The sequence below is a fragment of the Crinia signifera genome, chromosome 19 (assembly GCF_055691185.1).
Source record: "Crinia signifera chromosome 19, ASM5569118v1, whole genome shotgun sequence".
NCBI lineage: Eukaryota > Metazoa > Chordata > Amphibia > Anura > Myobatrachidae > Crinia > Crinia signifera.
The window spans coordinates 24,925,756-24,997,544 of record NC_139226.1 but is presented as its reverse complement, the minus strand read 5'-3'; the positions used below and the strand labels follow the sequence as shown (position 1 = coordinate 24,997,544).

Below are 71,789 nucleotides of genomic sequence, written 5' to 3'. Positions count from 1 at the left end.
CCGCCCCTCGCGGGCTCGCTGCGCTCGCCACGCTTCGGGTTCACGTTGATGGCGGGGTGGCGTCAACCGTGCTCGCCACGCTACGGGGTGGCGTGGATAGTGGGGGGCATCCTATCTTTCACATGTATTTAGGCGCTTTCACCATTAAAAAGATAGGATAAGATAAAAAAAATTGGATCCCATCTCATTGTATGCCATACGATTTTTTTATCTTATCCTATCTTTTTAATGTATTCTCTGACTTAGCCCATTAAAAAGATAGGATAAGATAATAAATTGGATCTCATCTGATTGGATGCCATTAAGGGCATACGATGCGATGCGATCCGATTTCTATCTTTTTAATGTATTCTCTGACTTAGCCCATTAAAAAGATAGGATAAGATAATAAATTGGATCTCATCTGATTGGATGCCATTAAGGGCATACGATGCGATCCGATTTCACTACGGTGCCGTACGTAGAAAATCTGGGCGACCTGCTAGGAAACAAGTACCGCATCAGTTTATTTTTCTTTCAACTGATATCACCACCAGGTCGGAAACCTTCTTGCAGTGAGACGCATTAATTCAATCGGTTTGTTTCACAGGGACGGGTCTTGCCTTTGATCTACGAGACAATTAATTGTAAGAATTTTCTCACCATTGCATAGTCTCCAGGCTGGACCTTATAACAACATCCCTTCATAAGCTTGTTTGCTTTTCTGGTAAAGTATTTAGATGATGTGAGAAGAGTGACAAGTCTGCTGCTGGATGTTGAATAGGGATTGATGGTCTCCCAAAAAAATGTATATATCAATTAAAATAATGATCTTATAAGGGGACAGGTTCAGTGGCTGCTGAGGAGTAGTGTGAATGTCATACAAAACCGAAGACAAAACTTCAAGTCAACTCATGGTATTTTCCACACCCACCCTAAATTATGTGTTCTCAATATGCATTTGTTAACATGTTCAATTTTGACTAAAACCTTTTAGTGAATGGTGAGTGCAACCAACCTTCAATAACCATACATTGATTTATTCCTTAGAATACCTTTCCTGTCAAATACCTCTATAATTTTTTTTTTTTAATACCATATACCTTATGGGATAACATATCTGAACACAAATTTCTCAATAAATTTCTTTGCTGTAAAGGATGCTGTACATGGGACAGCTGGGATGTTCCTTATAATCAAGATAACATATCAGATACCATTTAAATATAATGACAATTTTAAATGCATGTAAATTCCCCAAAAAAATAATTTTAACCTTAGGAATGGACCAGTGGTAGGAGAAATGTTTGATGGTTCTATAGGAATAATTTTCCTGAGTTCATTCTCTTGCAGATGAGTTTGGGACTCCTTTTCTGCATAAGATGAAATCAAAATACATGCCCTCTCTCTCCTTACATGGGTCATCCCATAGGCAGCTTCCGCATATGCCAGGAGGAGGGGTTTTGAGAGCTACTGGTCTGCCCCGACCATCTTTACATAGGCCATTAGCCTTTTAACTGCATCCATTCATCATCCATTGGCACATTCCTTTTAAATACACAACTCTTGATGTTTTATAAGATTCTGCTGGTCAATTGTAAAAACATTAAATTGTATAGTGGTGTGATTCACAACAGTGGCCATCTTATTTTTGTTACCAAGTGCAACAAGATCACTTTATAACATGTGAGCTTGACACTTAACAACTACTGCCTTTGCAGGGAGTTGCACAGCCTCAATGAGCTCCTTTACTTGCTGTGATATTAGCGTATTATATCATAGCAAAATCACGATGGAAAATGAGGATCTCTAAATCCAATACTACCGCATATCCCGTATATGGCCATCCTGAGTCTCCTTGTTGGTGACGACTACAATCTTTGTAGATGGTAGTGGCGTGTCAGAGATATCAGGTCTAATTGGAGAAATTTTGCTTTAAATATTCCTCACAATCATGTTCTAAATCCTGCCTCTCATCCATCCTCTGGGACTCCCGGGTCCCACCAGGTAGCAGAGTAGCAGGATTTAGCGTACCACACCTGACAATAGTCAGGTCATGTGGCGCTGGGAGAAAAGTTCCCAACGAGAGAACCATGCACTGGAAATGTGTCTTCAGTAGAAAAGATGTAGCATTAGAGGCACATAGTGTGCGGTGTTCTGTAATTTCTACACAAAGGCTGCAGCAGCCGCCACAGTCCTTAAACATGTTGGTAAAGCAGATGCCACTCGGTCAAATGTGCAACTGTAGTACCTGATGGGTCTATGTGAACCCCCATGTATATGTGTTCAAACTCCCAAGGCCGCTGCTTGTTGTTCATTACAGTAAAGACAGGTATATGATAAATCTAATATATCCAGTGCTGTGGTTTCTGTCAGTGCGTGTATCAGAGCCTCAAATGAAGCAATTATGTCAGTATATTGTACTTTGTCAGCTCTGTGTCAGTTAGATTTAGTAGTAGTAATAGAAAAGGTGTCAGTAAGAGAATCCTGTAAAGAATTTAAACACATCATTAGATCATAAACATATTGAATCAGCATTGTGGTAGCAATCATGCAACTCATTGTGGGACATAGTGGGGCTGTCCATAAAACTTTGGCTTAATTAAGTCCACGTATATTGGACTGTGTTGTAAATAAATGTAGTAAGTCCTGACTATCTGCTTTAAGAACTATGCAGATCATAAATCAATGATTAGATGACTGTAATAATCACATTGGGCAGATAACCTGCAATAACAGAGTGTTGCAAATACTATGGGTATTAAATAGTATGCGTTGTTGTAAAATCTGGAAAAAAAAACTATTTCTTGTGGTCCATAGATGTTTAGAAACTTGTGACATGATTAGTAATGAAAAACTCATCAAAATACTCTAACCCCGTGAGGGTCCTCATATCGGTTAGTGCCTTCTGACAGCAGTCTCTCATGGATTCCTGTTAATAATACACAATTTCTTCCAAACCACTCTGAGGAAAAAAATAATCATTAAATCATTACAAATATTTGAGATAATATCATGATTAGTTGTGCAGCAATTGTGACCTCCATTCCTTATTCGTGGGCTCATATGCATGACCAATGGATCTAGTAAAGTGGCAACATGCAATCAGATAAATCAGTAAGCATAAAAATGCAACTCAATATGCATCTTATAATAATCACTGTAAAATCTGTATTTTTCAATAAGGGCTTTGATAAGGATTCTGCAGAGGTACCTACAGACTCAATATTTTTTCTAAATAATTTCTAGTGGCTCAGTAATAATAATAATAATAATAATAATAATAATAATAATAATAATAATATTTTTTTTTAAAACACTTGCTTTTTCTGTGCAAAATGAAATGCATCAATTTGTAAATTAATCTTTTCTCTGGAATAGTCACACCTCTATTGGCTGGGATTTTTATTTAAATAAAGCAAGCAAAAGCAATAGCATTATTAAGCTCAGACATCATATTAGCATTTGTCATTTGGAAAAAAAAATGGCAGTTTTTAAACAGATGTTGACAAAACAACATTATCACTTGAGGGAAGCAATGGGGAGGGGGCTGGAGGTTATCCTTGGATATGGCTGATCACTGTCCCATACAAACATTGCAATAACTTTAATCTATTCATTGTGCTTTTTCAAAAGGGTAAACAATATCTTCAATTCTAAAATCTTTCATGTCCTTGTTATGGAAAACAGTTCTGTGACACTCCTTGGATATTTCACATTATTTAGGAATAAAACTTTACTCTCTTATCAATCTCATTAACCATTTCCTGCCTTTAATCTCCTACAGAGTTATTTCTGATGTTACTCTCACCTCATCACTGAAAAAAACTTATTCCCTTCTGCTTTTTCAAAAATAAGCAAAAAATTTCAAAATTATTCTTTTTTTTCCCCATTTTTTCTTTTTCTCCCTAAGGCTCTAAAAGACATATCACCTCTCCTCACTTCTCACTGAACAGAATTAACCCCTCAGTGGGACAGTACAATCTTTCCAAACATATGTGGGTTAGTGGGATATACTATCTCAATTCTTGAAGCTTTCACCACCTGTCACCAGACCATTGCGCGTTCACTCATCAAATAATCATTATCTCACAGGTGCATCATCATCGCCAATTCCAACTAACTATGACCAGCATAGTATTTTCTATACCTTCTCACTTGCTCACACTAGTCACATACTCAGAGTACTTTCTGTGATCCCATACAAATGCTTAAAACAGTGTTACCTCTTTCAAAGACAAAAATGTAAATAAAATAAATGAAAAATGTCCGCAAAAAACCTAACCATGCGTTATGTGTCATTCACTGTTACCACACCTACGCCTTCCACATCCTGTCATTCCTTGTTACCAGTCTTGTGGGTCTCTACTGTCATTCTTTGTTACCAGTAGTCACGTGTCCCACCCCCACCCTTTTTTCTCTTTCCATATATACTACCTTGCACGTAGGTGGCAGATACCCCCTGTGAATCTCGCTACCGGTCAGCACCTCACAGGAAAAAATCAACTCATCAAACCAGAAAAAAAATTATATGCAATATGTCATTCTTTGTTACCATATCTGCACATTGTCTAAGTGATCATTACACGATTAGATCACTATCTCCCCTGGTTATCTAGCTAACTGTGGCCACAGTATTAACCCCTTAAGATACTCTATCAATTTAGTACCCTCCCCCTTTCAAAACAAACAAAATTAAATTAACACAAATCAAAAACAAAACAAAAATTGGCTTAAAGAAAACCCCACAGCCTTGAGTCAGTTATCACTGATTACCTTCCATTCATAAGAATAAAAATAAACCTAGGATTTATCTGCGCATTACTCAAGGTATATCTGATTCAATATATGTATCCAGATTAAGCAAATAGGCAACAGAAATTGCCAACAGAAAACATGGTCTAATATATCAATATGAACCTTTGAGAATAGATGTTATATTGGACTTATATCTCATCGATATATATATCACTTTTCTTATTCAAAATGTATTACTCATTAACTGAAAAAAACATTGAATTCACATGATCATTTCCCGTTTCTTCACCTAACATGGACAACTCCTTATCTCGCATTACATCAACTGAATCCATCACTTTAGAGTTTCCAACTCACAGCTGCTTTGTTTAATAAACCAAAACAAATTAAATCAAAAACCCATAGCAGAAAAACATCAGTCCTACATTACGGACTTCATCTCCGCAAGACAGGAGACCAAAAAAACTTTACAATGAGATAAACTCAATCTTTCTTTGTTATAAACAATATTCCAATTAACTTTATTTATTCTGGTGGTAAAAATGAACTGTTACTTGGCTTACAATATTAGCGTCTACTCCTTTAAACTCTGTATTTTAACTGACCTCTGTCTATGGATATAAAGAAACTATCTCAAATTGTTATTGTAATCCGACTGCTTGCTAGCTCTAACAATGCAACGTATACTTAATTATTTATTAACATTTTCTTATATAAACCATATACAGTAGAAAATCCGAGGGTTTCCAAACAATACAGATTATGGATAAATCATGCATTCCATTTCTTCCACATGTTGCTGGCCAGACAACCAGGAAGAAATGTAAATACACAACCTCCTATCTCTAATCACCAAATTATAAGCACTGGAAAACCTACAACAAATATATGCAACTTCTTTAAAAATTTATAGATTGGACAAACAAAGAACTCTATTATCAAAACAACCGCTACAGATTAGTTACTTCAGCAATATCCTCAGCAGACAATATACACCAAACAATCCAACCGCGGTCAAAAAATAAAAACAAACAAAAAAAATACTGTCATTTAAAGAATATTTTTTTTAAAAAAAGTAGAAAATTTTCTAAAAATAATAAGAATATTTTTTTTTTTAAAAAGTAGAAAATTTATTGCCAGCATAACCTTTATACCAATATGCTTGCTATAGTCTGCATGCTTTGCAAATAAACTAAAGAAATACTCTTCCTGACCCAAGCAATGTTGTTTACAACTTCTTGCCAAGTTTCTCGCTGCTCTCCTTATCTATTCTCTGACACAGAGAAGAAATGGGCGATGCGGGGGGGTTTAGCAAGCTGACAGTCTGCAAAATGCAGCGTTGTCTTTCCATGCCTTAAATTACGATCTATTTGTTTTATAATTAAAGATCAAAGTTGCTTCAAGTAATATTGGATTAGCACATTTTAACAGATGTTGAGAAAGATAAGGGTACAATAAATGCACCGACTTTACAATTTTTTTCTACACATTTTTTTTTTTTTTTTTTTTTTTTTTTTTTTAAATAGCTAATTTTTTTTTTTTTTCAAACTTTGATTTTCTCAACTGATAAAATGTGAAAACCAACATCATTGAATCTCGCTGGGGCCTCCAACTGATAAACCAGATATTTATCTGATAAGCTTAGATATGATAAATAACCCAAACCAAATTTATTTACTTTATTACCTTTAAATATAACGGCAACGCTGAAATGATTGCACACCCACACAACCTTTTTATAAAATGTATGGCAATGCTTTACTTAAAGAATAGCTTCATTACAGGTATTTGCAAATGCAGACTAACACAAGAAACATAAAATTGATTAGCTAATACTTAAACAGTAATTCTAAAGCAAATCAAAATGGACACCTTTCAAGGACAGTGATCAGCCATGATTAAACCTCCTTCATAGTTACCTCCAGCCCCCCCCCCGTGCTTGCGTGTTCTTCCTCAACTGCCTTTCTCCCTCCTTCTATCACTCTGATATTTAAACCTTTATCACATTAATTAATTAATTACTCATAAGCATTGAGTCTTATTGGAAAGCTCTGCTTTCAATCATGATGTCATAATTAACCCAACACCCAACTTCAGTGGCCTTGTGGGTCTACGCATGTGTGGCCTTGTTCCCATCTTATTCAGTTTGTGGAGACTAGCTTCCTGTCCTTGCTACATTATACTGTCAACATCACATTCTTAAGCTTCTAAAACCAAAAACAATTCTTTATAAGAAATCACTTTTACAGCACTGTTCTGAATGATCAGCCATTTTAATAATATTATTATGCAAGTCATGCCTAACAAAATGGCTGCTGCTTCTAACATATTATAACTGTTTAGCGCAAAGGGAAGGCCTCATACGCAGTGAATAGTACAGTGTGCAACAAGCTAAAGTCATCTGCAGCAATAATAGCGGCAGTCAGGAAAACAGAATATAATAAAAGCATAGATTTATTGATTAGTTGATTTTCTGTATTATCAACTCACATCAGTCCCTGCCCCAGTGGAGCTTACAATCTATATTCCCTACCACATGTACAGGTACACACAGATATTCTAGGGTTAATTTTGTTGTGAGCCAACTCGGCTAGCAGTATATTTTTGGATTTTGTGTTAGATCAGGGGTTCCCAATCTTTTTTGAATCACGGCACCCTAGAGTATCAGAATTTTTTCACGGCACCCCTAAGCCAAAAATAAAATAATTAGACTGGGTTTATATGCAATTCTTAAGGTCAGTTGTGTGGTAAAGGACAGGATTTGCTTCTGTTTGTACACATTTTATGATTGGCAGCCACCAGCACTGGTTTTGCTCATAAATAATGAACCATTAATAATTTGAGTTGGTCCTGGACCACCAACCCAGGGCACCCCTGCATGTTTCCCGAGGCACCCCAGGGAGCCACGGCACACAGTTTGGGAACCACTGTGTTAGATATTAAAACTATACATGTTTAATATAGAGGTGAGCGGGTCCGGATCTTTGAGATCCGAACCCACCCTAACATCGCGATCCGAGTCCGGATCCGAGCTGACTCAGGAGTTCCCGCCCGAAAACGACTGAAAACGAGGCAAAACGTCATCATCGTGCTATCGGATTCTCGCGGGATCTGGATTTTATATAAGATGCACGCACGCGCGCCCCGCCATCTTCACTCCATTATAGGAGAGAGAAGAGGGTAATTGGGATCTGTGCTCTGTGCTCTGTGCTTTTCTTTACTAATAATTCTGTCTTTTTATAATATATGTCCAAATTTTTTTTTTCTCTCTTAAAACTCAATTTTTTTTATAACTTTATGTTTTTCTTTGTATACCAAATTTGTCATTTAATAAATTGATATTTTTATATAAATTGTTTTATATTGCCCATATATATATTTAGATTTAGTGGTTTTACAATAATTAGTCGCCGATATCTTTATACATTGCCTTTATATCAGCGGCGTAACTATAGCACCGCAGCCACCGCGGGGGGGGGGCGCTGTGCATGTGGGGGCGCCGGGGGCTGCGGTGCTATAGTTAAACCCCCCCCAATCCCCCGCAGACTTACCTATCTCGCTGGTCCCGGCGGCTCCGTTCTTCTGCTGAGGACCACCACAAAATGGCCGCCCCCATATAGCACACAGTTCTATGAAACTGTCTGTATGGGGGCGGCCATTTTCTGGTGGTCCTCAGCAGAAGAACGGAGCCGCCGGGACCAGCGAGATAGGTAAGGCTGTGGGGGATTGAGGGGGGGTTTGCATGGGCGGCGGGGTAGGGGTGCTTGGCGGGGGGGGCGCCCCCACCCTAACGGCGGGGGGGGAGCCCAAAACGTAGCTACGCCACTGCTATATATATATATATATATATATATATATATATATATACCAGGGAGGAGAGTCTTGTTTGTCTGACACATGCGTCCAAATGTAATATCCTCCAAGTTCAGCGGCCAAACTGCGATGTTTTTTAAAGGGGCAATCATTTACAAGGCATGGTTTTGCCTTGTAAGTGATTGCCCCTTTAAAAAAAACCTCAGCGTTCGTCCAGCATCCCGCAATGCCGCCGAAGAAAGGGGCTATTATATTTTGGCTGATAATGTAGTTACAGTTATGTTTTTAATTCCAGACACGTCAAATCAACAACATCATCAGGGTCATCCGGAACTTCCAGATGTTGAGAACTCCGTGGAAGCAGCACCGCTTGGGGATAAGCAAACACTCCGGATGGTCCAGTACATGAAACAGAGCTTAATATACCAAAATAAGATAGCAACTATTATGGAGCGAATAGAGAATAACTTGGTCAAAATGGCTGATGCGCTAAATAACCTATCTGGCTTAGTAAAAGAGCAAAATTCACAGCAACACAGCACAAAATAGTCCCATCCAACACACCTGCGACAAGTACACAGAGGCAGGATGTGCGCACCAAGGGTGGGAGGACAGTTTACCAGGTACATAAAAAAATTATGAAGATTCATTTTCGGACACTGCGCTGGTGAATAAATGGTGTCATCACGGCAGAAGAAATAGTTTTAATTAAGACATTTGTACTTAAATACACATTAAGGGGAATATGTTCTAAACCTTGTGATAAAGTGAGAGAGAGAGAAAAAAATCAGCCAATCAGTTCCTTACTGCCATGATACAGGCTGTGTCTGATTGGTTGGTACTTTATCACTCTCCTAAGCTTAGTACTGTACATCTGCCCCTAATTACACATGAAACTCTATGATCTCTACTCCCAATAAAGGTAAAATAATTAGAAGACTCGCCTCTCTCCCCTTCTGGCCGATATATAATACATCTAAATGTTCCGCACTCTCCCAGGTGAATAAGATTGTTGAATGCTCCGATGCCCTCCATGGGTTAGTAAACCGATATACTGTAACAATTACTGGTGGCCCTGGAAGACTTTGAAATGCTTCAGTTCTGTTTTCTTTGTGCAATAAAAGTTATGAACTGGTGTCTGGTCCCCTTCTTACAGTAATTACTGGTTAACTTGCTATCCTCATTGTCATGAGTAGATATAAAAGGACTGGGGCTTATATACCACACACCAAACCATGTAATTACATGATTGTGTCAAGCCGGTGGCAGACGACAACAAAGATCCCTATCACAAACACAAATTTGGTAGTCAAAACCTTCCGCTCCGCAACTTTTTGGGGAGGAGTCATAAACGTGGAACCTCAAATAAGTGAGTTACATTATTTAAACCGCTCACCATAACACTGGGTGAAAAGAACTTATTTTTTATCATTCAGTATAACTAGATGCATATTCCTATATAGCCACAAGGTGGTAGCAGAGATTTATTTCTATTTTTTGAGACATAAAGGGGGAAATTTACAAACATGAGGGTTCTATTTCACATGGGATTTATTATTTATTTATTTATTAACAGATTCTTATATAGCGCACACGGGATCAGTATGAAATCCCGGTGGTCGGAATCCCGACGGTCGAAATACCAACGCCGGAATCCCGACCGCTGAAATGCCCACAAGGGGGAGCCATGCAGCGGGCCCGGTGCCTCACTACACTCGGCACACTATTTTATTCTTCCTCTATGGGTGTATTGGACACCCATAGAGGGACAAAGTGCCGGCATTGCGACGGTTGGGATTCCGGCATCGGTATTTCGACCGTCAGGATTCCGACCGCCAGGATTTTCCGCAGCGCTGTACAGAGAATATTTGAACACTCACATCAGTCCCTGCCCCAGTGGAGCTTACACTCTATATTCCCTACAAAAAGAAGGGAGAAAAGTACTCTCTTTCTCTATAGTACTCTATATTCCCTACCACATGTACACACAGACATTCTAGGGTTAATTTGTTGGAAGACCAATTAGCCTACCAGTATATTTTTGGATTGTGGGAAGAAACCGGAGTACCCGGAGGAAACCCACGCAAGTACGAGGAGAATATACAAACTCCACACAGTTAGGGTCATGGTGGGAATGGAAGCCATGACCTCAGTGCATTGCTCCCGCGCAGGGAGGGGGTGTGGTGTTTATTTTGTACTAATACTTTGCGGTCAGCAGTTTTCATGTTATTTTGGGATTTTCTGCGAGGTCATCTAGTAAGGCAACAAGTCCTGCGGTGCAATAGGTCAACGGTCAGTGGTGTCGGTAACATGCACCATGTGACTACCACAGTCTGAGTTTCTACATATAACCCACAATATTGATGCTGACATCGTTTATCGTTACACACTAAGGTTTCTTATTTGAACACACTTGTTCTTGCCTGTTTCTGTATCACACTGCTTACACTCTAACATGTGCAGTACACTCCTATACAATATCACTCCAGATCTGAGGGGATAAATAACCAAACACATGGGGACGGGTATGAGGTCATAGGGTGGACAAGAGGAAGGTTGACATTCATTAGGTCAACCACTGCAGTGGCAAACGCAGGATTTTCAGAAGGGGGTTTCCAGAGGGGCGGAGCAAAGCAAGGAGATGGACACTTAGGTGACCCAGTATATGCCGGATCAGTTAAAGTATTATATAGACCAAATATATATAAATAATAATAATAATACACACACATATATATATATATACATACATAACAGCAGTGTAGACCCCTGGGCATAGCAATATATTGGGGCCCATACCGATCCTCCAGCGGTAAGGGTGGGGGAAGCTTTGATGTCCCGCGGGTGGTAGGGGGTATTATATCAACCGCTCAGCATGTAGGGCCTGGATCAGTAATTTCCACTAATTACCCCTTTACTGCACAGTTGGTGGGAGATAAGGTGGGAGAAGGGGGCATTGGGCTGAATGAAGGGGCCCTGATACATAACTTCCAGGGTGGTAGAGGATGTTTAATATGCAGAGGAGGGGTGTATAGTGGAGTGGGCTTATTATCCATAATTTTCTGGTGGGAGGACAGCTTGCTTGACTGCAGATATCTCCAGTTCCCAGAAATAGATTGCTTAGATTTTAATGGAATTAAAAACTAGAGAATCCCACCTACCAAATGCTATTGGGGACTAGGGGATCAGAATTCAGGAGGCAGAGCAATCTGCCAATGAGTATATAAAACCACATACCAGGTGTGTGGAGCTGGAGCAGTAACCAGCTGCTGGAAGGCTGATATCTCTGGTTCTGGGAACAGTAGAGACAAGCTTCTAGTGTCCCTCAAAGGGGGAGAGTCCCAGATTTTGGAATATATCCTCAGCAAAACTCTAAGTTAGACAGAACCTGAAATATCTGACTGGGAAGAGCAATTGACAGGCTTGGATGGGGACCACTGTTTTGAAGTCAGATATCTCTGGTTCCCAAGGGCCGATTTTTAAAATTCTTGTACCCATGGAAAGAGAGGACCCTCAGCTTTCAGCCTATGGCTCTTAGACTCCTGGGGGGGTTTCTGGGTACTCAGAAACCCCCCCTGCGTGCGCTACTGCACTGAAGGTCGACATGCATCAATGTGGACACCACTGAAGGTCGACATTGGGGTTAGGTTGCCTACTATTAAAGTCTCTTCTCCAGGAGAACCCCGAAGAGGAGACAATCAGCAGCACTTCTGGGCGTTGGGTCTGATGTAGACGCCATGAAGCCCCGCCCCCAGTACTGCAAATTCCGCAATTTGCGGATCTATGAGGAGGGGGCGGGGCAAAATGGGTGTGATCTGCATATTTTTGCCCCGCATTCCAATAATTGAATCAGCAGGGAAACGGGTTGCGGGGGCACTGGGCAGCAACCGCTAGACTTGACCACCTTCCTGGGAGGCGGATACGATTTTCAGAAGCCTCCTGGCCATTCCGGGAGGGTAGGCAAGCCTGGCTTATGCCGATGGGAAGTCCCGGGTAGCAGTAGTTTCCACTACTGCACAGGTTTGTTCCACATTTGAAGAAGGACTCAGACTCCGAACCATGTTATGAGGATGCCATCACGCTGACGGGCGGTGATTCTACTGAGAGGTCATGTTTATCAAGCCGGTGCGGTGGTGCAAACTACTTCTTCTACCAAGGACTTACCATATGCACGTCACAGAAAGTATATACAGATGAGGCACGCAGGTGTGTGTCCAATCAGGCCCTGTGATTAGTATACATTTCTTATAAGAGCGCACCCGGTGGGGCCGGGGATGGTCGCACGCATGTGAGCTCCCATATTCGGCTCCCCTGGAGAAGCGGAGAGGGGGAGACCTGGCACCATGCAGGGTGAAAGGAGGAAAGAACGAGGAAAGGTGATGGAGGAGCTGAAATGGAGGGAAGGGGAAAACCCGAAGCACGCGCCCCCCCCCCCCCCCCCCCCAGCCTGGAGACGGACTGCTCTGTCACCACGCAGGGGAGAGGAGACGAAAGAAGCAGACGACTCCCATTCCCTGACACCCTGCACTGTACAGTGGGACTCTGTACCCCAGACCTTCATGCCACACCACCACCGCACGTGCACCCAGGTGGATACGGAGGAAGTGGGCGGCCCTGAATACGGCAGCCCCCCGGCCTGGAACAGGCACCAAACCAGGCAGCCCAGAGGACACCCCATGCTGCTGTGGTGGGACAGCAAAATCCCCTGGCCGCACGAGCACACGGCATACCCTGTTGTTGCAGGCTCCAACAACTCCTATGGACTCCAACTACTGGCCCATGGCCTCACTGACTGGACTTTTCTGACTGTCCTTCGCCCCCACTCACTGCACTGCATGCTGGAGCTCCCCCCCCCCCAACTTAGCTCCAGCCAGGGCCCTGACACACTGTAGGGGAGAAACCCTGTTGAGCCATTCCTGCTGCTGCCCGTGAGCAGTATGACCAAGATGGAGCCGCAAATGGCTGCATAGGAACTGTGCCACTCAGCCATATGTACCCCATGTCTCCCCTGTCTTGTACACTGCATAGCAACCTATAACTGTACTGTCTCATCTTGTATTGTTACCTGCCTGGCTGCTGCGACGACCAGTGGCGCTGCTGAATTGGCTGCCTAGGCGCTGTGCAGCTCGGTGGGTATCTGTTCCCTGTGTGATAACTTTACTGTCTCTACCGGCTGTTGCACAGCAATCCAAATCAAATTCCTAGTGTACGCAAGTATACATGGCCAATAAGGCGGATTCTGATTTATGTTACAATGGGCGCGATTCACCAAACTGAAAATGCCGTAAAAACCCTGTTTTCAGGGTTTTTACAGCATTTTCATATGCAGCAAAGCCCCACCGCCGGGGCTTCACTGCGGGGGGATACCGTCCCGCGCGCCCCCATGCCGATCTGCGACGCACCTCCCTCACCTGTGTCCGGGCAGCCTCCAGCTGTGCTGCCCGGACCAGTGAGCTCCTCCTCCCTGCACCTCTTTCGAGTGCAGGGAGGAGGAAACGGAGCACTTACAGCCGTGTAAGGGTGCAGGCAGGGAGGGGGGAACCCGCTGCACATCGCCGGCCATCGCATTTGAGTTAATAATCGCATATGTTAGTGCATATGCGATTATCAACAATGCGAATGCCAGCAATGTGCACCGGGGGTTACTAGTGAATCCCGCCCAATGTGTCATCATTTTGATGGTCTGTTAACTAATAAAAGTTAAGTTTTAAACAATAATTATTTTCATAAGTCAGAGTCTTCCTAGCAGAGAGTCCTTTTCTTTCATAATGTTCAGTCATCTCATCAGCAGTAATTGAATCAGAAAGGGACTGAGGGGGTTATTTTGGTTCACTCTTTCTGACAAATTCCATCTTAGATGGACAAAACCATGTGCACTGCAGGGGGGCAGATGTAAAATGTGCAGAGAGAATTAGATTTGGGTGAGTTATTTTGTTTCTGTGCAGGGTAAATACTGGCTGCTTTATTTCTACACTGCAATATACTGTAGATCTCACTTTTAAGTAAAACCCCACCCAAATCTAATTCTCTCTGCACATGTTACATAAGCCCCACCTGCAGTGCACATGGTTTTGTCCATCTAAGAAGGAATTTGGGTACTTGTGGATTATCATGGATCCCATCGCTTGCCATTGCATGCCATATGTAGTGGCATGAGATGGCATGCGATGAGATGCGATTTTTACGGGTTTTTAGCTATTTTTTTTAAAAAAATCGCATCGCATCGCATGCAATCAAATCGCATGCGATGCGATGGCATGCGTTTTTGCATTGAAATGCATCCAAATGCATTGAAATGTGTAGCAAACATGTTAAATGCCCCCAAATGTCATTTTTCAGAGTGTACCACCCCCACTATCAACGCCAACCCGAAGCGTGTAGAGCGCAGTGAGCCCGCGAGGGGTGGCGGTACGCGTCCTACGACCTTTTCATACCCCCACTATCCATCGCTTGCCATTGCATGCCATATGTAGTGGCATGAGATGGCATGCGATGAGATGCGATTTTTACGGGTTTTTAGCTATTTTTTGAAAAAATCGCATCGCATCGCATGCAATCAAATCGCATGCGATGCGATGGCATGCGTTTTTGCATTGAAATGCATCCAAATGCATTGAAATGTGTAGCAAACATGTTAAATGCCCCCAAATGTCATTTTTCAGAGTGTACCACCCCCACTATCAACGCCAACCCGAAGCGTGTAGAGCGCAGCGAGACCGCGAGGGGCGGCGGTACGCGTCCTACGACCTTTTCATACCTCCACTATCCACGTCGGCGTGGAGTTAAGAATAGAAAGTGTGGCGAGCGCAGCGAGCCACCGAGCCCGAAGCGTGGCGAGCGCAGCGAGCCCCGCGAGGGGACGCGGACACCTGTGAAGCCCACGAGGGGACGCGGATACCTGTGAAGGTATCCGTGTGCGCTCGCCACGCTTCGGGCTCGGTGGCTCGCTACGCTCTCCACACTTTCTATTCTCATCTCCACGCCGACGTGGATAGTGGGGGTATGAAAAGGTCGTAGGACGCGTACCGCTGCGCTTGCCACGCTTCGGGTTGGCGTTGATAGTGGGGGTGGTACACTCTGAAAAATGACATTTGGGGGCATTTAACATGTTTGCTACATATTTCAATGCATTTGGATGCATTTCAGCGCAAAATCAGATGCGATCGCATCGCATGCGATCGCATCACATGCGATTTGATTGCATGCGATGCGATGCGATTTTTTAGCATGCGATGGACATCGTGGGAGCCGTGATACTCCATAAGTACCGGAATTTGTCAGAAAGAGTGAACCAAAATAACCTCCTGAGTGATGAGAGGACAGGGGAGGGAGGGAATGGAGAGAGGACAGGGGAGGGAGGGAATGGAGAGAGGACAGGGGAGGGAGGGAATGGAGAGAGGACAGGGGAGGGAGGGAATGGAGAGAGGACAGTGAAAGGAGGGAATGGAGAGAGGACAGGGGAGGGAGGGAATGGAAAGAGGACAGGGGAGGGAGGGAATGGAGAGAGGACAGGGGAGGGAGGGAATGGAGAGAGGACAGGGGAGGGAGGGAATGGAGAGAGGACAGGGGAGGGAGGGAATGGAGAGAGCACAGGGGAGGGAGGGAATGGAGAGAGGACAGGTGAGGGAGGGAATGGAGAGAGGACAGGGGAGGGAGGGAATGTAGAGAGGACAGGGGAGGGAGGGAATGGAGAGAGGACAGGGAGGGAGGGGATGGAGAGAGGACAGGGGATGAAGGGAATAGAGAGAGGACAGGGAGGGAGGGAATGGAGACAGGACAGGGGATGAGTTAGGGACAGTTTCAGGTGACAGGGGGGAACACTTCAGTAAAGAAGGAGGATTTGGACAGCACAGGGAATGGTATAAGTAGATAGTGGGAGTGATATAGGGGATTCTAGCTTATTTGCAGACTGAACATTGTGACAGGGTCAGTTACACTGGAATTTGGACTAGAAGAAGACAAGCAGAGACCAGAAACGCTGGAATGTACAGGGGGAAACTCTGCTGAAGGGAAATAGATCACACACAGCGGAAACTCCAATTACTGCCCTACCAGCCTGCCTCAGTAAGAGCTATGGTGACTGCGATGGCCCCGGGGGTCTGCCTCCCAGTGGCGGATTCAGGGGGGGGGGGCACCTGGGCACGTGCCCCCCCTGTCATTTATTTTGTAGCTGAGGACCAGGGCTTTCCAACGAGCCCAGCCCCGTGTCTCTAGCCCCCCGGGAACCGGAGATATCGCCTGGCAAACCTGTAACGTTTTTTCCCCATAGGATAATATGGGACCCGTCAATTCCGACCCCCACCCGGTTCCGACGGCTGCCAGTTCCCGCCCTGGCAGCACAGAAGCTTGTATTTGATATCATTCAATTCCAAATCGCTGGGCCTTCAATATGATACCAGGATGGTCCAAATCGGTCAATCGGTTCCAGAGATATTGTGTGTAAACCGATTTTTTTCTTTTTGAAATGTAATTTCGTGGCTGTTCATGATTTTGAAGGTAGATTACTCTGGAACCAAGTTTCACTGGACCAAAATCATTCAAAGCCCACTCAAAAGTTCTTCAATATAATACTTGTCTCATGTAAATGGGTCAGTTGGTTCCGAAGATATAGCCGGTTAAATTAGATAACTGGTTAAAGGGGGGAGGGGTGGTTTTCTCTCCCCCTCACACCAGAAAATGCAGGGACTAGGCTGGTGTAAAAGGGGCCAACCTGGGAATGCATTTTCTGGTGTGAAAGGGGTATCATTTCAAATAGCCGGGACCTGCAGTGCTCTGAATACAGCCAGGCTCTGCCACTGTCAGTGGCTATCACTTCTGCCTGGCGGCGGCTGTCCCCCATTTACCACAAGCATGTATTCCCCCTTGGCAATGAGCATGTAATCCCACATGGCAACAAGCATGGAACCTCTGGCAATGAGCATGGAACCCTTGGCAATGAGCATGTAGAGAAGCAGCACTTATGTAGCATAATTTTTAATAGGCATTATGGTGTTTGGCATAATACATAATGGACATAATGGCATGTAACTTAACGTGTAATGGACATTATGGTGTAAATGTTTAATGCGCGCCTTTGGTGGACAATGTCCCTGTTTATGAAGTGTATTGTGAATTTTGGCTTAATCTGTGTGGCATTATGTGAATTCTGGCTCAATCCATGTGGCATTATGAGAATTTTGGCTCAATCCGTGTGGCATTATGTGAATTTTTTTCCCAATCCGTGTAGCATTATGTAAATTTTGGCTCAATCCGTGTGGCATTATGTGAATTTTGGCTCAATCCATGTGGCATTATGTGAATTTTGACACAATCCATGTGATATTATTTGAATTTTGGCTCAATCCATGCGGCATCATGTGTAAGGGGCAAGTATAATGGGGTCTAGTATTTTGTTGCATAATGTGTAGAAGTTGTATATGGTGTTGACACGCCCCCTGTTGAGTGGCCACACACCCTTTTCTGGAGCGCGTCTTTGGAGCGCGCACAACTACATCCTTCACTTTTGTCGCCATGGTGGGCCTGCGTACTTTAAATGCCAGGGCCTATTTTTAATTCCATTCCCACCCTCTCATGCTGCTCTCTTAGCATGTACACTGGCACCACTTACACTGCCCCTCCCCCACCCAAACCCTTTTTTATCATGGTGCCCCCCCTGTCATTTTATCCTGGATCCGCCCCTGCTGCCTCCTGAAAGGTAACTGGCACATTGTAACATGGGGGTAACAAGGTCCTCAGAGATGCTGCGCTATAATAGCTATGGTTTATGTGACAGAGCCCCCATACATTATTACAGTCTCTGAGATGAAACTTTGGAAAGGTGGCGTGTTATGTGTTATGTATACTTGAATCCCCCCCTGGACATGCAGGATGTGTTTCTCCCAGAGAGGTGACATCAAAAGTCAGCATGGATGGTTTTATGTTACATGATATGTTGTAGTTAGCAGCAGCTGCAGCGCCGACCCTATACTGGGGGGGGGTCATTAAGCACATATAAAGATACGCGTTATGATGTATGTTATATATGTACTGGATGGATACCCTGAGGATCAGGAGCTTTGTCCGCAGCCCATGAGCTCAGGTGTCGACACTGACACAAAAAAGGAGAAAAACTCATGTCGACATTTGGTGTGTCAACATTTTCTGTGACCTTTTGGAGTCGACCTTGACATAAATGTAATAATAGTGTATGTGAATGTGTGCTCCTAATGTCATCGTCTGTTGCAGCTCTTCTTGTATGGACGGATCCGGCCGTTGGTCGCATTGAGCTGAGCCCACCGGCACCGCTGGTAAATGGTTCTGTCATGTTTAATGTAATTGGCATCACGGGGAGGATCCGATACTCGGAGTGGTACAGAGGAGGTAATACAAATGCAGCCAATCAGATTTTTAGGTTGCAAGAAGGCCTTCCCCCAATACATGCGGACAGTTACTTTATGGAAGCTGTTGGGTATCCTAATGGCTCCCTCCAAATTGTAAATCTCCAGAAAGAGTTTGAGGGTCCTTACACAGTGGAGATCCAGGTGGACCGTCTGGTACAGTACACGGTGCAGCTGACTATACTCGGTAAGTACATAATACCTTGCTAGATTTTACATTTTGTTGTAGATATTAAAACTATAAATGTTTAATATTTAATTATTAAAAATAGCCACAGATATGCAATGGGACCGTTATCTGAGGTTGTCTATATCATATATTTGTTCTAATACCTGAGTGGAATATTTTTAAGCGATTGTCCAGCTGCCACGGACCCACTAAGCCAGTGATGGCTAACCTTGACACTCCAGCTGTTGTTGAACTACACATCCCAGCATGCCCTGCATCAGTTTTAGCATAGCCAAATAGTAAAACTGTAGCAGGGCATGCTGGGTTGTGTAGTTCAGCAACAGCTGGAGTGCCAGGGTTAGCCATCACTGCACTAAGCCGTGTCCCGGGCTGTGGCGGGGGATGTAATATCCTACAACTTTCAGTCATCTGTAAGCTCACAGTGAGTTTTCTTGACATTTTAAAGGGACAATCATTTAAAAAGGCAAGACCAGCCTAAATGTGCCTTTAAAATTATTATTAATGAATTAAATAAATTTTACTAAACCTTCTGAAACTGAAAAGAGGGGATCAACCAATTATATTCTGTCTATCATTTTCTAGGATGCAGAGAAATGATACACAATTTTGAATTATTAGTAAATGTATCCCCTACATTCGAGGAAGAAGAAGAAAGAAATTGCACTATGGATGCACACCTAGAAAGATAGTTTATTTTAAAAGTTTGGTACTTTATTGAACTTATTTTTAAGAAATAAGGGAGAGTTGATCCGTTTTCGTTGAATCGATAAGTCCACGGATAATCTCACCTTATTGGTTGTGAAATTAGTAAGAATTAAAATTTTTGACACACATGGACGAACAAACATATACTGTGATTGGCCGATTGGCACTTAATAAAGAGTAGAAGGTGTGTTTATAGATTTTAAAAATAGGCCTTGAGTTCTATGTATTTGTATTTAATTCATACGTCACCAAATAAACTCTGTATTTTGAACAGTCTCTGTGTGGTGCAATGTTTCAAATAAACACCGACCTGCCTGTAATTGTGTCTGTTATATTATTGAGTCTTTTCTTCTCATTTAGTTGTTACTGTTTGTTAGTAACATTCTATGTGGACTAATACACTTTAAGTGTGAGGTTCTTTATAATCCTCTGCTGACCCCTTCTGGTAATTAAGTCCAATTGTAGTTATATTTTACACAGTTACAGTTGAATAGACTGTTTTTAATATGACCGTCAATGCCCTTAGATAGGGTCGGTAGTTATATTTAATTTAACCTGCTATGTAGCAGTATCCGGTCATATAATTGTGATCCCATTATTTTTTACCACACTTTTAGGGAATTCCACTGAGACAAATCCAGTATTGTTTTAATATATACTGGTTTGTTTTGCGGTTGCTGTCATTGGTTTTTATTGGGGACAACACATTGGTGGGCGCGTTCTCTCACAGCCCGCCTAACCACAGTGCTGTTGTTAGGAGCAGTATACTGCCTGCGTGGATTGTGATTAATTAATATATCCTGCTAGTTCACCTTCCAATAGTGAATAGTGGCTCAATGAGGCCTATATATTCAGGATATGCGGTGGTTATCAGGGTACCATTACCCTATATACACAATCATACAGTTTATCCCAACCATATTTTCAGTATGTGGTTATGTTATGTTGTCATAGATATACTTTATAACAGTATGTAGTAGGTGCTACCAAATGCGGATTTTTGAGGTATATAGCAGGGTTAGGTTATCAGCTGCATGCTCTCTCACTGCATGCAGCTAATACTTATAAACACTGATAGATATCTACCCTTGTGGGTTCAGTATTTTAGTTCTAATCCCCTTTCTCTATATATCCGAGTAGAGGTAAATCACTATCTCACATTAGTGGTGATTTGCTGACCTCTAGTGGTTGGTAGACGATATTACATCTATTGATGTTTTAACCAGCAATCTTATGACAGCTTGGGTCCCAATTGTTGTTAATCAGTGTGGGTTTGGGAATAGGTTGGGTAAGAGGTTACCTCTTCCCTTGATAAGGGAGGGAGCACAGGCCCTCCAATGGGCAAGTTGGTTCCCAGAGTTAGGTGCGTGAACTATAACAATTTTTTCTAATTAATATCACATTTGTTTATAATAACTAGAGACAGGATTATATGCAACAAAAAAAGCTCGAAATATGCATGCAAATATGCATGAAAAATACGTAAAATATGCATGAAAATCTTCAAAATATGCAAAATAAAAAATACAAAATATATAGTAATTTATGTTTTTTTATTTAAATCAGCATACAATTAGTAAGCAGTATATGACCAGCAGTAAAATATATATTTATAATGCCCCCAGCAGTAAAATGGATATAATACCCCCAGCAGTAAAATGGATATAATGCCCCCAGCAGTAAAATGGATATAATACCCCCAGCAGTAAAATGGATATAATGCCCCCAGCAGAAAAATGGATATAATGCCCCCAGCAGTAAAATGGATATAATGCCCCTAGCAGATAAATTGATATAATGCCCCAAGCAGTAAAATGGATATAATGTCCCCAGCAGTAAAATGGATATAATGCCCCCAGCAGATAAACTGATATAATGCCCCAAGCAGTAAAATGGATATAATGCCCCCAGCAGTAAAATGGATATAATGCCCCCAGCAGATAAATGGATATAATGCCCCCAGCAGATAAAAGGATATAATGCCCCTAGCAGATAAATTGATATAATGCCCCCAGCAGATAAATTGATATCATGCCCTCAGCAGATAAATTGATATAATGCCCCCAGCAGATAAACGGATATAATGCCCCCAGCAGATAAATTGATATAATGCCCCCAGCGGATAAATGGATATAATGCCCCCAGCAGATAAAGGGATATAATGCCCCCAGCAGATAAATTGATATAATGCCCCCAGCAGATAAATTGATATAATGCTCCCAGCAGATAAATTGATATAATACCCCCAGCAGATAAATTGATATAATGCCCCAGCAGATAAATTGATATAATGCCCCCAGCAGATAAATTGATATAATACCCCCAGCAGATAAATTGATATAATGCCCCAGCAGATAAATTGATATACAGTAATGCCCCAGCAGATAAATTGATATAATGCCCCCAGCAGTGACACAAATACTCTACTGCACTGTAAGTGCCAGTAACACTCACCGTTGGCCCACTCTCACTCTTGTGTGGTTGAGAACACTGAGAACACTAGTGTACACGGCTCCGGCTTCCAGCACCCGGCTTCCAGCACCCGCACGGCGCGCAATGCTTTCCCGCATGTCAGCAGAGGCGGGCAGCCTGTCAGCGCGGCGGGTGTGGGATGTAGCTGGAAGAGCTTACACACTGCACTGTTTAGCAGCGTATCAGCTCTTCCACCCACATCCCACCCCCCGCCGCGCTGACATGCCGCTCGCTCAATCCTTTCCTCTGATGGGCGCTTCTGTCAGCCTATCAGAGGACTCGGCTTACAGATAGCAGAAAAACGGGCAGGAAGCTAGGGTAAATGCTAGGGGAATGGAGCCGACGCTCAGCGTTCCACCGGCAACCTGTCAAAATATGCACAATCAGGACATTTAGGTGAAATATGCAATTACTACAGAAAATCGGACAAATATGCAAATGCATATGCAAATATGCAAATGCATATAATCCGGTCTCTAATAATAACATTGCTAACATAGACAGGCAAGGACCTATTATCATTATGTCGACACGTGTTTCACAAACATGCTTTCTCAAGACAGGTGTCTTGAGAAAGCATGTTTGTGAAACACGTGTCGACATAATGATAATAGGTCCTTGCCTGTCTATGTTAGGGTGTCTTGAGAAAGCATGTTTGTGAAACACGTGTCGACATAATGATAATAGGTCCTTGCCTGTCTATGTTAGCAATGTTATTATAAACAAATGTGATATTAATTAGAATTTTTTTTTATAGTTCACGCACCTAACTCTGGGAACCAACTTGCCCATTGGAGGGCCTGTGCTCCCTCCCTTTTCAAGGGAAGAGGTAACCTCTTACCCAACCTATTCCCAAACCCACACTGATTAACAACAATTGGGACCCAAGCTGTCATAAAATTGCTGGTTAAAACATCAATAGATGTAATATCGTCTACCAACCACTAGAGGTCAGCAAATCACCACCACTAAACAGTCTATTCAACTGTAACTGTGTAAAATATAACTACAATTGGACTTAATAACCAGAAGGGGTCAGCAGAGGATTATAAAGAACCTCACACTTAAAGTGTATTAGTCCACATAGAATGTTACTAACAAACAGTAACAACTAAATGAGAAGAAAAGACTCAATAATATAACAGACACAATTACAGGCAGGTCGGTGTTTATTTGAAACATTGCACCACACAGAGACTGTTCAAAATACAGAGTTTATTTTGTGACGTATAAATTAAATACAAATACATAGAACTCAAGGCCTATTTTTAAAATCTATAAACACACCTTCTACTCTTTATTAAGTGCCAATCGGCCAATCACAGTATATGTTTGTTCGTCCATGTGTATCAAAAATTTAAATTCTTACACAACCAATAAGGTGAGATTATCCGTGGACTTATCAATTCAACGAAAACGGATCAACTCTCCCTTATTTCTTAAAAATAAGTTCAATAAAGTACCAAACTTTTAAAATAAACTATCTTTCTAGGTGTGCATCCATAGTGCAATTTCTTTCTTCTTCTTCCTCGAATGTACTGTACCAATTTTTTGCCCGGATAGCACCCCCGCCACAGAAAATTCCTAACAAGGCGGTCCCTATAGACCCGCAATAACTAAAAGGGTCACAATTATTAGTGTGCAGATTATTACCTCCACCTCCCCCGAACCCCATATTTGTAAATGTATCCCCTAACCTGGAAACAGGTCCAACCTCTGACTCCGATGCACATGGAACCGCGGATCAGATCAATCGGATGTCAAACAGATCTGATTTGGCCACGTTTCACCCAATTTCTCAGCCCGATCGGTCGGAACTGGATTAAAAATGGTCAAATCGGACTAGTGGATGGGGCCTTTAGACTTATTCCTTGTTTGTCTTTTAACTTTGCTGTTTTGTCACATAATATGTCATATATAATATATCAGGGAGGAGAGTCTTGTTTGTCTGACACATGCGTCCAAATCTAATAGCCTCCAAGTTCAGCGGCCAAACTCGGATGTTTTTTAAAGGGACAATCATTTATAAAGGTACGGTTTTGCCTTGTAAGTGATTGCCCCTTTAAAAAAAACCCTCAGAGTTTGTCCAGCATCCCGGAATGCAGCTGAACACGGAGGCTATTATATTTTGGCTGATACAGTAGTTACAGTTATGTTTTTAATTCCAGACACGTCAAATAAACAACATCAGGTTCATCCGGAACGTGCAGATGTTGAGAACTCCGTCGAAGCAGCACCGCCTGGGGATAAGCAAACACTCCGGATAGTTCAGTACATGAAACAGAGCTTAATGTACCAAAATAAGATAGCCACTATTATGGAGCGAATAGAGAATAACTTGGTCAAAATGGCTGATGCGCTAAATAACCTATCTGGCTTAGTAAAAGAGCAAAATTCACAGCAACACAGCACAAAATAGTCCCATCCAACACACCTGCGACAAGTACACAGAGGCAGAATGGCCCTTATTCAGATCTGATCGCAGTACAAATTTGTTCTCAAAATGGGCAAAACTATGTGCACTGCAGGTGGGGTAGATGTAACATGTGCAGAGAGAGTTAAATGTGGGTGGGTTGTGTTGAAACTGACATCTAAATTGCAGTGTAAAAATAATACAGCCAGTATTTACCCTGCACAAGAACAAAATAACTCACCGAAATGTAACTCTCTATACATGGGACATTTGCCCCGCCTGAGTTCCAACATGGTTTTGACCACTTTGAGAACAAATTTGTACTGCGATCAGATCTGAATAAGGGCACCAAGAGTTGGACGACAGTTTACCTTGTAGATAAAAAATTGTGAAGATTAATTTTCGGACACTGCGCTGATTAATAAATGGTGTCATCAAGGCAGAAGAAATACTTTTAATCAAGACATGTGCACTTAAATACACATTAAAAGGAAGATGTTCTAAACCAGGCATGTCCAACGTTGGCCCTCCAGATGTTTTGAAACTACACATCCCAGCATGCTTTGCCACAGTTTTGCTATTAGAGAATGCTAAAACTATTGCAAAGCATGCTGGGATGTGTAGTTTCAAAACATCTGGAGGGCCAACGTTGGACATGCCTGTTCTAAACCTTGTGATAAAGTGGAGAAAATTAATCAGCCAATTAGTTCCTAACTGCCATGATACAGGCTGTGTCTGATTGGAGCTGATTGGTTGGTACTTTACCACAGGGTTGCCTACCTGACCGTCTCCTTCAGGGAGAAAATACTCTGTTCCTGGGCTTCCCAGGTAATGTATGATTACCAGCACCTGTGGGGAGCTGGGTAATTGATAAGAAAGGTGTTTCACCACAGGTGATGGCAATCATACATTACCAGGGAAGTCCAGGGACAGAGCATTTTCTCCCTCATGGAGAGGGTCAGGTAGGCAACCCTGCCCTAATTACAAATGAAACTCTTTGATATCTTCTCCCAATAAAGGTAAATGAATTAGAAGACTCGCCTCTCTCCCCTTCTGGCTGATATATAATATATCTAAATGTTCCGCACTCTCCCAGGTGAATAAGATTGTTGAATCTTCCGATGCCCTCCGTGGGTTAGTAAACCGATATACTGTAACAATTACTGGTGGCCCTGGAAGACTTTGAAATGCTTCAGTTCTGTTTTCTTTGTGTAATAAAAGTTATGAACTGGTGTCTGGTCCCCTTCTTACAGTAATTACTGGTTACCTCGCTGTGCCGAAGTATATAAACACAGATGGGGGGGGGGGGGGGGGACTGGGTCTTATATAACACACACCAAACCATGTAATTACCTGATTGTGTACAGCCGTTGGCAGACGCCCATCAGATGTCAACAAAGATCCCTATCACACACTTTGTAGTCAACACCTTCTGCTCCATAAACTTGGAACCTTAAAGAAGTGAGTTACATTGTTTAAAAAGCTCCCCATAACACTGGGTGAAAAGAACTTATTTGTATCACTCAATACAACCAGATGCACATTCCTATATTGCCACAAGACGGTAGCAGAGATTTATTTATATTTTTTGAGACACAAAAGTGGGAAATTTACATACATTTAATTATTTATTAGCAGTTATTTATATAGCGCACACATATTCCGCAGCGCTGTACAGATAATATTTGGCCATTCACATCAGTCCCTGCCCCAGTGGAGCTTACAATCTATATTCCCTACCACATGTATACACACAGTCATTCTAGGGTTAATTTTTGTTCTGAGTCAAATGGAGTACCCAGAGGAAACCAGAGAATATACAAACTCCACACAGTTAGGGATATGGTGGGGATAGAATCCATGACCTCAGTACTGTGAGCCAACATTGCTAACCATTACACCATCCGTACTGCCCATGGGAGTTGTATTTCACATAGGCTGCTGTGGGCATCTAATTAGAATCTACTTCTCATTTATTTAGCACCTTTTAGAAGAAAATAAATAGTATCTGATCGATTGCCCATAGCAACTCCCATCTTAATCAATTTCCCCCCAAAGCACTTTCCTTAAGGTTAAATATCACATAAGCCACTATAATTATTATCATAAAGTGCGTTTTACTGACACATCATCTTGTATATATCATACTGCTGATGAGTACGCCAGCCCAGGGCAGCCTTCAGTGGGGTACTGCGGGGGGCTCCAGTCCTGGCCCCAGACAAAAAGGGGTCACATGACTAGAGTTTATATATTTTTTATTTATTTCTTTATTAACAGATTCTTATATAGCGCATACAAATTACGCAGCGCTTTACAGAGAATATTTGAACATTCAGTCCCTGCCCCAGTGGAGCTTACAATCTATATTCCCTACCAATGTTCCCTCTAATTTTACGAAGGCTGTGTGCGGCAAAAGATTTTGTTTGTGCAACTTTGGAAGGAAATTTAATTTTTGTGCGTCACTTATATATAACTGGAAAATGACTTTCAGCATTTGTGTTAACTTTACTTCAAAATGGTATTAAACATTTAAAACACAGTCCACAATGTAGTTAATGGGTGAAACACACATTAATTGAGTCCACAATTGCAAAAAGGGACCACTGCTGCTTTGTGCGCTCTGTTGTAATGTCTGTGCGCACGCTCGTCGAGTTGTGTGCGCGCGCGCACAGCTTAGAGGGAACACTGTTCCCTACCACATGCCCATGTGCACACAGACATTCTAGGGTTAATTTGTTGGGAGCCAATTGACCTACCAGTATATTTTTGGATTGTGGGAGGAAACCGGACTACCCGGAGGAAACCCACGCAAGTGCGCGGAGAATATACAAACTCCGCACAGTTAGGGCCATGGTGGGTATAGAACCCGCTGTGAGGCAGTAATGCTAACCATTACACCATCCGTACTGCCCCGTATATATAACACATGGTGGGGATAGAACCCATGAGCTCAGTGCTGTGAGGCAGTAATGCTAACCATTACACCGTCCGTACTGCCCCGCATATATAACACATGGTGGGGATAGAACCCATGACCTCAGTGCTGTGAGGCATATATAAAGTATAATTTGTCATAAACAAAGTTCACATTTCCCTTGAAGCAATAAAGAGGTTGATTAGTGCAGCCAGTGCTGCGGACACAGGTCTCACCAGGCAGTAAAGGAAAAAGGGCCCTGCCTATTTTGTCAGTCCCGGGCCCCACAATTCATAAAGGCAGCCCTGTGCCAGCCAACATCAGGAGGGAGTGAGGTGTGAAATAAGGATGCTGCCACGTGCCTATTTCCATTCACTGTCTGGTATAGAAATCACAGTTTAAGGATATTCAATATAATTGATTATATATCACGGAAGCTGCAAGAGTTTTGCCATTGATGACCAGTGAACAATATCTACACTGTATTAAAGGGATACGGTCATTGAGTCACCACCAAGTAGATGGACAAGCATTAGGTCGACATGCAGATAGGTTGACATGTTTTTTACTGTTTTTTTTTAGCTGACATGTGCCTGCAGGCTGTATTTCATGCCCTACCACCCACTAGGGCGTGGTTGGAGAACAAAAAAGGGTGCCCGAAGCATGGCGAGCGCAGCGAACCATGCGAGGGGACGTGGTGGTACGTTTCGGTGTTCATGTCGACACTAGCACATAAGGGTAAAAAAAAAACTGTCAACTTTTTTCACTGTCGACCTTACCCAAGTCGACCTAATGACCCTGTGACCTTACCCATGTCGACCTAATGACCCTGTCGACCTTATGACCCTGTCAACCTAAACCATGTCGACCTAGACTCATGTCGAACTAAATGTATGTTGACCTAATGGTGTCGACCTAATGACTGTCTAACAACTTTCTGGTGACCAAATGACCCACACCCGTATTAATATAATAAGGTTGTAGTGCTACTACAACCATGCGGGGCCCGGGGGGGAATGACTCGTTGGGCCGGCAGTGCTGGTTAGAGTGGTGTCCGCTCTGCTGTCCTCTACAACTTGATGTTTATTTAAGTTTTTGGTACTTATGTACTAACTGGGCTGCCGATTTTGAAATCGGGTCCATCGCATCCGACAATATCGCATGCGATGCGATGGACCCGATTTTTCCATAGGATTCAATGTTAAAATGGACTGAGTCCATTTTAACATGGAATTCAATGGGAAAAAGGGGTCCTTTTCATACCCCTACTATCCAAGTGGGCATGGAGTTGGATAAAAACCTGTGGCGAGCGTATCGAGCCCCGCGAGGGGACACAGAATACCGTTCGCTCGCCACAGGTTTATATCCAACTCCATGCCCACTTGGATAGTAGGGGTATGAAAAGGACCCCTTTTTCCCATTGAATTCCATGTTAAAATGGACTCAGTCCATTTTAACATTGAATCCTATGGAAAAATCGGGTCATCGCATCGCATGCGATATGGTCGTATGCGATGCGATATCGCATCTGATTGTATGCCTTAAGTTAAGGCATACAATCAAAAAATCGGCAGCCCAGATAATACATAAGTACCAAGTTTTTTCTATAAGCACTTGAGGAATATATTCATGGTGACAATATTGCGATGATGTATAGTCTACAATGGGCTGGCACTATCTTCAGATAGGGGCGCCAATCTCCAAGTTTACCTATCTGGTAAATCTTGAAGCAACATATTCCACATAAAAACCTGGCATTTCAGCTGCCGGTGGGAATGTATGCAGTGGAGATGTCTGCTGCACTCCTTCTGTAGGGATACATACAGATGACTGGCAGTGGAAATGTCAGCGGTCATCAGAATACCAAAGGTAGTATCCCAAAGGAGAAAATCCCAATAGTGGTTCAGTGAGTCTATTACCTTCTCCCTGTGACCACTAGTGTCCATCACTTAAGCTGTGAACACACGGCAGCGATAGGGGCTGATATCGCTGGGAATATGGTCGCTGGCAACCATATTGCCAGTGATGGGAGTGTGGCCCGGCGATAAATCGCCGGGTGCACGCTCCCGTTTTCAGCCCCGTTCTAATCTCTGGTCGCAGATTAAAAAGGGGCATTGAGCGATATATTGCTGAGCAATATATCTCCCCCGTGTGTACGCACCTTAACCCTCATATCTCACCAATTAACCCCCCCCCCCTTTAAGTGCCTAACACTTCCTCCTCGCAGCCTAACCCAAACCTTTCTAGTGCCTATGCCTAATCCCCCTGGCCTATACCGAACTTGCTCCTCATACTTACAATTGTGATTCCAGCATCGGTATCCTTACTGATGTATGTATTTCTGGCTCCAGTCTTCTGCCTGTTAGTTGGGATACTGTTGCCAGCAGTGGTGGCCCAGAGGAGGGGCTGCAGCACAGTTCAAAATTCAAATAGGTGAGCCACACCCACAGCCAGGGAGTCAGTTTGGAATGCAGTTAGTGGACGTGGGTGTGGCTCCCCCATTTGAATTTTGAACTGTGCTACAGCCAATCCTCTGGAGCCTCCACTGGTTGTCAGCACTCAGACTGCTGCCATCCCATCGGCCGTGATGCTAACCGCAGTATTTAGTTTTATTTTCAGGGAATAAGCAGCAATTGATAAATGGGCCCTATGTCTCTTATGACTTTTTAAGTCTTCCTGGCTTCAGCGGAGCCTTCCAGGCCTGGTCCCCAATGGGTGGAAGCTCCTTGTTAGCCCATTGTTGACAGAATTCCAAGGAGGAAGGGGACATTGTGGAACCTCCCTTGATGCAAACAAGGACGGGGGGGGGGGGGGGGGGCAGTTGCTGGATGTTACACCCATTTTTGATTGAAAAAGCAGGTCTTTATTGTACATAAAGAATGCAAAAAACAGACGATAACAAATATCACACATATACCGTGTCGCAGCACAGCCACAACACAGTACACATGCATACAGTATAGTACATATTATAAAATACAGTACAAGATAAACTCACACTATAGACTATACTATGCACTATGCATTCTAACGGTAACATTTATACAACAGTATACAAGACTATGGGTGTGGAGGGTAGGGGGTGAGGGAGGAGGAATCACATGCCCGAAGCTTTATTGACCAGACAGACACATATAAGGGGAGGGCAATAAATAGAAATACATCAACAAAACAACAGACATTGTGAAGTGGGGGGGAAGGGGCCACGGTCCCAAAGTCTTATAAAGCAGTCCAAACAAGGGGAAAGGACCAGAAGAAAAGGGGTTTAGTCCTCTTCTTCCTCAGGGCTATCCCGAATGGAATAGTCTCTGAGCAGGCTGTGAACCAGCCTGCGGCAGTCCTGAACGGACATTCTCTCCCTCCGCAATATGAGACGATTTCTGGCAAACCACAAAGCGTCCTTAACACAGTTTATAAGGCGCCAGGCTTCCTGGGTCGCCCCATACGTGTGGGTTCCTGGGAATAGTCCATACAATACCGAAAGGTATGAAAGACAGTTCCTGGGCACGGAGTCCTTGAATTCAGTCTCTAGGGCATCCAACAACAACTGTGCGTAGGTGCAGTCCCAGAAGATGTGCATGGAGGTTTCTTCATGCACAAGGCACCAGGGACAATGTCTATACCTACACAAGTTTCGGGAGTGCATGAATGACCGGTGAGGTAAGCCCCCCTGAATGGCCATCCATGACATGTCTTTGTGTCTATTTGTGAGCCTTTTGGAGGCCACATACTCCCAGACAAACTTGGCAGTTGCTGAAGGGAGCCCTGAAATCGGTTCCATTACGTCTTTGGCTCTGATGAGCTTGTGGACCGTTTTAGGTTTCCACAAGTCGGGTTTCAATCCCTCCAGTTGGTGCTCCCTCACAAACTTGGACACATCCAGGTAGAACCATGGAGTAGTCCAGTTGTAAGGGATGGAGCTGTCCCACTTGTCCCATTTAAGGGTCCTCCACATTGGTAGGAGGAAGAAGCGGGACATGGAGTTCCCCGCAGAGCCGGCACAATTGTCTATCAAAGTTCTGCGGATACAGTTACATGCAAAGAAGGCTCTCAGCATAGTTGGAATGTCTGGAATGCCTTTGCCACCTTTGAGGGGATCCTTGTACATAACAATCCGCTTGACTCTGTCCATTTTGGAGCCCCAGATGAAGTGGAAAACAGCCCGTGTGATGGCCTTGCAGATCGCCGCCAGAGGTGGCCAGGCCTGGGCGGTGTACTGAAGAACAGGAAGAATCTCATTCCGCAGCACAAGTGTTTTCCCTTCGATGGTAAGGTCTCTGAGACTCCACAATCCAAGTTTTTGACGCATTGTCAAAAGTCTTTCATCCCAGCACTTCAGGGCCGCTCCATCTCCTCCGAACCAGACACCAAGGATCTTGATGAGGTCTGGCTTTACCGTGAATGGAAATGGAGTGGAGGACGACAGGTGCCACTTTCCGAAGAGCATAGCCTCTGACTTCCCAAGGTTGACCCTTGCTCCCGAAGCACGGCCGAAGTCCTCGCAGGTCTGGACGAGGGCCGTCACCGATCTCTGGTCTGCGCAGAACACAGTGACGTCATCCATGTACAGCGAACACTTGGCCTCTGGGTGGTCTGGACCCGGTGCGGTGATCCCTCTGATCTCTTGATTTTGCCTGATGGATACAGCGAAGAGCTCTATAACACAAACAAAAAGAAGAGGTGAAAGAGGGCAGCCTTGTCTGACCCCAGACAGAACTGAGAAGGGGTCAGTCTTCCAGCCGTTCACCAACACCGAGCTGTAAATGTCAAGGTACATCAGGTTAACATAAGAACAGAATAGCTCACCAAGACCAAATTTACGCAGTACCTTGCCCATCAGCTCATGGGAGACACGGTCAAAGGCCTTTTCCTGATCAAGACTGATCAGGGCTGTGCACACATTACGGTCTTTCACGTAATGGACAGTGTCTCTGAGGAGGGCAAGGCTGTCTGCGATTCTGCGGCCGGGAATGGCGCAGGTTTGGTCCGGATGAACGATCTGCCCAATGACAGCCTTCAGCCGGTTGGCCAGTACCTTGGCGAGGATTTTGTAGTCCACGTTCAGAAGAGAGATGGGACGCCAATTTTTCAGGTCACATCTCTCCCCCTTACGCTTATACAAGATCGTGATCATTCCTTCCCTCAGCGAAGGAGGCATTTTGCCCTCCACCACCATCTCCTCGTACAGCTCGAGCAGGTCCGGGCCAATGAGATCCCACAGCGCAACATAGAGCTCTGCTGGGAGACCATCACTGCCCGGGGTCCTGCCCTGCCTAAAGGATTTAGCGGCAGAGAGCACCTCCTCCAACGCCAGGGGAGCGTCCATGGCTGATTTACCTGCAGGATCAATAGTGTTAGTGATACCTGACAGGAACTTATCCGCCTCATCTGTGTCTGTAGTCTTAGGGGAGTAGAGGTCGCTGTAGTAGTCGCGAACAACCTTCATCACGCCCTCCTTCCCCTGTCTGGGGATGCCATTCTCATCACGCAGCTCTGTCAGGGGCGTATGGCCAGAGTGGAGTTTCCTGAAAAAGAAAGAAGAACACGTCTCACCCTTCTCCAGATTCTCCACCTTGGAACGGAAGACGATGCGTCTGGACTCCTCCTCAAAGTGCCTTTTCAGGCTCTTTTTGGTCTCGTCCAGGTCGTCCTTCACGTCCCAGCCGCACCGCTGGAGGTCCACCAGGGACTGGAGCTCACGCTGCAGTTTTCTGAGGTTCCTCTTACGGTCGCATGCCTGGATACGCCCTTTAGCCTGAAAGAAACTGCGGATGTTAGATTTGGCATATTCCCACCAATCAGACATACAGTCAAAATAACATTTGTCATTCTTCCATGTGATGTAGGCATCCTTAAGCTCAGCCAGTACTTCCTCCCTTTCCAGTAAGGCACAGTTCAACTTCCAGGAGCCTGGGCCAGATGGAAAACCATGGCCCAGAATTCCTTGGAAGTGAATGGCCCTGTGGTCAGAGAAGAAGCAGGGAACCATAGAATGCCTAACCTGCTGCACTGCCCGGGATGTGAACACAAAGTCAATGCGGGAACGCACGGAGCCATCGGGGCGGCTCCACGTGAAATTCACGGAGCCAGCCCCCATGGAGCCCACAGCGTCCCGCAGTGATGCTTCGGCCACCATTTCCCTGAGCAGGTTGGACGTGATGTCCAGCTTCGCAGAGTTGCAGGTGCTTCGACCATCCCCTTCAATCGGGCAGTTGAAGTCCCCGGCCATCACTACAGCCCTGGTGGTGGCGAGCTGGGTCCGCAGGGTCTGGAATAATTCCAAACGCTCATTCTTGATAGGTGAAGCGTACACGCAGATAAGCCTGATAGGCTCACCTGCCCAGGAGCCGTCTACGACGATTAACCTGCCGCAGACAAGCTCCTGAACAGAATCTAGCGTGAAGAGGCTCCCCCTGATCAGAATGGCTACCCCTGCAGACTTACACTCACCTCCACCGGACCAGTAAGATGGACCATGGGACCACTGCCGGGCCAGATGCCTATAGGACCTGGAGAAAGGGAGAGAGCATTCCTGTAACATATACACATCACATTTCTGAATGTCAAGAAAGGAAAAAATAGATTGACGTCTGTTCTTATCCTTAACGCTCCTTACATTAATGGTAAAAAGATTAAAAGCTACCATTTGTTAAGAGGAAAAGGCAGGGTCATTGTACGTTTACATTACCACTCCCATCGGGAGGCGTTTCATCAGGATCTGCAGCCGGATCTCCTTGTTGGGGTGTCTGGATGCAGTCAAGTATTTTGTCGATCTCACACAGGCTGTTGAGCTCAGGTACTCCGCTCTCCTCCAAGACCTCTACATAGGCCTCCATCTCCTCCTCGAGGGTGAGGGAGCCCTGGACTGGCTCGACCGATTCCACTGCTGCTTTTTTTGAAGATTCTGGGTCGGCAGCTGGGCTGTCCAACTCCTTCCTCTTCCTTCTCGGTTGTACATTTCCTGCAGGGGCAAATGGTGGAAACTCTTCCTCGGAGAGGAGAGGGACAGGGGGTGGGATAGAGGGGGTAGTGGGAGGAAGGGTTGGTTTGATCACAGGTCGGGAGGGTGAGGGAGGGGGGGTGGTGCGAACAGCCGGGGTGGGGGTTGCTGTCACACTGGGAGGGAGGGGAGGAGGGTTAGGGATGGTGGGGGGAGGGGAAGGTTTCTTACCGCCTTGTCTCTGCTGGATCTGCTTCCTCTGTGCAGGCTTGGGTGGTACCTTGGCAGGGGCTACCACACCCGATACTGCTGCGGCGTAGGATCTCACTCTGTCGGGACAGTCCCGGTAGACGTGTTCCGTGTTGCCGCACAGGTGGCAGGTCATCCTCGTGGGGCAATCCTTTGTCTCATGACCAGCCATGTGACAATGTTTGCAGGCCGGGACCTTGCAGTCCTTCGCCATGTGATCCTTCCCGCTGCACTTCCTGCAGTTGCGCGGCTGGTCAGAGTAATGGAGAAGTCCTGCTGTTCCCCCCAGGGAGAAGCACTGTGGAAGGTGCTTTACTCCTTCTGGGCACGAGGTGTCCTTGTGCAGCCGGACGATCACTGCCCACTTCGTGGACCAGAATCCATCATCGGTCATGATCCTTGTGGGGTTCCTCACGACCGTGCAGAATCGGCCCAGAAATGTGGCAATGTCTCCGGCTGGCGTGTGAGGGCTGCGCATTGAAACCGTCACCCGCCTCTCCTCCCTTTGGATAGGGCAGTTGCCCACAAAGCGAGAGAGAGGGGATTCGGGTCTCGCCGCTTTCACTGCCTCCCAGTACCTCTTACAGATGGCAATGGAGGTGAAGGTGACGTAGAAGATCCCCTTCAGGTAATTCTGAATGCTGAGTGTTTCAGCCTTCGTGAATCCCTGGTCGAGAACCATCTTCTTGCCGAAGGTGTCGATCGACATGTCCGGCACCTGTCCATCCGACTCCTTAAATTTCAACACCACGGTCTGCCTCATCCAGGGCTCCAGGGCTGGGAGGCCTTTGGAATGGTCCTGGTCGGGCACCGTTGGTGGTGTCGTAGAAGGGGCAGTGGAGCAGGGGCCAGCCGAGACGGTCGGACCTTCGGCCGGTGACTTACCCTTTTTCCCGGGCTTCTTCCTCCCAGCGAGGAGGGCCGGAGTGGAGGCTGAGGCCGGCACCAGGGCTGGAGCAGCTGTGGCCATCCTTCCGGTTTCTCGGGGCAGCTGAAGTCGGGGCAAAGGGTCTCCTCCGGCGTCGAAAGGAGGAGATGAAGGGGTCGCTTCAGAGGGCAGAGCAACACAAGTCTAACCCTCCAAGGAGGCTAGAGAGCGATGCACGGCTTCAGAGGGCAGAGCAAAGCAAGTCTAACCCTCCACGGAGGCTGGGGAGCGTTGCAGAGCTTCGGAGGGCAGAGCGGAAAGTCTGACCCTCGGCGGCGGCTCCGGAGCAGTGGAGGCTTCAGAGGGCAGAGCAGAAAAGTCTGACCCTCCTAGGCAGCTCGGGAGTGCTGCAAGGCTTCGAGAGGGCAGAGCGAACAAGTCTGCCTCTCCCAGGTGGCTAGGGTGCGTTGATCTCCTCTTCTGGCGAATATCTAGTGATCTAGTGATATATCTAGTGATACTGCACCCATCAGTACAGATCACAACAACAGCATAATAAAATGCGGAAATGAGTCCCCAGTTGTACACACCTCCTGAGGAAGCCGCTGAGAAGCATTAAGGCGGAGAAACGCGTAGAGCGGACAAGGGGACACATCAGGCTGCCAATAGACAGAACCAGCGCATCTATCCCGGATATGACCGTTTAATAGGACTGCACCAGCGGTCAAGGAAGTTCGTTGGTGGCTGCAAGCGGGATCCCACCTTTTGTGACACCTCTGGAATCTAACTTAAGTATTAACCACAGTACTTTAGTTTCACGGCGGCAGATATATCACATGCGATATCGCATGCAATTGCATGTGATTGCATGCGATGCGATCGGATGCGATTTTGTACCTGTAACCCCACTATCCACTATGCATGGAGTTGATTTTATATAGTGTGGCGAGCGCAGCGGATTACTTTACATGTATTCGAAAACCCCAGTTTTACCGCATTTTCTCTTACCTCCCAACATGACCCTCTCCAGGAGGGACAAAATGCTCTGTTCCTGTAATTTCCTCTTAATTTATAATTGCCATCACCTCTTTAGAACAGGTTAATTGATCAGAAAGCTGTCTCAGCACAGGTGATGGCAGTCATAAATGAAGAGGCAAGTCCAGGAACAGAGCATTATAGCAGCCCATACACTTCCCGCTGCGGGCGGGCGTGCGTTGTGGGCTTCAATAGCAGGGATCACATTGCATTGCATTACATGTGCATGCGTTGTGCATGCAATGCGATGCAATGTGATGAAAACTAAGTACAAAAAGTATGTGCAAGCACATACTTTTTGTACTGTGCGATGAAGTGCCGCAGGAGCGCGCACCTCAAAGCACAGAACGCACAGCCCAGCATCGCAGCGTGTATGGGCTGCTTTCGTCCCTCCTGGAGAGGGACATGTTGGGAGGTATGTTTTCTCTTTAGTACATCCCGCCCTGTGTCCCTCATGGAGAGGGTCATGTTGGGAGGTATGATCACTGCAGTACTGAATGGAACATGCCACTGGTAAATGGTTATAAGAATTAAATGCAGCCCTATATTTGCCAGCAATAAATGGAGCCATGAGGCCAGAGAGGAGAGAGCGGATCTGTACCAGCGCTGTGTACAGTAATATGTCAGTGTATGAGAGGAGAAGGCGTGGCGCACACCTGAGCGCCTGGCTGCATGTACACAGTGACAGTGAGTGCGGGCGCCCCCTGCCGGCACCCAGCGACACCAGGAAGAGATCTATAACTAAAGTGAAAGTAGATAATAACCGTTCCCTTGACTGGCGGGACCCGCCCATCATCATCATCATCATCGTCATTATCTCCTATTCTCCCCTAGACACTGAGCCATGGCTGCCGTGGGGAAGCTCTGCGTGCTGACAGGTAATGGGCACACCGTGGTGGGTGGGATCACTGAGAGACGGTGCCCGGGGTGGGGGGGCTGTGTACAGCGTGCGGGTCACTGCTACTTCCGGGACACTCCTCATGTTACATACACCGGGATCATTATGGGAAGGGACTGCTATGTGGTATCCTGTGTGCTTCCTCCCCCTTCTTATGTGTCACATTATATACATGTATGTTGTTATCCTGTGTACTTCCTCCTCCTCCTCCTCCTTATGTGTCACATCATATACATGTATGTTGTTATCCTGTGTACTTCCTCCTCCTTATGGGTCACATTATATACATGTATGTGTGTTATTATCCTGTGTACTCCCTCCTCCTCCCCATGTTATTATCCTGTGGGCTCCCTCCTCCTTATGTGTCAGATGCACTAAGTTTCAAAAGTGATAAAATGGAGAGTGATAAACAGCCAGCCAATCAGCTCCTACCTGACCTTTTTCAAACACAGTCTGTGACATGGCAGGTAGGAGCTGATTGGCTGGCTGTTTATCACTCTCCATTTTATCACTTTTGAAGCTTGGTGCATCTGGCCCTATGTGTCACATTATATACATATATTTTATTCCCGACGTCGGCATCCCGGCTGGCCAGACTCAGACAGCATGGTGAGCGCAACAAAGCCCCTTGCATGCTCGCTACGCTCGCCACCTATTCTGTTCTTCCTCTATGGGGGTCGTGGACCCCCACGTGGGAAAATAGCAGGCGACTGTCGGTGTTTTGACAGCCAGGATCCCAACGTCGGGTAAAATGCCTGTCGAGACCCCGTCCGGCACCCGTGTGCCTCCCCATGTGTCACATCATGCACACCAACGTCTGTACATGCAGCTCAGTTTTCAATAAATCATCAGCGACTGCATGTACGGAGCAGGGACTAGATAATGTCACTGATCGATATATAATTATCGATGGCCCCACTGCGCCATAGGGGTTATTCAGACCTGATGGCAGGGCTGCAAATTCGTATTATTGATAGACTGCACATGTGTTAGACCCGTAGTACGCATGCGTGAGGCCGTCATGCAATAAAATCCTGCTAAATTTTTGATCGCTGGATGTACGCGAGGTGATTGACAGGAAGTCGCGTTTGTGGGTGGTAACAGCATGTTCGAGGAAGGCGTGTGATGCCAGCTCAGGCCCCGATCCGGCTATTTCTATTGCAGCTGCTGAGTAATGCGCTATAGAAGAAACTGTAAAAGTCCTGGGCTACACATACTGGGAAAATCATTCAATGCCGAGTGGCTTCTAAATACCGATTGGTGGAATTTTCACAAGCCATTCTCATGCCTTACCTGGCGCAAGATTTCACTCCGTCTGGGCACATTATTTTATTCTCCCAACACGCCCTAGTGGATGGGAGGGCATGATATATCGCCCATTGGCACATTTTGGTTATAAAAACAGTAAAAAACAAAAACCATGTCCAACTTCTGACCCTGTTTACCTTCCTGCATGTTGACCATCATGCTGGTGACCGTATTCCCCTACAGTGGTGCTGGGCTTCCTCCAAGCTCTATCTTAAATGTGAAAAGGTGCTGTACGCGTCTGCACGCCAATTATTCACACAGCGCCGGCAAGACAATGGCAAATTATTTTAGCAGGGCACAGTTTGCCTCAGGCAGGATGCACCGCCCTACTAAAACAGCCTAGCCTGAATACTAATGTCTGCTAGTGTGTTGCCAGCTTAAGATGCAGCACCAACGGTAGCAATTTTATACTTTGAAGTGGGGCAGTGCCAGTGGTGCCGTGGAGATCAGGGTGACACGGCATGTGCTAGGTGTGTGTGTGTGTTTGTATATATCCATCTGTTCTTATCTATAAAAACTAATAAGGATCATAAATGGGCTGCACTTGGATCTGAACAACACATTCTTAATGACATTTTTTTTTATTAAGTCAAACGCAGTGCCAGGATTGTGTAGTGCGTATTGTAAAGCAGCTATTCGTCAACCGAGAGCATGTAGAATATGTCGTTATTTTATATATGTATAAAATTCCGATTTTCTCCTCACTTGTCTGTTGCAGCTCTTCTTGCCGTATGGACGGATCCAGCCGTTTGTAACATTGAGCTGAGCCCACCGGCACCGCTGGTAAATGGTTCTGTCATGTTTAATGTAATTGGCGTCACGGGGAGGATCCGATACTCGGAGTGGTACAGAGGAGGCAATACAAATGCACCCAATCAAATTTTTAGGTTGCAAGAAGGCCTTCCCCCAATACGTGGGTCAAGTTACTTTATGGAAGCTGTTGGGTATCCGAATGGCTCCCTCCAGATTGTAAATCTCACGAAAGCCTTTGAGGGTCCTTACACAGTGGAGATCCAGGTGGACCGTCTGATACAGTACACCGCGCAGCTGACTATACTTGGTAAGTAGGCTATACCCAAAGCAAAGGGTAGCAGGGGATAATTGGGAATAACGGTCAGTAGACACTTGTAAGGACCAAATGACAGATCGTATGAATCGCTGAGCTTTACAGAACGTTCTAAATATAATATGTAAAGAAATGGAGTTTAATAAACGTTTCTCAAGTAAAACATATAACGGCTATTCATTAAAATATATAAAGGTTCTAACCCTTTGAGTGCAGGTGTTTTACCAACCGACATGTTTGTCCGATGGTTTTTAAATCCCAAAAATTTGCTTACCCGCCATACTGTTCAGTTACTGTATGTGGTACTGGACAAGGTGCGCTTTTCTTAGTCCTCCCAAATTTAGCGTACGCAGCCAGTACTGGTTTTGCCAGTCACAAGAGGAGGAGGAGGAGGAGGTACAGTACAGTAGGATAAAATAAAGTGACGGGTATAAATATTAGGAGGATGGTAGAAGCATGCATTGCATGGGGGCGGGTGTGAGGATGGGAACAATACAGAAACAATATTTATGGGTAGCCTACAGCTGGGTACGCACCTAAGCCTTTGCTCCCATACATTACCAGATTTTTGTTCCCACCAGACAGATTGGACAGATACATCTTTAGGTGTGTACCCAGCTTAAAGCTGCCCACGCACAGGTAGATTCTTTTACAACGATATGGCCATTTTCAACCGATTTTGTTAAAAACTTTCCATGTGTGGACATAAGGATGGATTGCACATGAAGAAAGATAGCGACCTGTCTTGGAGGATTTGGTACACATTCCGTGTGGTCATGATGAACAATGGGCCTTATTCTGGTTCATTCCTTCGGCAAATTCCTTCTTAAATGGATACAACCATGTGCACTGCAGGGGAGGCAGATGTAACGTGCAGAGAGAATTAGGTTTGGGTGAGTTGTTTTGTTTCTGTGCAGGGTAAATACTGACTGCTTTATTTTTACACTGCAATATAGATCTCACTTTGAAGTAAAACCCCACCCAAATCTAATTCTCCCTGCACAAGTTACATCTACCCCACCTGCAGTGCACATGGTTTTGTCCATCTAAAGGTGCATACACACGGGGCAGTATGATCGCTAGCAATATATTGCACAGCAATCATATTGCTCAGTGTTGTCTGTTTTCATCAGCGACCAGAGATGGTTGCTGATGGAAATGGCACACTGCCGGGAGAAGAGGCAGTGGAAGTTGCTGACCTTTAGGGGGATGAAAACGGGACCCTGCGATTTATTGCCAGTGTACACTCCAATCGCTGGCAATATGGTCGCTCAGCAACCATATTGCCAATGATTATAGCCCGTGTGTATGCACCTTAAGAAGGAATTTGCCAGAAGGAGTGAACCAGAATAAGGCCCAATGTGCCAATGATGTGTTAATGATTCGCAGTCCTTAAACTACCCATGTCATCTTTGGATCGTTTACACAATTGTTCTGTGTGTGTGTATATTATATCATTAGGGTTAGGTTGCAGGAAGGGAGGGGGGTTATACTTATCAGAATCAGATCACCTGCGTGTCGGGATGCTGCTGTCATTCTCCTAATCGCCGGCATTCCCACACTCTCCCCTGACAACTTGTGCTGCACAATTCAAAGGGGAAGCGTTGATGTCAATTATTTACTAAAGTTAGTAAATGAATAATGCAGGTTCTCCTGTTTTTACTGTAGACCAATTGTTAGTGGAGCATTTAGTTATATGGATTTCTCGCATGCATTGCTGATCCGTAAATGGATGGTAATAAAATAAAGCGATTACAGTATCTAGAGAAAACCTAGATTGAGCTTCCGTCCTTAGTGAACGCTGGGGCAATCCCTAATGATTCTTCTTGAAAGTAATGATTTTAGGACTTGCTTCGGGGGTTCCAGATAAAGCACGCAGTGATTTCCATAGACGTTCCCTGCATCTTCTCTTCAGCCCTGCAGTTGGGTTGCAAAAACCTGCAAGAAAAACCCTGCCCCCCCCCCCAACCCCATTCCCTGCTCGCAGTTGCATCTGCCCCTGTGTGTGTAGCATGTATCCCCTGTGTTTTTTTGGACAAGTTGCTCAAAATCCGATTATGACCAAATTCGGCCCTATCCCATTGGACCTGAATTGGGCCCAGTGTTAGGACCACCATATTACCCCGAGAGGCCCGTTTAGTGGCTAGCATCTCTGCAGTATTGCTACTATCATATAGGCCGTAACTCGCATTGATTGGTCCATTGTAGTGTGCTAGGGGAATGCTGTGTTTATTCTTTGGCATTTCCCAGGTTTCCTATTATTTCCGTGATAAAATGTACATGTTGGTGTTTGAATGACACGTTGGGGGAAATTTACTAAGATGTGTATTCTACTTCACATGTGATGTTGCTATGGGCAACCAATCAGATCCTGTCTACTATCTTCTAGAGCAGGGCTGTGCAACACCGGCCCTCCAGATGTTGATGAACTACGCATCCCAGCATGCCTTGCATCAGTTTCAGCATGGCCACATAGCAAAACTAATGCAAAGCATCCTGGGATGTGTAGTTAATTAACATCTGGAGGGCCGGTGTTGCCCAGCCCTGCTCTAGAAGATCGTAGACAGGATCTGATTGGTTGCCCATAGGAACATGACCTGTGAAGTAGAATACACATCTACAAGTAGAATACACAAGTTATGTTTAGAATTGATTTGCCCGTCTATGTTTCATACGGCTATGTTTCTGCTTCTGTATTCTGTTGTCAGACCTGCCTGTATCCTCTTTAGATGAAGAACCATCCCCACCACTAAGTGCTGGGGCCATAGTTGGAATCTGCATAGCAGTGTTAGTAGTGGTGGCTGCTGTGATCCTCGTATTGGGGTTCATCTTTAAAAAGAAATCAGGTGAGTAATAGATCGATTAGTCTGGTCTGGTCAGCATGCCAGATCTGGTAACTGGTTCACTGTGATGATCAAACAATATATGTAAGGTTTGGGTTTCGAAAACTGCATCCCCTGTGCCACTGTTGTTACCTGGTAATTTGGGGTGAGGGTTAATGGCACCCTCAGCTCTGCACCAGTCGTCCCTGCAAGGGGGCGGATGAAGAGGCTGCTCACTACAGGATAACGAGGGATGTTCTCACAAGACAAGGGCTAAGTATGGATGCACACATGGACAGATGTAGTGATAAAGTATCAAGCAACCTGTCATTTTTTGGGGGGGTACAGAGGTGTTTAGTTAAACAGTGACTAGGTCTACAGTCAAAAGACCGACATGTACTAGGTCGACATGATCAAAAGGTAGCTATGAGTTTGTTTTTGATGTCGACATGAACACTGTATAAGTGTACACCATCCGCTCGCCATGCTTCGGGCACGGTGCCTCGCTGCTCTCGGCACACTACTGCCACTGTAAAAACTGTTTATTGTATTTTTTTGGACCATTGTGATACAGAAATATTGTAAGTTATCAATATTTACATAAATATAAACAGCAAGACATATGCAATGCAATCAACATTAAGTTCAAAAATCAACTTACAGGTTGAATATCCCTTATCCGTATATCCAAAAACCGAAATATTACAAAAACCGTGGTTTTTCAGAACATTTCGACTTTTTTTTTGTTCCTCCACCTGCCCCTTTTTTTCGTACTTGTCACGTTCCCTAATGTCCACGGCGGGCTTCAGGATCCTCTTCAGCGGCATTTCCGGTCCCAGGGGTGCATTGCTCTAGTGCGCTGACCGCCGGTGACGTCAATGGCGTGCCTGCAAACTCACACAATGCACCCCTGGGACCGCTGAAGAGGATCCTGAAGGCCGCGGTGGACGCCGTGGGACCACCAGGGGACCAGGTAAGTATGTTAAAAAAAAAAAAATTCCAAAAACCGGAAAAATCCCTTATCCAAAATGATGGTGGTGCCGAGCATTTCGGATAAGGGATACGCAATCTGTACTATGAAGCCGTTAGAGTAGAGGTAAGAATGTAAGAGTGGTGAGGGACAGTAGGAGGTGGAGAAGAGAGAGAGTAGGGCAGCCGATGTCAGCAGTGTTGGGGGATATAGAATTGGAGAGCTTTATAAGGTGGATAATGGGGCTTCTGCTTGGGATTGACCAGTCCATGGCGACCACACTGTAATAAATGGAGGAGTATCCTGAAGATACAGAAGTGATTAAAGAGGGGGATATGCGCTGCTTCCGTTGAGCAGCAATATGGCATTTGCTGCACTTAGAATATGATTCATCTATTTTTAAGTTGGTGGGTAACATGCGCTATACCCCTTTCAGACATACCACTAAATACTTAATAATACCCCTTTCAGACATACCACTAAATACTTAATAATACCCCTTTCAGACATACCACCCTGGATTTTAAACCCGGTACAATCCAGGGTTTTTCTAAATCCTGTGTCCTGTGTAAAATCCCGGGTGGAGACATTCAGACATACGCTAGTCCCGGGATTATGCGCGTGCTCATGGAAAATCCTGGGATTTTTGCGTATGTCTGAAAGGGGTATGACAGATAGAATAAGGGAGTGGAAGACAAAAACATCAGTAATGGATTCAATCAAATGATAAACTTACCGCCAGCAGGAAAGGACCACCAAACATGCAGAAGGCCCCCACTTGCCCCCAGTGTTTTAGGGATAAATAGCATGTAATCCAACAGGGACCTTGGCACACTAATAAAGTCTTCTAAAAAAAAAACTCATGAAAAACTCATGTCAACCTTTTCACTATATCGACCTTTTTAATGTGTCAATCTATCGACCTATCAACTAATAGTGGTCAACCTTTTGATTGTCGACCTAATGACCGCATCCCGGTTCTCCTAAACGCACCATTCCCGAATTCAAACACGCGGCAGACCACAGAGGTAGAGTTTTAACCAATCACCCCACACATAGATTTGTTTTCCGTCCGAGGGAGAGCCACAATATAGATTTACCAGATAAATGTTCAATTAAAATTTGGGCTGTCAGTGCTGGGTCCTCCGCTGTCTCCGGACCCCCTGCAGGTTAGCCTAGCGATCTAGCGCTTTACGTTTTCTAAATTTCTAAATCTTTTTTTATGACTGGATCGGTCTGATATTTGTAATAAAATACAAAGATCTTCGCATACTGTATGTTTCAGCTCCCAATTGCGATCTGATGCTCGGTCCCTTGCGGATCACAGCCGAAGCTTGCAAGCTGTGCACGAGAGATTTAGCGATCCGCCATACCTAGCTGGGATTGCATACGATACATCGTATTCAAAATAACCGCATATGATGTATTCTGCTGCTCGGGAAGCTGCCAGGCAATTCAAGGGAAATACCGGCAACTTCTTCCTCTGAGAAGTCACATACATGTATGGGGGGTATATTAGTTGTTAAAGATTATTTGGCATTCTCTCTTGTTTTCATTTCAGACATTCAGTCATCAACATGATACCCAGAGGATTTATTACAGAGAAGCTAATTGGATCCCTCCAGCCTTCTACTAGGCCAAATTCCAGAATGGGAGGCTACAACTCCATTAATTCAATCTACCGCTCACCTCTGGTTCTAGTTTGGCAGATTTACTAAGGCACAGATCGCATGGGGAATGTGGTTCTCTCTCTCTCTCTCTCTCTCTCATTTACTAAGATGGGAGTTCTATTTTACATGAAACTCCCCCTTCTTTGCATGTTTGCTTGTTTTCTTTTGTGATCATTTGCTTCGAAACACGTTGCAAATACTTGTATTGAAGGGATCTATATATATTAGAGAGAGAGGAGGAATAATAAGCGGCACTCAAACTGTATATGTGACTGATCATGGGCCCTTGAAGAAATTGCCAGTGGCGGCATTGGAACGTCGGGGCACCAACCCATGATATTGATGCAATTTTGACTGACATTATTTAAATACAAAATGCTACGTGAGACAAGACCCTTTGAGTGCCGCTTATTATTCCTCCTCTGCCTATACTTTTGGAGGCAACTGGGCAATTATTACAACAGAGGGGAGTGCCGGATCACACCAGGACTCTGAACTTTGGCCCCAACAGCTCCCGGTGATGGGGGTGGGGCAGCCATTCTGTGGGACGTGACAGGCGTGCTTTGGGGGTCTGGCGTTTGCCAGGTAGTTGTCACTAAGGGCGAGATGTACTAATCATTGAAAAGTGATAAAACCGAGAGAGGAAAAACCTCCAACCAATCAGCTCCTACCTGTCATTTTTCAAACACAGCCTGTGACATGATAGGTAGGAGTTGATTGGCTGGTGGTTTATCACTCTCCATTTCACCCGTGACTAGTGCTGGTGTTTAAGGTTCCCATGCCAAAATCCTGGGAAAATTTCGACAGGACAGGCGGCGTATGTAGATGATGCAGCTCTCAGACACCCTCACTGATGACGGAGAGCTGCGTCCATTGCACTTGTCATCCGCGCCGGCCGCAAGTGTGGATCCCCGGCCTGCACCAAGGACCAGCAACCCAGGGTGAGTACTCTCCACTTCCTGCCTGCCTCCGCTGCCATTCTGGCTCCTCCCCACTCCAGAAAATGCAGGGACTTTTCTGGTGTGAAAGGGGCCAAACCTGGCATGGTCCCTGGGCCATATTCCCGGGTGGGTCCCTGCATTTTCTGGTGTGAAAGGGGTATAATGTATATATTTCTGCAGACACTGTTTGTATATGTTAGCATGGCAGCTCATTAGCCGTATACCTTCTGAGTCTGAAGTTTCTGTACCGTAGGACAGGTCCGCTCTTAAATAGATGAAACCGTTTTAAAATGAGCCAAACGTAGGTGAAAATATAGCACTTAAACCCTTTTGAAAGGCGGTATTAGTAATTTGTCCCGAGGATCTAGCGTTTGTGTCTTCGGAATCCTTTCCTCTGTAAGATATATTAAAAAGAATTTCTACCATAGAATTTTTTTTTAAAGACCCTTCTTTTCCCTGTCTATCAAAATAATAATATCCCCTCCTCTTGACTTGTCTATGGGTACAAACTGTTCACATTTCCAATAGCAACTGGCAGCTGAAGTGAGGGTTTCGGTTCCTTATGAAGTCCCTTTATGAATGTAGCCTATCATTATAAAGGGTACACTTAGTGTAATGTAGCATCCTATAGATTTTCTCCAATGCTTCAAAAGTATTATCGTTATGCTGGGGGTAGGCAAGCTGTGGCACTCCAACTGCTGTGGAACTACACATCCCAGCAGGCCCTGCTACAGTTTTAGCATACCCACATCAAACCTGTTGGCTATGCATGCTGGGATCTGTAGTTACACGCAGCTGGAGTGCCACAAGTTGCCTATGCCTTATGTAATGCACAGTATATTTCTCAGTGAAACATTCCTGGTGTCTTTGTGGTGGCAATTTTTTTTTTTTTTGTTCCTTTATGTATTTGTGCTCACGCTGTGCTTCTTAGTACATCTGCCCAATTATATGTGTATCAAATACCTTACATAGTATTTAAACAAAACATTTCTTATGTATAATGTAACAGCGCTTTTAACATTTCATGGATTACACGTGGACATAGTTTACGAAGTGCACTGCGTGCTTGCGGTAAAACGCATTAGTTTCGCTAAGTCGTGACTGGGTGGATGGCAAAATATTTTCGTTTTGCTGAGTCGTGCCTGGGTGGGATGGCAAAATGCGTTAGTTGCTGAATTGTGGCTGGGCGGTTCAACCGTGGCACTTCAAGCCATCCATGCATTCTCAGGAATATGCAAAATAGTCTTTAGTGATGCATTGTTCAATATTGTAAAGGTTTTTTTCATTGTATTGCATCGCATCGCATGCAATATAGTGAAATACAATTCATGCGATGCGATTTTTAATTGTATAGTCACCCATGGGTGATTTCATACCCCCACTATCCAACTACGCATGGAGTTGATTTTATATAGTGTGGCAAGCGCAGCGAGCCACCGAGCCCGAAGCGCGGCGAGTGGACGCAGAATACATGTAAAGTAATCCGCGTCCCCTCGTGGGGCTCGCTGCGCTCGCCACACTATATAACATCAACTCCATGCGTAGTTGGATAGTGGGGGTATGAAATCACCCATGGGTGACTATACAATTAAAAATCGGGTCTTTACAATGAAAAATCGCATAGTAGCATCTGATGAAAAAATCAGGCGCCCAGATAACACACAAGTTCCGGTTACAGTCAAGGCTTCTTTAGTACCACCTCATTCCAAGCAGGGAACAAATTGTGTATATTTGCCCATATACAGTTTTCTGAGTATTGTTGCAGTAGCTATTATAAATGGGCAAATGCTTCAGCTTATAATTGATGCCAAACATGTGATTATAAACCAAGCACATTTCCATTTTTGAATAGCTTCAGTTTCACAATTTTATCCTACGTGACCACGGCCAGGTACCCCGCAGTCTACACCCTCACTAGAGTAGCTGGGTTTGCAATGCTTACAACTGCATCACCCAAACACCCAATACACTCAGAACCGCTCATACAGGGTGTTCCGGTCACATGGAGAAACTGCACCTGCGTTAGTGCTGGTGCACGTTTCAGTGGTCCAAACGATTATGCGCACAGAGACAGGATTGCTCCTCCACTCATTATCACACCCCATTGTTTGCGTTCTCTGGAAATATAGGCGCACGTGCCCAAATCCAGAGCTCCAATGAAACCAAAGGTGCTTCGTAAATGACCTCCACAGTGCGTAGGCAGCATTGAGTGATTGTGCTGCTTTTTATAATTGTTTTAATTTAAGTTTTACTTGCACAAGTGTTCTATGAAAGCATTCCACACCATTTCTCATGGGAATTCTTAGAAATAGAATGTAATTGTTACCAGTTACCAAATTGTGTTTTTATATATAATCTGTTACAAATTTTGTGAGCTATCAAAATAGTCTTCATTTTTGTATTGCTAAATGTGTGGAATTTGCACAATAAATATCTGTTATATGCCAGAAAATGGTCATCGTTTATTTAACGATACAAGTCAATTTGATGATACAAGTCGATGCCACTTCTTGATCGCTTATCCATACATGGAGGACAATTGCTTTCCTGTGACAGTCATGGATTCGGTCATTGTAAAATGAACACACCCGTGAAATGGGGAACCGGGTGATAGGTTGACCATGTCAATTTGTCGACACCAAATGATTTTTTTTTATTTACCATTCAGGCGGACTCTGATGAGGAATGATAGAGTGTGCAGGGCGCAGCAAGGCACTTGGCCAAGCGAGGGTACGTGGCACAGTAATTGGGGGTTGACATTGACCCCAAAGTACTGTGAAAAACTCATGTTGACATTACCCACATCGACATTTTTATTGTGTTGACCTTTTGTCAACATTGACTGTGTGTATGTTGACCTTTTGATGTCGGCCTAGACTCCATCGAACTATGATTCATACCCAGTTAGGTCATAAATTCAACAGTATTTTTAATTTGAAATGGAGAAATGCATTCTATTAAGGCATGCCTGGATGGGGTGGAGAAATGCATTCTATTAAGGCATGCCTGGATGGGGTGGAGAAATGCATTCTATTAAGGCATGCCTGGATGGGGTGGAAAAATGCGTTCTATTAAGGCATGCCTGGATGGGATGGAGAAATGCGTTCTATTAAGGCATGCCTGGATGGGATGGAGAAATGCGTTCTATTAAGGAATGCCTGGAAGGGATGGAGAAATGTGTTCTATTAAGGCATGCCTGGATGGGGTGGAGAAATGTGTTCTATTAAGGCATGCCTGGATGGGATGGAGAAATGCGTTCTATTAAGGAATGCCTGGATGGGATGGAGAAATGCGTTCTATTAAGGAATGCCTGGATGGGATGGAGAAATGCGTTCTATTAAGGAATGCCTGGATGGGATGGAGAAATGCGTTCTATTAAGGAATGCCTGGATGGGATGGAGAAATGCGTTCTATTAAGGAATGCCTGGATCGGATGGAGAAATGCATTCTATTAAGGAATGCCTGGATGGGATGGAGAAATGCATTCTATTAAGGAATGCCTGGATGGGATGGAGAAATGCGTTCTATTAAGGAATGCCTGGATGGGATGGAGAAATGCGTTCTATTAAGGAATGCCTGGATGGGATGGAGAAATGCGTTCTATTAAGGAATGCCTGGATGGGATGGAGAAATGCGTTCTATTAAGGAATGCCTGGATGGGATGGAGAAATGCGTTCTATTAAGGAATGCCTGGATGGGATGGAGAAATGCGTTCTATTAAGGCATGCCTGGATGGGGTGGAGAAATGCATTCTATTAAGGCATGCCTGGATGGGGTGGAGAAATGCATTCTATTAAGGCATGCCTGGATGGGATGGAGAAATGCGTTCTATTAAGGCATGCCTGGATGGGATGGAGAAATGCGTTCTATTAAGGAATGCCTGGATGGGATGGAGAAATGCGTTCTATTATGGCATGCCTGGATGGAGAAATGCGTTAGTTTGAATCATGCCTGGATGGGATGGCAAAGTGCGTTAGTATTGTTTTAAATTAGGTGTAGGTCAAGTTAAAATACCCTGACCTGAACAAAATGAGAAATTTTGGTTTCCTTGTGGGAATGCTTAAATGTAATGGCTTAAATATGTGCAAATTTTCTGAGCCTGGTGGTTTTGCCTGAGGCTGTTTTCATGGGTAGTAGAAAAGAGAAGAATGACCAAATAGAATCAAGTATAGTAAAATTCTGTTATGTATGTATTTTTATTTAACTTCTAGCTTCTCCACCTAATGACGCGCATTACAAAGCTGTGAACAAAGAAACCCCAGTAAGTATTTTTTTAAGTCCCTTTTTTAACTCTTGTGCACTTGACAAAAACAAAACCTTATTGATTTAAACAACTTTTGTGTGTGTGTGTGTGTGTGTGGGGGTGGGGTGGGGGGGGGGGGGTGTAACCTACATTTGTAACCTACATATTTAACTATATTGCTATGGGTGAAGTGTAGTAGGAGAGACTACTCCCAGGCCTCAGCATTGCTACAGCCAGGTATGGAACACAGCCGGGTCACTGAACCAGGGGCTTAAAGTATCTTCATGTGGTCTGTAACTCTGCTCCTTCCCCCATGTTATTCAGAAAGGAAAAGGGGGATTGGGAGGGTACCGGTGCACAAGTTACTTACACGAATAAAAACAGTGATACACAAAAATATATATATATAAGATTCCACAATGTTGACAATAGGGTGCTTTTGTATCCGTATGATAGCTGAGTAATAACAGTACCTGAAAAAATAGAAGAAAAAGTGCTCTTTTTCTGGGGGCACTGCTTGAAAAAAAGTATTTTCTTAAAACTTTACTTTTATTAATTAGTTGCAAGAATAAAATGGGCATACTAAAACACACTCAACATGAAACATAAAGATGAAGATGGTGTGTAGCACTAAGAAAATGTACTATACACTCATCCAATTTTAGAGTTCTGAATAATTCACAGTTAGTAATCTAATATTCTGAAGGTGCACACCTTCCCCATGTTCTCTGCTTTTCCCTGGATGTGTGTCATGTGACCACGTATGTGTCAGGTTGGGATGTAAAATATGCGTATAGAAAAAGGCAAACCTGTATGTTCTGCATGTAAGATATGTATGCATTTAGCTGAAAGCAGACATGTGATTGTATGGGGTAGAGAATACATTTATGTAATGTATGCAAAATATGTCTGTGTACACAATGGGTGAAATCTAATAGGATGAGAGATTCAGAAAATGAGAGATTTGGGAAGAAATCTCCAGGTTTTTTTAAAGCGGCAATCATTTACACTGCAAAACCAGTTTGATTTTTGACGTGTAAGTGATTGCCGCTTTAAAAAAAACTGGAGATTTCTTCCCAAATCTCTCACTTTCTGAATCTCTCATCCTATTAAATGTCACCCAAAGTATGTTTTAGGAAGAATATTTGTGTATAGAACTGATTATACTAATGCAGAAAGCTTGTGTGTAGTTTTTGTGTTTGGGCACAGTGCTGCGTTTGTGGTTCAGGCAGAGTGCTTGTGCAGGTGCGTGTGTAGTGTGGTTCGGGCAGAGTGCTTGTGCAGGTGCGTGTGTAGTGTGGTTCAGGCAGAGTGCTTGTGCAGGTGCGTGCGTTGTGCAGTTCGGGCAGAGTGCTTGTGCAGGTGCGTGTGTTGTGTGGTTCATTCAGAGTGCTTGTGCAGGTGTGTGCGTTGTGCATTTCGGGCAGAGTGCTTGTGCAGGTGCGTGTGTTGTGTGGTTCAGGCAGAGTGCTTGTGCAGGTGCGTGCGTTGTGCAGTTCGGGCTGAGTGCTTGTGCAGGTGCGTGTGTTGTGTGGTTTGGGCTGAGTGCTTGTGCAGGTGTGTGTGTTGTTTGGTATGGGCAGAGTGCTTGTGCAGGTGCGTGTGTTGTGCGGTTCGGGCTGAGTGCTTGTGCAGGTGCGTGTGTTGTGCAGTTCGGGCTGAGTGCTTGTGCAGGTGCGTGTGTTGTGCAGTTCGGGCTGAGTGCTTGTGCAGGTGCGTGTGTTGTGCAGTTCGGGCTGAGTGCTTGTGCAGGTGCGTGTGTTGTGCAGTTCGGGCTGAGTGCTTGTGCAGGTGCGTGTGTTGTGCAGTTCGGGCTGAGTGCTTGTGCAGGTGCGTGTGTTGTGTGGTTCGGGTTGAGTGCTTGTGCAGGTGCGTGTGTTGTGTGGTTCGGGCTGAGTGCTTGTGCAGGTGTGTGTGTGTGTATTGTTTGGTATGGGCAGAGTGCTTGTGTGTGCTGTGCAGTTCGGGCTGAGTGCTTGTGCAGGTGCGTGTGTTGTGCGGTTCGGGCTGAGTGCTTGTGCAGGTGCGTGTGTTGTGCAGTTCGGGCTGAGTGCTTGTGCAGGTGCGTGTGTTGTGTGGTTCGGGTTGAGTGCTTGTGCAGGTGCGTGTGTTGTGTGGTTCGGGCTGAGTGCTTGTGCAGGTGTGTGTGTATTGTTTGGTATGGGCAGAGTGCTTGTGTGTGCTGTGCAGTTCGGGCTGAGTGCTTGTGCAGGTGCGTGTGTTGTGTGGTTTGGGCTGAGTGCTTGTGCAGGTGTGTGTGTGTGTGTGTATTTTTTGGTATGGGCAGAGTGCTTGTGTGTGCTGTGCAGTTCGGGCTGAGTGCTTGTGCAGGTGCGTGTGTTGTGTGGATCGGGCTGAGTGCTTGTGCAGGTGCGTGTGTTGTGCAGTTCGGGCTGAGTGCTTGTGCAGGTGCGTGTGTTGTGTGGTTCGGGTTGAGTGCTTGTGCAGGTGCGTGTGTTGTGTGGTTCGGGCTGAGTGCTTGTGCAGGTGTGTGTGTATTGTTTGGTATGGGCAGAGTGCTTGTGTGTGCTGTGCAGTTCGGGCTGAGTGCTTGTGCAGGTGCGTGTGTTGTGTGGTTTGGGCTGAGTGCTTGTGCAGGTGTGTGTGTGTGTATTGTTTGGTATGGGCAGAGTGCTTGTGTGTGCTGTGCAGTTCGGGCTGAGTGCTTGTGCAGGTGCGTGTGTTGTGTGGTTTGGGCTGAGTGCTTGTGCAGGTGTGTGTGTGTGTGTGTATTGTTTGGTATGGGCAGAGTGCTTGTGTGTGCTGTGCAGTTCGGGCTGAGTGCTTGTGCAGGTGCGTGTGTTGTGTGGTTTGGGCTGAGTGCTTGTGCAGGTGTGTGTGTGTGTATTGTTTGGTATGGGCAGAGTGCTTGTGTGTGCTGTGCAGTTCGGGCTGAGTGCTTGTGCAGGTGCGTGTGTTGTGTGGTTTGGGCTGAGTGCTTGTGCAGGTGTGTGTGTGTGTGTGTGTGTATTGTTTGGTATGGGCAGAGTGGTTGTGTGTGTTGTGCAGTTCGGGCTGAGTGCAGGTGCCTGTGTTGTGCAGTTCGGGCCGAGTGCTTGTGTGTGTTGTGTGGTTTGGGCAGAGTGCTTGTGCAGGTGTGTGTGTTGTGCAGTTCGGGCTGAATGCTTGTGCAGGTGTGTGTATTGTGCAGTTCGGGCAAAGTGCTTGTGCAGGTGTATGCATTGTGCGGTTCGGGCAGAGTGCTTGTTCGGTTCGGGCAGAGTGCTTGTGCAGGTGCATGTGTTATGCAGTTCGGGCTGAATGCTTGTGCAGGTGTATGCGTTGTGCGATTCTGGCAGAGTGCTTGTGCAGTTCGGGCAGAGTGCTTGTGCAGGTGTATGTGTTGTGTAGTTCGGGCTGAATGCTTGTGCAGATGCATGTGTTGTGTGGTTTGGGCAAAGTGCTTGTGCAGGTGTATGCGTTGTGCAGTTCGGGCTGAATGCTTGTGCAGGTGTGTGTGTGTGTTGTGCAGTTCAGGCAAAGTGCTTGTGCAGGTGTGTGCGTTGTGCGGTTCGGGCAGAGTGCTTGTTCGGTTTGGGCAGAGTGCTTGTGCAGGTGCATGTGTTGTGCAGTTCGGGCTGAATGCTTGTGCAGGTGCGTGTGTTGTGTGGTTTGGGCAAAGTGCTTGTGCAGGTGTATGCGTTGTGCGGTTCAGGCAGAGTGCTTGTGCAGGTGTGTGCGTTGTGCAGTTCGGGCTGAGTGCTTGTGCAGGTGTGTGTGTTGTGCAGTTCGGGCTGAGTGCTTGTGCAGGTGCGTGTGTTGTGTGGTTCGGGTTGAGTGCTTGTGCAGGTGCGTGTGTTGTGTGGTTCGGGCTGAGTGCTTGTGCAGGTGTGTGTGTATTGTTTGGTATGGGCAGAGTGCTTGTGTGTGCTGTGCAGTTCGGGCTGAGTGCTTGTGCAGGTGCGTGTGATGTGTGGTTTGGGCTGAGTGCTTGTGCAGGTGTGTGTGTGTGTGTGTGTGTATTTGGTATGGGCAGAGTGCTTGTGTGTGCTGTGCAGTTCGGGCTGAGTGCTTGTGCAGGTGTGTGTGTTGTGCGGTTCGGGCTGAGTGCTTGTGCAGGTGCGTGTGTTGTGCAGTTCGGGCTGAGTGCTTGTGCAGGTGCGTGTGTTGTGCAGTTCGGGCTGAGTGCTTGTGCAGGTGCGTGTGTTGTGTGGTTCGGGTTGAGTGCTTGTGCAGGTGCGTGTGTTGTGTGGTTCGGGCTGAGTGCTTGTGCAGGTGTGTGTGTATTGTTTGGTATGGGCAGAGTGCTTGTGTGTGCTGTGCAGTTCGGGCTGAGTGCTTGTGCAGGTGCGTGTGTTGTGTGGTTTGGGCTGAGTGCTTGTGCAGGTGTGTGTGTGTGTGTGTGTGTGTATTTTTTGGTATGGGCAGAGTGCTTGTGTGTGCTGTGCAGTTCGGGCTGAGTGCTTGTGCAGGTGCGTGTGTTGTGTGGATCGGGCTGAGTGCTTGTGCAGGTGCGTGTGTTGTGCAGTTCGGGCTGAGTGCTTGTGCAGGTGCGTGTGTTGTGTGGTTCGGGTTGAGTGCTTGTGCAGGTGCGTGTGTTGTGTGGTTCGGGCTGAGTGCTTGTGCAGGTGTGTGTGTATTGTTTGGTATGGGCAGAGTGCTTGTGTGTGCTGTGCAGTTCGGGCTGAGTGCTTGTGCAGGTGCGTGTGTTGTGTGGTTTGGGCTGAGTGCTTGTGCAGGTGTGTGTGTGTGTGTGTATTGTTTGGTATGGGCAGAGTGCTTGTGTGTGCTGTGCAGTTCGGGCTGAGTGCTTGTGCAGGTGCGTGTGTTGTGTGGTTTGGGCTGAGTGCTTGTGCAGGTGTGTGTGTGTGTGTGTGTATTGTTTGGTATGGGCAGAGTGGTTGTGTGTGTTGTGCAGTTCGGGCTGAGTGCAGGTGCCTGTGTTGTGCAGTTCGGGCCGAGTGCTTGTGTGTGTTGTGTGGTTTGGGCAGAGTGCTTGTGCAGGTGTGTGTGTTGTGCAGTTCGGGCTGAATGCTTGTGCAGGTGTGTGTATTGTGCAGTTCGGGCAAAGTGCTTGTGCAGGTGTATGCATTGTGCGGTTCGGGCAGAGTGCTTGTTCGGTTCGGGCAGAGTGCTTGTGCAGGTGCATGTGTTATGCAGTTCGGGCTGAATGCTTGTGCAGGTGTATGCGTTGTGCGATTCTGGCAGAGTGCTTGTGCAGTTCGGGCAGAGTGCTTGTGCAGGTGTATGTGTTGTGTAGTTCGGGCTGAATGCTTGTGCAGGTGCATGTGTTGTGTGGTTTGGGCAAAGTGCTTGTGCAGGTGTATGCGTTGTGCAGTTCGGGCTGAATGCTTGTGCAGGTGTGTGTGTGTGTTGTGCAGTTCAGGCAAAGTGCTTGTGCAGGTGTGTGCATTGTGCGGTTCGGGCAGAGTGCTTGTTCGGTTTGGGCAGAGTGCTTGTGCAGGTGCATGTGTTGTGCAGTTCGGGCTGAATGCTTGTGCAGGTGCGTGTGTTGTGTGGTTTGGGCAAAGTGCTTGTGCAGGTGTATCCGTTGTGCGGTTCAGGCAGAGTGCTTGTGCAGGTGCGTGCGTTGTGCAGTTCGGGCAGAGTGCTTGTGCAGGTGCGTGCGTTGTGCAGTTCGGGCAGAGTGCTTGTGCAGGTGCGTGCGTTGTGCAGTTCAGGCAGAGTGCTTGTGCAGGTGTGTGTGTTGTGCAGTTCGGGCAGAGTGCTTGTGCAGGTGCATGTGTTGTGCAGTTCGGGCTGAATGCTTGTGCAGGTGCGTGTGTTGTGTGGGTTGGGCAGAGTGCTTGTGCAGGTGTGTGTATTGTTTGGTATGGGCAGTGTGTATGTGTTTTTGCAACCTGTTAACGTGTATTCTACTGACCCCTTTGTAACTTTATAGATCCCCAAACTTCATTATCTTCCCACCTCCTGTATAGAATAGGACACATTGTCACACACAGGGCTAGTGTAAATGATTTGTTTGAGGGCGTTGTCCCTTTTACCACAGGGGTTTTCCAGAGACACCTACACAACAAAAACTGGGCCTAATTCTTCCTGCTCCCTCACAAAGGCTCCATTATTCCTATCTGCATACCTCCCAACATGACCCTCTCCCTGAGGGACACAATGCTCTGCTCCTGCACTTTCCTCTTAATTAATGATTGCCATCACCTGTGGAGAAACACCTTTCTTATTAGTAAATCTGTTCAACACAGGTGATGGCAATCATGCATTAAGAGAAAAAGTCCAGAAGCAGAGTAATTTGTCCCTCCTGGTATGGGTCATGTTGGGAGGTATGTATCTGTCATCGGCAATAATCCCTGCCAGTATCTCCCCTGCACACAGGAAGTGGTTCAGCATAACAGCGGTTCCCCTGCTCTGTGATCCAGGTGATTTCCTTCACAAGCAACTACAGATTGTGTTTTCCTGCAACGCTATGTGTATGTAGGTGTCTGTTACTGCTAGCGGCAGTGTCTATAGTCTGTCCTCTGTATTACTGTCATCCCAATGTTTACTAGCACCTGACTGTGGTTCTGAGGGTGACTGCTATAAGTCCAAGATCATGCTGAAACTGGAACTTCTAGTTTTGCTGACGGTTCTTCCCCCATCGCTATTCTTGCGTTACCTCGGCCTCTCTGATTTCCCTTATAGTACCGGTGTCCTATTTATGCATTCATTTGATTCCTGATATGGACTACTGTCTGATAGGTCACCCAGTTTGGTTTTGACCTTTACCTGTAAGAAAGGCCAAAGTTCAAGGTAAAATACTTGACTATATTGCATACTACAAAACTAGTTTCAGGGAGATTATAGTTGATAGAAGAATTTTGCACAGCTCCCTATTGAGGGGGCGTGTCATGCTCCACCCAAAGGGCGTGTCTAGTTCCAAATATGGAGAGATTGTGAACGTGGCACCTAGAAGCGTGGGTGTGTACTGCTACATCTGAGAGGAATCTTTTAAAAATGTCTTATATCCAAATGTAGATGAGCCCCCAAAGTAGGGATGGGACATCGAAAGAAAACATCGGTCAAATTATGTTTTTCAACATTGATTGCAAAACATCATTTGGACCTAAACATTGGTACTGTGAACCCGATGTTAACCGATGTTTCGATTTTTTTTTTTTTTTTTTTTTTTTTTTTTTTTTTTTTATAAATAAACTGGTTACCAAAGCATATAATACACTAATAAGCTTCTGAAATGATAAATAATCCTTCTATTAAGTTTATCTTGTTGGAGGCTTACAGTTATACACACACAGTGGATATATGATTCATGTTTTGTGGTAAATCAAATTTGTTACGGAAGGAAAAAAACGTAAAGCATTAACTATCAAAACTTTATTGCAACAACTCACAATCTGCTATTTTTACCTAGATTTTTAATTGTAGCAACAGGCTAATAACTTATGTTAATCATAGAAAATAACAAAAAAACTACACACAGTGCAACATAGAACATACTAAATAGAACAATCACATAGTGCATTGAAAAGAACTCTTTGTAGCAAAATAGGAATCTACTATTGAGGTACATAAATTATGGGCCTCACAACACAGGTGGATAAAACAAAATAAAAACTGGGAGGAGAATAACAGAAATTGGGGAAGGGGAGACTCCAGTCCAGCATACTTTCAAACTGGCCCCCAAATTTTCCCAAAAGCTGCAGAGCCAGCCATCATAGCAACCAGTGAGTCACTAACAGCACCAGTTGCAGTGAGGCAGGGGTGGGGCTGTCCTGTGTGCTGCTGCTGAATGGCTGGCCAGACTGTCTTTCACTGTCAGCTACCAACCACAGCAGCAGCACACAGCCACACACACATATGAAAGCCCAGCCAGCAGTGATACTGTCATGTTTGTTCATGTTTTTTTTTTATCAGTCTCTTAAGTTTTTAATGAATATAAATCAAGGAGAGAGTGAGCTGGCTGCAAAGCATTGAAAGCAGCACACAGTGACACACAAAAGAAAAAACATTGAAAGATTGAGAAAAACATCGGGGGAAAAATCTAGCGATGGTGATGAAACATTGGATCCTCAACTTTGCAGGGTTAAACATCGAACATTGGAACCATAAATCCGATGTTACCGATGAAACTCTATACCAGCACTACATGCTCACATGTATGTGACTCTGGCCTGCCTCTCTGAACATTGGGGCTAATTCAGTATAGTCTAGAAAAGTGTGTTAACTGCAATCTGGCTATTTTCACACTTCCGCGCCGCTGTGCATGTGCGTAAAGTGTCAAACCGTGACCGTAAAGATGCAATTGCAGTTTGAAAGCAGCGGACGGTGATGCGGGGCGCGGTCTGAACAACACAGACCTGTCCAGACCGAATTTAAGTGGCTGCGTGGGCCACTGCAAACCAAAAGATGGCGGCGGTGCGATTGCAGCGCAGGCCGGACCTTTTTTATGCTGCGCGGTCACCATTATGAGAATGACTGTAGTTACAGTGTTGCTAATTTGGCTAGATCAGCCCCATTATACAGAACAAATGGTCATTTATATGTGTAGTGTTGTGAAAGAAATGGAGAAATTCGTAGGAACAAGTTCATCATTATATTGTCAAACCTAGTCATACACATAACATACTGTATATGTTATTGCTTTAAACATTGATTCTTCCCCGGGCAATGACCTGGTCACTGTGGTAGTGTATATGACAGCAAGTGGGACATGTGACCTTAAGGTGCCAATGCATCTACAGTTGTGATTAATTGTTTCTCAGGTCCTGTGATTTCCCCCAATCTATCTGACTTTTCCATACATTACATTACAGATTTGTATCGGTGATCGGCAGATTCTTCCCATCATAAGATTGCATCACCTCAATCGATAGTCACATGGAGATGATTTAAATAATGGGTGGTACTACTATTGCTCACCGCCCCATTTTACTCTTTAACGAGCACCACAATTTTTGTTAACAAAAAAATGTGTGAGGGCCCACCCCTCTATGCATAACCAGCACTTCTAAAAAGAGGGGGGGGTGAGTAGGGGGACCCCATTTTTTTGGAATCAGCACCAGGCTGCACAAGCAGGGGGGTAATGCCACAGCCAGGGGATACACTTGACAGGGTCCTGTGTCCAAAGCATTTATCCATCCCAACTAGTCAGCCCTGTCCAGGGATCCTTGGGGAGGTTTGATGCCCCCTTTCTGGGTTACACCTGCCTGGGCTGAAGCCTGGGGCTATCCCCCATGCAGTGGGTGTGGGGTTAATAATTTGTGCTAGTGTACAAAGTTATATTGTCCCTGGCCACTGTAGAGCCATAAGCACCAGCACGTGGGGCATTAAGGGCTCGCTGATACTAGTCCCCATGTGCCGACAGGCGGTACTTCATGCCCTACTAGGGCGTGGTGGGAGAATAAAAGAGTGTGCCGAGGCACCGTGCACGAAGCGTGGAGAGCGCAGCACCGTGCACGAAGCATGGAGAGCGCAGCACCGTGCCCGGAGCATGGAGAGCGCAGCACCGTGCCCGAAGCGTGGAGAGCGCAGCACCGTGCCCGAAGCGTGGAGAGCGCAGCACCGTGCCCGGAGAGCGCAGCACCATGCCCAGAGCGTGGAGAGCGCAGCACCGTGCCCGGAGGATGGAGAGCGCAGCACCGTGCCCGGAGCATGGAGAGCGCAGCACCGTGCCCGAAGCATGGAGAGCGCAGCATCGTGCCCGAAGCATGGAGAGCGCAGCACCGTGCCCGAAGCATGGAGAGCGCAGCGGTACACTTTTGCAACATACGGGATATTTCGTGTCTACCTTTTGATGGTCGACCTCACCCATGTCGACCCAATGCTTGCGTCAATGACACTGTTGAGCTAACCCCATGTCAACCTTGATGCATGTTGACCTTCAGTGGTCCACCGAATGTATGTCGACCTTCCTCTTGTCAACCCTATGACCCATACCCGGCACAGGTGGAAAGCCCTGGTACCATTACTGCACATCCGCGCACCCAAGTGTACAATGGTATTCCCCACTGGCTGCATCACTTAGCAATGGGTTTAGGATAGAGATTAGCAGGTGCCCTACAGTGAGCGCAGTTTAATGGGTGTTTGTTGGAACGCTGCCTCATTCCCAATAGCAAATCCACTGCTTCGGTAACGTAGTAATTAAGGCTGAAAAAAATGTTACTCCATCGAGTTCAACCTTTTTACATTTCTTATTACATTCGGTACTTGTGTATTAGCACAGCGCCCGTTACCCAGTTAGCGTAGCGGCGCTGTCAGAATCAGCGTAGTGTTCGCGTGCCCAGCGTAGTGTAGTGTTCCCGCCCATTCACGCCTAGCCGGAGCTTACGCAGTTAGCGTAGTCAGTTCGGCATCCCTGTCCGTATCAGTGTCGTGTTCCCGCCCGTTCGCGGCTAGCCGGAGCTTACGTAGTTAGAGTAGTCAGTCATCGTTACGCAGTTAGCGTAGTCAGTCATGGGCCCCATACATCAGCAATCACAATTTATGGATTTTCAGATATAGGGATATTTTGGCCAGATAAATCGATTTTACAATCTATCTGACTTTGCCCACACATTACAGATTTATTTCAGTGATCGGCAGATTTTTCCATCTACAGTTTGCATCTTCATATCTGGAAATTGCCCCAATCGATTGTCATTTCAGCTGTTCATAATGTAAATAGATGAAGACGAAGAATTGGGAATGCCCACACATATAAAAAAGATCTGCAGATAATACCAGATTATTAAGCATGTTTAAAAACCTGATTAAGCAATCGATTGGCGATTTTGATTGGGATTGCCAAAAGGGGGAGCCCACACATCTAAAATTAATTGTGGCAATCATCTCCATATCTGAAAATTGTCACAATTAATTGCTGATGTATGGGGCCCTTCAGCGCGTATTACGTTGTGTGGGAACCATTGACCATTTAAACCTGGCTGACATGACAGGTGTGTATGTGTGGGAACCATTGACCATTTAAACCTGGCTGACATGACAGGTGTGTATGTGTTCCTGAAACACCCCCACTATCCACATCTGCCCGAAGCGTTGCGAGCGGACGTGTTACGCGTCCTCCCAACCTTTTCATACCCCCACTATCCACGTCGGCGTGGAGTTGAATTTATAAAGTTCGACGAGCGCAGTGAGCCACCGAGCACGAAGCGTGGCGAGCGGATGCAGATTGCTTTACATGTGTTGTGTCCCTTCGCTTCGGGCATGGTGGCTCGCCACACTGTATAAAGTCACCTCCACGCCGACGTGGATAGTGGCGGTATAAACAGGTCTTGCGCTCGACAGGCTTCGGGCTGGCATGGATAGCGGGGGTTTGAAATAGAGGCATTTGCCAGATTAATCCCAAACCGATGGTCAATAAGTGAATTTCGCAGTTTAGGTACTGTGTCCGTAAAGCGGTATCCCTTATCAGTACTAAGTACTTAAAACATGCTAGAAATAATTAGTACACAAGACTTGGTATAAATTTGCATGCCGCAAGGAGCCGGGGGACGGCGGCAAGCAGGGAGATGGAAGCATCCCTGCCTGCGCCGGAGTCTGTGTGGGGGGAGGAAGGGCTCCCCGGGACACAGGGAGCACAAGCTGACCCCCCCCCCCCCCCCCCCGGGAGAGCTGGCAGGGGCGCTGTGTACGCTGACTATGCTAGGCAGCCGTTGGGCTACACTGATAACGTAGCTTAGCCTATGCTGAAAACGTAGCGTAGCCGGGCACCGTGATATTACACAAGTACCTTACATTCTTTATATGCGGCAAATGATTCTGGTGTCCCATCCTGTTTAAACGCTTTGAATGCCCTCCTTTTTCTAGCCATTTCATTGGCTTTGCTGTTAAGCCACATCGGTTTGCTTTTGACATTTGTTCTTTTGTTTACCCCATACTTGCCAACTTTTACATTTGCCTCTCCGGGAGAAGCCAGCCGAATATCCTGGTCGGGGGGTGGGAACAAGGCGACTGACTCAAAGCCCCACCACCAATCCATGCAAACACCGCAACTATTGGGTCCGCGAGTAGGGGGCGGGGCTAAAATGATGCGATTTGCACCATTAAAGCCCTGCCCCCTCTCCATGGACCCGCGATTTGCAGTAAATGCTGGTAATACAATCAGCGGGGAAGGGGGGTGCAGGGGCTCTGTGGGCGAGAGACTTGCCCACCTTTCCGGGGGTCCGGGAGGCAGACCCGATTTTCGGGAGCCTTCCGGCCATTCCGGGAGGTAGGCAAGCCTAGTTTACCCTTGGAATAAATTTATCGGAGCCCTCCAGCAGTATTTTTTTAAACGTTTGCCACCTTTCAGTGGTGTCCAAACGTCTAAACAATTCCTTCCAGTTTGTATACTTTAAGTATTCCCCAAACAATCCAAAGTTTGCTTTTCTGAAATTTAAGGACCTAGTTGCTCCAATATAATTGTTAAAATTTGGCTATGAGAAGGGTAACTAGAGCAGGGGTGTCAAACTCACAGCACAACAGCTTTTGTGGAACTACACATCCCAGCATGCCCTGCCACAGATCTTATATAGTGGATTTAGACAACTGCTCATGCACTGTATTGGCATCTTACAGGAGATGTTCTGTATAGTTTACATGTGATGCTGTATTCTCTCTTCTCTATGGCCCTTATTCAGATCTGAGCTCAGTACAAATTTGTTTGGAAAATGGGCAAAACCATGTGCACTGCAGGTGGGGCAGATGTAACATGTGCAGAGAGAGTTAGAGTTGGGTGTTATTTTGTTTCTGTGCAGGGTAAATACTGGCTGCATTATTTTTACACTGCAATTTAGATTTCAGTTTGAACACACCCCACCCAAATTTAACTCTTTCTGCACATGTTACATCTGCCCCACCTGCAGTGCACATGGTTTTGCCCATTTTCCAAACAAATTTTGTTCTGCGCTCAGATCAGAATAAGGGCCTATATACGGACTGTGTTTGCAGACAGAGTGACGCTAACTACATTTCTCTGCTTGACGTTGCAGGTGGCATGACGATAATCTGACGATCTACTCTGGACCCCCCATTATAACATTGGGAAGCGCAGTTCTCATCCTGATTTAAATAAATGAGGATCTATTGTCTGGCAGTGCAATATCCAGTTTAACCTGTTAACTTGTTCTATCCAACATGGGCCCTCCAGCTGTTGGGGAACTAGACATCCCAGCAAGCCATGTCACCGTTTTAGTATGCATTAATAGCTAAATATATGTAGTACAAGGCATGCTGAGATCTGTAGTCCCACAACAGCTGGAGGGCCACGTGTTGCTACCTCTGCTGTTGCAAAACCTTTCGGCCGGCTTTTTTTTTGTTTGGGAAGGCAACAGGGGTGGGACACGTTCACAACATGACTGATGGTCGACAGGGTCACTAGGTCAACCTGGGGTAGGTCAACATGGGGTTTTTCGGGGGGGGGGGGGTGTGTTTTTGAGCGACCTGTCCCAACAGACAGTGTTTCATGCCCTACCATCCACTAGTGTGCCAAGCGTAGGCACCGTGCCCGAAGAATGGCGAGGTAACGCGGTGCTATGTTTGTGTCCATGTTGACTGTGTCGACATTCGGGACAAAAAAAGTGAAAAAAAAAAAAAACATGTCGACATTTTGGCTGTCAACCTTCCCCATGTTGACCTAATGATCCTGTCGACCTAACTTATGTCAACCTTCAGTCAGGTCGACCTCCATGCATGCCCACCTAATGCTTGGCGAACTAGTTCATGTCTATCCAATGATCCAGACCCACAGGGGTGGCTAGTGTGGAAATATTCCAAAAATCTTCCACTTGCTACCCCAAATAAGGGGGACTGGGGGTATATTAGGGAACCCCCCTACTGTTACTGTTTGAGGAAGTTATTCCACTGACTAGACTGAACTTGCATTACTTTTCTATATCGATAGACACAATCGCTAAGGAGACAAACTGCTGATACTGTCTCCGCCCACATTCCGCCCATTGTTGTGAGGAGCAAAGACAATTTGACGCACAATTAATACATGTGTACAGGTGTGATGTCGTACACCTTTGCCGCACTCGCGTGAAACAGACCTTTTTTTGCACGCTTTCCCGAAAATGCATCTCAGACGCCACGCGTTGCAAAAAGAGACTCCGCTGATTTATTTGCTGTAAGACCCATACAGTATATGTATATCTGTATGCAGATTCAGAGACTCAATAGTACGCAAATGTGCTACGATGCAACGACTGTGTCTTTTTCCATACAAAGTTCTATTGGGATTCATATGCAGACTCAGTCGCACACAGATATACAAGTCTCACGTATCGGCACAGTCTCCTGTTCATCAAAGGCTCATTCTTGGTAGGACAATATGTCTGACACTAGCGGCTTGCACAGGTCCCGTCAGCTGACTGGCGCCAGGCGTTTCACGCTGCATTGCGGATTGAGGTTAGATGTATGAGGACACATCTGTATTTACTTTTCTGTTTTTTTCCCCAACTACTGAATTCATTATTTTCCAAATATACCTTAAAACCAAATCAAAAGTAATTTAACTCCCATCATTCCATAGCCTGTGGTGGCCTTGGTGGTATAGCAGACAGCTTTAAAACTTGTAATATTTGCATATATGCAGATTAGGACATGCCTGGAAGAAATGTGCATGCTGTAAGAGTTGAGATACAAAACAGTTGGTATCCACCATTATAAGCGGTGCAGTCACCATGTCGGCAATGGGGAAACTGTTGTAATACAAGCACCGGTATACCGTCTTATCTGGAGTTGCCAATGACTGAATCCCATGTGTAAGTATGCTGGTGGGGGAAGGGTTTAGGTTTGGGGATGGGGGAAGGGGATGTTAGGCCACAGGGGGGGTTAGCTGTAGGCAATGGGGGGGGTGGGGGGTGATAGGGTTAAGCTGCAGGGAGGGTTAGGCACTAAGGAGGGAGGATTGGGGGGTTGGTATAAGCATGATCCGGGAGGGCAAGGCTGCGACCCATGTAGGACTACAGCTTTGCCATATAATGTATGTGGCTTTTTGATGCAGTGTATCTAAAGGTACATACACACCTAGCAATCTCTATTGCCCCTGATATCGACGGCAGCAGGGACTCTGTGAGGTGCCGGCATTGGCAAGTGCAAGCACACTTGCCGATGCAGCAGTTACGGTCCTCATTAACCCCTTCAGTGGCAATCCCGAGAATTTTCCGGGCTGTGCCTCAGTGCCCAGTCTGACAAACCCGGAAGATTCTCGGGATTGCCACTGTTTAGAGTTGGGCAGCGCTGCTCCCTCCCCTCTGCCGCGCCTCCTCCTCCCCCCTCCCCTCCGGGTTTTCTATTGACGGCGCCGGCTTAGGACAATTCGGCTGCCGGGAGCAGGCGCGGGGCCGGGCAGCGGCTGATTGACAGTTCAGCGGCGCTGCCCGGACCCGGGGAGAGAGTGGTGGTTTTTTTTTTCCCCATAAAAAACTCACCCAGTGGGGAGCGCTCACTGAAAAAAAACCCACCACTGAAGGGGTTAAGGATCCGCTCCATTGCCTGTGCATGTACAGAATGGAGACCACATTATAGACCGTGTATAAGGCTCTGTCAGAGCATGGGCACTGAGAACACGGATGACAGTGAAAACACAGATCTTGTACTTTTGGTGCCTAAAAGTGGCCATACACACGCAGATTTATCTTCAGATCTGTCTGGTTGGAACAAAAACCTGGTTATGGATGAGGGCAAATGACAGTTGACCATTTGCTTGGAAATGCTGGAAAACTGACAAACTGTCACTCATCCATAACCATGTTTTTGTTCCAACCAGCCAGATCTGCAGATAAATCTTACTAGTGTATGGGCACCTTTATACTGTAACCAATAAAATCTGTTGCACTAATGGCTGCAGTAACACATGAGAAATAGGTCTCCGTTAGTTGTGGGAATGATGCTCACCAGGCCGGGACAGGACTGGGTGAGCTGCTCCCACGGGACAGGTGAGTGCGGCGGGTGGGTATGGGAGGCAGCAGACAGGAGAACGGCGCCGTGTAATCTTCTGCTCACCCGGCGCCGTCATCCCTGCCTCAACCTTTCGTATCTTTCAATGTCAGATTGAGATTGCCGGAAACATGGCCAAAACCTTGGCTTTATTTCCGTCAAAAGCAGGTGGATTTGCTTCTATTTCGTCCAGCCACCTGGTTTTTGTAAGGTGGGAACATTCCTACGTGGAGAAACAGCCAACACTGAATAGGTCGGAACCCTTCGGAAGCTGAATTAGGTCCTTAGTTTGTTATTAATGCTCATAGTGTGTTTTTTAGCAAATTAAATACAAAAACAAATATAGGATACAGTAGATTTGATTGCGCCAGACTCTCATTGGCTGATTGCACGTTATACATTTAAAGACCCTGATATGCAAATCGATGAATGTATTTATTTTCTATAAATTTGTGTCTTAAGTTGCATAACCCTATTCCGGTCTGTAATCGCACCCGCTCCTTTTGTATTGTTATAATCCCTTGCCATTAGAATAAAGTGAATATCATTGTTACAAATGTTTGTTGTATGTGACCCCTTGTATGTACTTTGTGCATCTTTATGCAGAATAAAGTTCTATGTATTTGTTGTCACCTGGAATAATGTGTTTTACTTGTGCTTGTATGTGTCCCGTGACTTTTCCCATCTCGGTTTTAGTGCGATGCTGATATACCATACGTTTTAGCACATCGTTTATCAGAAATGTAAGATATATATATATATTGGGAATATGACGCAGCAGCAGCATAGTGGTCCTTTGTTTCAATACATATAAAAAATGCTTTTCAGGTGATTTCACCTTAGACATCTGACGGTCTGTTCCAGGTCAACTTTTTTGATTGAAAAGGCAAATCTTTATTGTACATAAAGAAAGCAAAAAACAGACGGTAACATTCAGACATATATACTGTGTCGCAGCACAGCCAAAACACAGCACACATGCAAAACTGTATAGTACATTTCATGAAATACAGTATAAGAAATCAAATACCATAAGACATGCTATGCACTATGCATTCTAACCTTAAACAATCATTGACTATGGATAAGACTATGGGTGGAGGGGAGGGGGATGAGGGAGGGGGAGTCACGTTGCCCGAAGCTTTACCAGACAGACACATAAAAGGGGAGGGCAATAAATAGACAGGACATCAATAAAACAACGGACATCGTGAAATGGGGGAGCGGGGCCACGTCACAGTTCTTATCACTCAGTTCAATGGGGAAAGGGCCAGAAGAAGGGGGGTTAATCCTCTTCTTCCTCAGGGCTATCCCGGATGGAGTAGTCTCTGAGCAGGCTGTGGATCAGCCTGCGGCAGTCCTGCACGGACATCCTCTCCCTCCTCAAAATGAGGCGATTCCTGGCAAACCACACCGTCCTTAAAACAGTTTATAAGGCGCCAGGCTTCCTGGGTCGCCCCAATAGTGTGTGTGCCGGGGAACAGTCCATAAAGCACCGAATGGTACGATAGGTGGCTCCTGGGCACACAGTCCTTAAACTCAGTCTCTAGGGCATCCAGCAGCAACTGTGCATAGGTGCAGTCCCAGAAGAGGTGCATAGATGTTTCCTCGCGAACGAGGCACCAGGGACAATGTCTGTACCTACACAAGTTTCGGGAGTGCATGAATGACCGGTGAGGCAAACCCCCCTGGATGGCCATCCATGACAAGTCTTTATGTCTATTACTCAGTCTCTTGGATGCCACGTACTCCCAGACAAACTTAACAGTTGCCGCCGGGAGCCCTGGGATCGATTCCATAGTGTCTTTGGCTCTGATGAGCTTGTGGACAGTTTTTGGCTTCCACAAGTCGGGTTTCAATCCCTCCAGTTGGTGTTCCCTCACAAACTTGGACACGTCCAGGTAAAACCACGGAGTGGTCCAGTTGTAAGGGATGGAGCTGTCCCACTTGTCCCATTTAAGGGTCCTCCACAGTGGTAGGAGGAAGAAGCGGGACATGGAGTTCCCCGCAGAGCCGGCACAACTGTCAATCAAAGTTCTGCGGATGCACGTACATACAAAGAAGGCTCTCAACTCAAATACTTAAAACAATATTCTTAAAACCCTCACAACTATTTGCTCTGTATCAGGGAATATGATAGGTCACACAGGTTCTCAAACTCAGTCGTCAGGACCCCACACAGTGCATGTTTTTCAGGTCTCCTCACAGAAACAAGGTTGTCGGGTGACCTGGAAATCATGAATTGTGTTTTGTCCTGAGAACCTTTGGCCCCCCAGCTGTTGTTAAACTACACATCCCAGCATGCCCTGCAACAGTTTTAGCATGACCGAATAGCAATAGGTTAAATATACCAAGTCTGTACTTAAAGCATGCCTCCCAACTGTCCTGTTTTATCCTGGGACCGTCCCTTTTTTTGGGACGGTTCTGCCCGGAGACAACAGTGTCCCGCAGCGCCGGGGGAGCCAGTTAAGAGTCCCCCCCCGGACTGATGGAATAGATGCTGTGATGCACAGTGTCTATTCAGAGACGCAGAGGGAGGAAAATGGGGGCGTGGCCCGATGGCACCCTCATTTGCATACGCCATGCCCTCATTTACATAGACCATGCCCCCTCTTCTGAAGATGCAAAAGTTGGGAGGTATGTTAAAGTGGCAAAGTGCTGTGTACAGGGCCAGGTTGCCTCCGTTTTCCAGACCCCACCCCCATGATGCCGCATCACCGCCCACGCCAGCCCTTTCAAGTATGAGACCGCAGTTCAAGGGGTCATGCGAACATTACCAAAAATCACAGAATAGTGATTTTCCGTAATCTGCGGGGGACCTGAATTAGGCCCAAATGTTCAATACTTCAACAATGTAACTTGTGGTAGGATGAACAAGGGTAATATCTGGTTACAGTTCTACAGCAAGTAACTGGCGGTCCCCGACGTCTGCATGACTTTCTCTTACTGACTCGCAGTCCTATAGAAATCGCTTTATGACCATAGTCCGCGGTCATTGAACAGAGATTTTTTTTCCACCATTGTCTGAATCATTTGTATCTGGAGAACCACAGTGTGTTGTATAGCAGCAAACCGCTCTGCCTGATGACACCAGAACAATTCCACATAAGAACGAGGCTTTGCTAGAATTACATCAGAGACGTTTCCTTGCTGTGTGGTTTTGGGTGTGACCTTGATGCAGCCGTTCCGGAATTGATCGCTTATGTTACAGTTGACAGAGCGATGCAGGGGACTTTCTGTGGGTATAATATTTGCATAAAGGGCCTGATTCAGACCTGTTTGCCACACTGCAAATATTCACAGCCTAGCAAGCAGGTAAACGCCGGACGTCCGTCCCCCCGAATTCGCTCACTAGCATGCGTTATCATACACATCCACTCGCATGCGGCCGCACGGGACAGAAATCGTTCGATGGTCGCTCACCATCAAATTATTTTTCTCCCACCCACCATTTTTGTGGGCATGACCATGATAAGCCCCACTCCCCTCCCCCCGCCCTCCCATCCTGGAGCGAGCGCCCGGCTGGTGTGAAACGCACCGAAAGTGTTCGCTCGTGCGCGGACCCCCTAACATCGGACGGGAAGCGAATTTGGCCTGCATTGAGCAGGTCTGAATTGCCCCCACAGCCTGTTAATTATAGAGGGATCTGTCATTCTGGCTAGACACTCTTTGGGCCTGATTCAGACCTGTTTGTTAGGCTGTGTATATGTGCAACCTAGCGAACAGGTCAGTGCCGCCCCGCCGAACGCCTGGTCCCCCCTGCTGCCCACTTCCCCTCGCATGTGGCCGGAGAGGAGAGAATTTATTTGATGTTCACCGACCTATTTTTCTCCCCTTCAGAAATAAGGGAAACTTTTATTTCCGCCGGAGAAGGCTGACAAGGGGGCGGCGCTGATGTCATGTGGCATCAGCCACCGGCCCCGAGCAGGCATCCACCCACCCACTTGCTGGCTCTGCTTGCTGGCCACTGGCCGCTCCCCTGCTTGCTGACCACTGCTCGTGCGAACGCCTCGGTGAGTGTGTAACCCGCTGGAGGTGTACGCACAGGAGGTCTGCACATGGCATATTCACCATCGGAAACGGTGCCGGATTTGTTTCAAACCTGATCGCAGGACAAATTTGTTCTCAAAATGGGCAAAACCATGCTGCAATGCAGATGGGGCAGATGTAACATACAGAGAGAGATTTTGTAGCGTCGTGTCCAAGCTGAAATTTTAATTGCAGTGTAAAAATAAAGGAGATACAAAATCTAGCAGCAATTTGTTTTTACCAGGAATGCGTATTAGACGCAATGTGTCTAAGACAACACATGACACTTGTTTACTGTGTGCGACTGAGTCTGTATATGGAGCAGAGCAGAACTTGCATCGGAAAAAAGCTACAGTTGGAGCCCCTCTCTTTCATTGCCGGCGCTCGCCAGAATGTCCCTGCTGGCGCAGAAGGACTCCATCAGACTGGGACGCAAGTGCGTCTCAGTCACTCAGACCCTGCACATCCCCGCTTGAGGGAGACGTGCAGGATTAGGGGGCGGTTCGTGGGGACCGGGGAGGTGGTGGGGGGTTCCGACGGCTGGCAGGGGCTGGAAGCCGGCTCCTTCTGTACATTGTAGCACTTTGTATACAGATTCAAAGACTCAGTTGCACCTATTAAACTAATCAGCAAAGTCATGTGTCCTAGTGGCATTGCATGGCGACTAAGATGCATTTCAGCAAAAAAAGATGTCTAATGCCAGAAGACTCTCACACGATATTATGATTTGCACATATTAAAAGTAACAGTGAGATTTAAGTTTTAGAGCGGACAATCTCAAACAAAGTTCTAGATTTATGGAAGCGTATTTCTTAAGGTGTGCAACTGAAAATATAGACCATGGGCAATATATACGAACAGAACAAACATTCTCGCTTTGACCGATGGTTTGCTAAAGGCAACAGCAGTCTGTAATTCAGGCCAGTTTAGAACTAACACCCAAGGTCGTGCCTGGGTAACTGTGCAGTGTTAATGGATGACCCGGCTCATCTGACCTTGGTCTATCTACAAGCCTATGACCAAATGTATCACCAGTGCTTGGAGAAGTCCTCTTCAAGCACCAGCAAATAGAATACCCGCCACTAATCCAGGTCCAGCTGCCTTGTGAATAGGGGTTCAGACTACTAGACATGGCTGTGACAATGTTCGAAACAGTGCTCCGTTAGCCTGATTGGATCTGATTTCATTTAGCGGAATTGATAACTAGAACTGTTGGATCCTCCAAATTCAGCGAAGTAATATTTAGGAAGGGGCAATAGCTTGTGTTCCACTGCATGGGGCGTCCTCTTGGCACAAATATTT

At 45.7% G+C, this 71,789-nt stretch overlaps 4 protein-coding genes across 10 annotated transcripts in view; 2 read left to right on the top strand and 2 right to left on the bottom strand.

The window, feature by feature from the left end:
• Positions 1-9,685, top strand: part of LOC146042245 (uncharacterized) — a 23,334-nt gene extending 13,649 nt beyond the window's left edge. Inside the window, exon 4 of the mRNA XM_083162168.1 lies at positions 8,846-9,685. Coding sequence (XP_083018294.1) covers positions 8,846-9,099 — 254 coding nt within the window. The 3' untranslated portion in view covers positions 9,100-9,685. The remainder of the gene's footprint in view (positions 1-8,845) is intronic.
• Positions 9,686-30,654: 20,969 nt separating this feature from the next.
• LOC146041752 (uncharacterized) lies at positions 30,655-33,966 on the bottom strand. The gene is made up of 2 exons (XM_083161658.1): positions 32,985-33,966; positions 30,655-32,276 (listed from the first exon to the last, which is right to left on the bottom strand). The coding sequence occupies exons 1-2, from the start codon at positions 33,847-33,849 to the stop codon at positions 30,886-30,888; spliced, it is 2,256 nt and encodes a 751-aa protein (XP_083017784.1). The 5' UTR covers positions 33,850-33,966; the 3' UTR covers positions 30,655-30,885.
• Positions 33,953-35,779, bottom strand: LOC146041497 (uncharacterized). The gene is made up of 4 exons (XM_083161465.1): positions 34,792-35,779; positions 34,309-34,581; positions 34,071-34,129; positions 33,953-33,985 (listed from the first exon to the last, which is right to left on the bottom strand). The coding sequence occupies exons 1-4, from the start codon at positions 35,777-35,779 to the stop codon at positions 33,953-33,955; spliced, it is 1,353 nt and encodes a 450-aa protein (XP_083017591.1).
• Positions 35,780-37,408: 1,629 nt separating this feature from the next.
• LOC146042244 (uncharacterized) lies at positions 37,409-63,612 on the top strand. 7 transcript variants are annotated; one of them, XR_014463807.1, is made up of 6 exons: positions 37,409-37,590; positions 39,637-39,978; positions 42,714-42,830; positions 49,056-49,117; positions 50,599-50,648; positions 63,509-63,612. XR_014463807.1 is itself a non-coding variant. In XM_083162164.1 (5 exons), exons 1-5 carry the CDS (start codon positions 37,557-37,559, stop codon positions 63,515-63,517), a joined length of 552 nt encoding a protein of 183 aa, XP_083018290.1. In that variant the 5' UTR covers positions 37,410-37,556; the 3' UTR covers positions 63,518-63,612. The 7 variants fall into 7 exon arrangements, 5 of the variants coding, with proteins under 5 accessions (XP_083018290.1, XP_083018293.1, XP_083018292.1 ...); XR_014463806.1 differs by having other exon boundaries at positions 37,411-37,590; positions 42,693-42,830; XM_083162164.1 differs by lacking the exon at positions 49,056-49,117 and having other exon boundaries at positions 37,410-37,590.
• The last annotated feature ends 8,177 nt before the right edge of the window (positions 63,613-71,789 follow it).

Coding starts and splice junctions, on each gene's coding strand:
- LOC146041752 (XM_083161658.1), bottom strand. CDS start 33,849: ATGGCCGGGGACTTCAACTGCCCGATTGAAGGGGATGGTCGAAGCACC. Junction 32,277..32,984: donor GGCGGATAAGTTCCTGTCAG/GTATCACTAACA, acceptor TTTGTGTTATAG/AGCTCTTCGCTGTATCCATC.
- LOC146042244 (XM_083162163.1), top strand. CDS start 37,557: ATGGCTGCCGTGGGGAAGCTCTGCGTGCTGACAG. Junction 37,591..39,636: donor GAAGCTCTGCGTGCTGACAG/GTAATGGGCACA, acceptor TGTCTGTTGCAG/CTCTTCTTGCCGTATGGACG. Junction 39,979..42,692: donor CGCGCAGCTGACTATACTTG/GTAAGTAGGCTA, acceptor TTCTGTTGTCAG/ACCTGCCTGTATCCTCTTTA.
- LOC146041497 (XM_083161465.1), bottom strand. CDS start 35,779: ATGGCCACAGCTGCTCCAGCCCTGGTGCCGGCCTCAGCCTCCACTCCG. Junction 34,582..34,791: donor GATCCAGCAGAGACAAGGCG/GTAAGAAACCTT, acceptor TTGCCCCTGCAG/GAAATGTACAACCGAGAAGG. Junction 34,130..34,308: donor AACGCCTCCCGATGGGAGTG/GTAATGTAAACG, acceptor CCCTTTCTCCAG/GTCCTATAGGCATCTGGCCC.